Here is a 62,672-nt window from a genome sequence, read left to right on the forward strand (position 1 = left end):
GGATAATGCTATGTAAGAACTGAGGTAAGCTTTGAATGTAATCTCTCACCTCTCCGTAGACTGAGGTGGTATGGGGGGGGGGGGTTATGTCTCCTGGTGCCGGGAGTCGGGTGTTATTTGTATTTTTTAATCTCCCCCCCACTCCCTTAAATGCACTAGAGAAGTGGGAGGAATGAGATATAACATATTTAGTCTTTAGGCAGTGGGAATCAAGTTAGTCACTAACACAAATGGAATATCTTAGAATGTTTCTACAAAGACTTCCCTTTCTCATTATCATAGTGGCCAGCAACACTAAGCAGTTATGCATCCTCTCAGTCCCTCATTCTATGACTAATGGTGACTCATAGTTAATGGTGGTGGTATTATTATCTCAGAATTATATCTGAGACCCATTTTCACACCAGCATTTTGATAGGCATTTTGATTATTATTTGGGGAAGTGCAATCTTGCATAACATTTCCTTAGACTAATTTTGGTAATTCCTTATTCATTTCCAAAAAAACACAATCCTTAGTGAGTATTTTGTCATTGCCTTCTACTAACCTCCAAGTGTTTCTATAATTTAAACTCTGATTAGTATTTCAACCTGGAGATGATGGGGAGCCAGTAGAATTTATTGTGTAGGAAACCAACATGGTCAGACCTGTGCTTTGGTGGCTGAATGGAAGATGGAATGAAGTGGGGAAAGAACTGAGGTAGTCAGACCCACAAGCAGGCTATTAGAATAGCCTAGGGATGGGATGAAGATCTAGACCATAATGGCACCAATATTAGATGAGAAAAGGGGATATATCTGAGAAATGTTGAAAGATTTAATTTATATACCTTGTCAACAGACTAGATATGGGAGGTGAGAGATAGTGAAGAGTTAGTTGAGTATGATTCTATGTTGTGGGCCTGGGAGCTTGGGAGGATAGTGGTCACCTCGATATTAAGTTTGGAAGATGGGAGAGTTTGGAAGGAAAGATAATGAGTTCTATTTTGAACATATTGAGCTTAAGATGTCTAGAGGACATATAATTTGAGATTGACATTGGAGATGTAAGTCAGCAGAGAGTTTAGGGATAGATAAGTAAATTTGAGAAACATTGACATAGTTAATTGAATCCATGGGAGCTGATGAGGTCCAAAAATAAAATAGTATAAAGGGAAAAGAAAAGAGGACCCAGGACAGAGTCCTTTGAGATACTTACAGTCAGGTGAACATTTCCTGGATAAAGATCCAGCAAAGAAGACTGAGGAGATGTTAGCTAGGTTGGAAGAGAATCAGGAGAGAGTAGTGTCCAGAAATCCTTTAAAAAAAAAAAAGAATATTAAGAAGGTGATGATTGACAGTGTCAAAGCTGAGAGAAATCAAGAAGGATGAAGACTGAGCAAAGATCATCGGATCTGTCAACTAAGAGATCATCTTTAACTTTGGACAGAGCCATGTCATTTGAAGGATGAGGTTAAGAAGGAAAGAGAGAAGTACCTATTGTAGATGACCTACTCAAGGAATTTAGTCATAAAAGGCAGGAGAGTTATAGGATGACAGCAAGGAAGAAAAGATCAAGTGAGGTTTTTTTTTTTTTCTTCTTTTTTTAAGGATGAGGGAGGCATGAGCATGCAGAGAAGCAGCCAGTAGATAAGAGGGAAATGAAGTTGTGAGAGTGGAGATAGAAGGGAAAATCTGTCGGAGCATACAGGATAAGATGGGATGATTTGTGTAGGCAGAGGTGTTTGACTTGGCAAGAAGGGCCATCTCTTCACTTGAGACAGAATTGAAAGAGCTGGTGGGGGAAGGCATAGAGTGATAGGAGATGGGATGAAGGATGGGAAAAGAGAAAATTGTCAGTGAATGGCCTTTTTTTTTTTCTCAAGTAGAATACAGTGATTCCATACTTATCACAGAAGTTACATTCCAGAGAACCCTGTGATAGGTGAAAATCTGCGAAGTAGCAGTGCTGTATTTATTTTATTATTTGTATACATTTTAAGGCTTTATAAACCCTTCCCACTCTCCTATAAACCTTTTCCACACTCTTATTAACCTTTCCCATACATATAAACACTGAGCCAGTCACCACCTAGGATACAGAACTTGGCACTGTGGTTGGTCACCTTTAATTCCATCAGTCATTCTCACTGATAAACTTGCACAAGGGTTAGTGGCAGGCTGCATTTCCATTGTGTGCAGTAAGGTATTCATCTGGAAAATCCTTTGCTATAGCAAAAACTCTATGATACAGAATTAGATAAGTGGGATAAGTGAACTGTGATATAACAAGAGATAACTATATAGGACACTGTTCTCAACTGAAAGGGTGGGAGGGTGGGGAAGTTATGTAAAGTTTGAGAAAGGATAAAAAGATTTGGAAAAACCATTGTGAAAAGTGGGATAGTGAGTTAATTAGGGAGGTGTAGAAGGATTGCCTAGTAGCAGTGAGGGCTCAGTAGAAGTTATGAGAAATAAATTTGTAGTGATCCAATTAGAATGGTTGTGTGATTTTTTCCAGAGGTAGCTCAGTAGTGCAGTAGATAGAGTACAGAACCTGGAGTCAGGAAGATCCGTCTTCCTGAGTTTAAATCTGGCCGTAGACATTTATTAGCTATGTGACTCTGGGTAAGTCATAATCCTGTTTACCTCAGTTTCCTCATCTGGAAAATGAGCTGCAGAAGGAAATTACAAACCATTACAATATCTTTGCCAAGAAAACTCCAAATGGAGTCAGGAAGAGTTTGACAGGACTGAAAAATGACAATAGCAACAATTGTGATTTTCTCCACTTTCATTCAGCAGCATGTATATAGGAGCAAAGGTAGTGGATGGTTGGAGTGATCTGAGGCTTGTGTGGAGTGAGAAATTAGTGTGTAGGTTATTAAGAATTATTAATATCTAAAAGTTAGATATCCTTACATCCCCATATCCGCACAAAAGCTTTACAGCTTTAAGCAAGTCTGTCTGGGAATTGCCCTAGGCAGGAGTACTAGGCAGATGGTCTTAGATCCTGAAGAACCCATGACCAAATCATGAGTACCAATCTTGAGTACCCTTTTGTCTTAGAAGACTCCCATATTGTATCTTTGTATTTTGATTATTGAAGCTTCTTCCAAGAGGTCAAGCCTAAAGGCTTGACTGAGCTTCCCATTAGCTCCTCCTACATAATCCAGTCCTGAACTACTCCCCTCTTGGTAACTGTCTTAATCTTCCTGTTCATTTCTTTAAAAAAAATAATTTTCTTGGATGTATCCATTGTGAAGCTGTTTTCCAATTTCTTGAAGATGCTAATTAGCTTAAATGTGTTCATTGTAAAATCATTATAAAGCTATTCAACATTCTGTCTCCAACTATTGTAAAAATGTTATACTCTCTCCTGGGAGACTTGATTGCATCAGGATTCTCCAATAATTAAGAGATTTTTCTGTTTATTTTTGGGCATTTGTCTTGGATCAATAATTTCTGGCAGTGCCCCTCCCCTATCTCTCCCTCTCTAAAGAAAACATTGCATTTTAAATAATTGATTTCCATAGTCATATATTTTTTAATAAGTGATAAAAGAGAGTGAACTTTGAAATTTTCAAGGCCCTCTCAATTTCTACTCCACACAGGTTGAATCTTGGTAGGCCATAATCAGAGGTATATAAGGGGACAAGGGACAAGAAGAGAATTCTTCTCCCAGAAATTGAGCTAGGGAAAGGAGGAGAGTGAGGTAATGGCTTGAGAGAGAACTGAGGGATAAAAGGAATGGAAATCTGGATGAAGAACAGGGTTTGGTACTGGAAGACGGAATGAGAGATGACAAACTAAGAGACTCATAAGATAAGGGAATTTCAAGGTTCATGAACATGAAGGTAGTGCATTTGCAAGTGATGGTAAAATCAAGTTTTTACATCTTTGTGTGGCTGAGGTGGAGTAAAGGACTGGGTCAAGCTGAGGAACTTGGAGGGTAGAGTGAAGGAGTATCAATAATATATGTTGAAATCCCCTTGTATGAAGGCAAGAATTGAAGAGGACAGATAGATTGTGAACCAGGTACATTGAATTAGGAAGGGGAATGTTCTGAGGTTTTTAGGCTGGTAGGATTATAACTAGGTCATAGATAAAGATTGTATAAACCTCAAAAGAGGAGAGTTTTCTGATTGTGGTGGGGGAGAGAATTTAGAGGTGGTAATGGGAAGTAAAGAGTATTCAGACTCTTTCACTTTGACCAGTGAATTGAGAGAAAAGTCAAAGAGCAATCAGGGCTGGAAAACATGTCTAGGGATTCTGGGTCAACAGGAGGGATCCAGATCTCAGTGAAAGACAGAATATGGAAGAAGTAGGAAGGAGAAAAAAGTTGATGAAAGCAAATTTGTTGCCTATGGAGCAGACATTCCAGAAGGCAGTGAAAAAGGTATTTGGTTAGGCCTTTAGAAGAATGTGTTGAGAGATATGTGAATAAGGAATAAGAGATGGGGGCATGGAGAATGGGGCTTTTATGATGACCTAAAGGATTTTTTATTTTTATTTTTTTTTAGTACATGCTAAATTTAACGCTACACCTACAAACCTGCTTTACTTGTCTATGTCCCATTCTAAACTTTCTTCGATTCTCTTCTATCTTAAAAATGACACCTTTTGTTTTTTGTTTTCCCCTTTTCTTTTTGGCATCATTATCCTTTCTCACCTCTTTCTTTTTACCATTCTTCTCCAAAGGTCCTCCTTTGCTTATTTTTTAAATTAAATTTTATCTTCAGCTCTATTTTTTCTCTCACCATTTTTCATATCCTCACTTTGCTGCCACTGAGAAAGCAAGAAAATTAAAATTCTTGATACAATTATGTGTGGTCAAACACTTTGAGGTACCCAGTGCCTTGAAGTGTCTTCTGGTTGCCCAGGGCATCATTTGGATGTCTTACTCAAGTCTGCCTTTCCTAAGTAGCATCCTCTGTTCTGTTTTAATCTCTTTCCCCAGATCTCCAAGTTCACAATTTCCTTATACGCAATTTTCTTCACCAAACTCTCAGAACCTGTTCTGATTAGTTTTATTATTTATTATTAATGATGGCAATAGCTTCATATGTTATTCATTTTGATCTTTTATTTATTTTAATACTTAAAGGATCTTTAATTTCATCAGTGTAGGGGTATGTTGTCCACTGACAGAGATACCATTCCCATTATAATTTAGTAGGTGTTCTTGGAGAGTTGCTGTGATCAAAAAAAAGTCCACCACCCAGCAGCCAACCTGATAATGTCCCTCTTTGAATTCCAGGCTTTGACTGGTTCTTAGACAAATATCTTTGCCACCTTTTTTCATGTTATGCTTCTAACTGCACAGTATGATTCATCCACATAAGCGTACTTGCAGTTTCTTTTGCATGATGTATCTCTTTGTGCTGACTATTCCCCACATCTGGAAATCTCTCACCTTTCACCTGTAGTACTTAGCTTTTTGGGGCAGGAGATAGCATGCCAAAATTAATGAAGAATAAGGTGGTCAGTTTAGCTTATATGTAGAGTGGGTGAAAGTAAGGTGAAGTAACCTTGAAAAAAAAAAAGCCTTGAAATCTAGTCTTTTGCCTGATTACAAAAAAGATTTTTTTTTTTGAGGGGAGAATTTATTTTGTAAAATTCCTATCTTAAACATGTTTAAATTATAATGTCCTTACCCAAAGAGTATTATAAATGAAGTTGGGAATTTCTGTTACATGTATATATATATATATATGATCTAGTGTATATGTGTACATAAGCATGTGTATATATACATGTAATAAATTCAATATGTATCCATCAAACCTGTCCTTAATAATGATTATTTCTAACTTTCCTTCTGTTTTATCTTAGACTTAAAATGTTTCAATACTCACCCTCTTTATTTATTTTTTATTTTGTTTACCCTATCTTTCTGTCCCAATACCCAGTTACCTCACTCTGACCCCAGGGGTCCATCTAATTGAAAAGAAAAACAAAACTCTTATAACAAACATATATAGACTAGCAAAACGAATTCCCACTTTGGCTATGTCCAAGATTATATGTCTTGTTCTGCATCTTGAGTTTACTACCTCTCTGACAGGAGTTGTATAATATGATCAGTTCATCATTGGTCCTTGGGGATAATGGTTGCTTATTGCATTGATCAGAACCCTTTAAAGTTTTTCTAAGTTGTTTTTCTTTAGAATGTTTTTATTGCCTTATATATTATTCTCTTGGATCTACTCATGCCACTCTTTATCAGTTCTTATAATTCTCACCTTTTTCCCCACCTGAAACTGTTTGTTTCTTCATCTCTCACTGTGAAATAATATTTCATCACACCCATATAGCATAATTTGTTCAGCCATTTCACAGTTGGTTGGCACTCACTTTGTTTTGTGGTGAAAATTTATCACACCAGTATAAAACTCCAAGCTAAATAGATTTTTCGAGAGGAGGCCAGGCTCACAATAAAGCCAGACTCTTGTCAAGATTAGAACCAGAGACCCTGAGCCTTAGGAGATAGCCTTTTTTTTTATAGAGAGACATCTTATGACATAATGACAAAGTGATACAGTAAAAAATTAAAATAGAATGAATGTACAAATCTTTCATATAGGCAGGTCCTAACCAATGAAACAAGTGCTGAATAAGCTGGAAAGTACAAAAATAATCACTATGGGTGGTAGCCCATGGCTGATATTATGGTTGATCTTTTCAAAGCTTCTGCAATTGTTGGGGTCTAATTGTTTTTCTGCTGACAATTATTATGAAATACTATAAGTCAGCAGTTGAATGACTGCTATTTGAACCCAAGAGCAGCCTTGTCCCTTCTGACTGTCTTGAGTTTACACCCAAAGCAGACCTTCATCTCCCTACTGACTGCCCTGAGCTTACACCCAGCAGGGTGTGGTGGGTTTGGTAGAAACTTTTGGATTACAGACTTAAAGTCAAAGTGTTTGTCAGCAAGATTTAATGCCACCCTAATCTATATATTTTCTTAGCAAAACTATATTATTTGGCTATTAACTCAAAAACTAAGGATTATATTATAAAAATAATCATAGTTCTGGGTTAAGATGGTGGCAGAGTAAAAAGCAGTGACTTAACCTCTCCTAACTAAAACATACAGGACTCCTCAAGGGGACATAAAAACAAATGCAGACAAATGGAGGGACCCCACAACAGGGTGCAGCATGGAAGGTACGTGGAATCGGGGCATTTCCATGCTATAAGGGGTGAAACAGCTCTCACTAAATTGCGGACTGAGCAACCCCCCCCACCACACACACACACACCACCTACAACGCCAAAGCCAGCTCAAAAGAAATAGAGCAAGTTTGGGGCACCCATTGAGTCATTGGCAGCTCCAAGGCCTGTTCCTGAGAGCAGCAAGACTTAGGACCCCAAAAGGCTAAAGAACACACATGGACTTTGAGCGGGGAAACAGAGCTCAGGCGTGGGCGGAGGTGGACACAGGGGCAAGCGAAGGCTCTGAAACCCTGAGTGGGGAACCAGTGCAGACGGGTATACGACTGTGGAAGCAGCGCCCTGAGACCTATAAAGGAACCTCTGGCAGAGAATCAAGCAAGGGGGTCCACCAGGGGGCTTGACCTTGAGAACAACCAGACCTGAGACTTCAGGACCTAAAGAGCACAGACAGACCCTGAGCGTGAGAATAAAGCTGAGAATGGGCTGGGCTAACAATGGCAACCCAGAATCAGAAAGCACAGAAGAGAAAGATTAATAAGAACAAGAAGAAGAAATCTTTAACACTCGACAACTTTTACACAGAGAAAATCAGACAACCAAGCAAACAGAAGAGGAGAACAAACAAGCAATCACATCCCAAACCTCCCAAAATAATGAAAACTGGTCACAAGCTCTTGAAGAGTTCAAATCTGAGATGACAAGAAAGTTGGAAAAGATTTGGCTAGAGAAATGGGAAATAGCTCAAAAGGAAATCAGGCAAGAAAATAACAGTTTAAAAGGCAGAATTTTGCAATTGGAAAGTGAGACTCAGAAATCAAATGAACTGATAAGTAAATTGAACACCAGAAATGACCAGATTGAAAAGGAAAACCAGTCCCTAAAGGCTAGGATTGAGCAATTAGAAGCTAATGATCTCTCAAGACAGCAAGAACAAATAAAACAAAGTCAAAAGACTGAAAAAATAGAAGGAAACATGAAATATCTCAATGAGAGAGTGACAGACCAAGAAAACCGGTCTAGAAGAGACAATTTGAAAATCATTGGTCTCCCTGAAAAAGCAGAAATTAATAGAAATTTGGACTCCATACTAAAAGAAATTATTCAGCAAAATTGCCCTGAAGTTCTACAACAAGAGGGCAATATAGACATTGAAAGGATCCATAGATCACTCTCTACACTAGACCCAGAAAAGACAACGCCCAGAAATATAATAGCCAAATTCAAGAGCTTCCAAGTAAAAGAAAAAATCTTACAAGAAGCCAGAAAGAAACAATTCAAATATCAAGGAGCACCAATTAGGATCACACAGGATCTGGCAGCCTCCACGCTAAAAGACTGCAAGGCTTGGAATATGATATTCAGAAAGGCAAGAGAACTGGGCCTGCAACCACGGATCAACTACCCATCAAAATTGACTATATACTTCCAGTGGAAAGTATGGACATTCAACAAAATTGAAGATTTCCAAGTATTTGCACAGAAAAGACCAGGACTAAATGTAAAGTCTGATATCCAACCACCAAAATCAAGAGAAACATGAAAAGGTAAATAAGAAACAGAGGGGAAAGAAAGAAAACTCATAATTTTTAAATTTTCCTTTTTAAGGGCCTCAGTAAGATCTAATTATCTGTTTTCCTATGTGGAGAAATGCTATGTATAATTCTCTGTAGTGAACTCTATTCACTATTATAGTAATCAGAAGAATAATTCATAGGGTGAGGGTGGAATACTAAATGGTCAAAGATGATATGGAGGGGTGGGAAAGAGGGGGGTGAATAGCAGGGGACACCAAGAGAAACTTGAGAGAATAAGAAAAATAATATATTCTATTACACACAAAGAGGGCTTGGAAAGGGGAGGGGACAAATCTTGTTATAAGAAGGAGAGGAAGAGAGAATTAAGAGGTAATATTTAAACCTTACTCTCAGGGTAATCAACCTGGAGAGGGAAGAGTAGCTATATTATCCATTGGGATATAAAACTCTATCTAATCCTACTGAGAAAGTTAGAAGGGATAAACCAAGGGGAGTAGGGGAGTGGAGAGGTCAAAAAAGGGAGGGGAGAAAAATGGGGAGGGAATTCATTAGGCCTTTAAAAATAAAAATAGGGGAATAATAAGGGAGGGGGTAGAAAGGGAAGTTAATCAAGGGAGGGGATAAGGGATACTGGCTTAAAGCAAATTACTGGTTTAAAAGGAAATAGTTTAAGAAGAAGGGGTAGGAATAGGGGAGGATACGAAAATGTCAGTGAATGCATAACTGATAATTATAACTCTGAATGTGAATGGAATGAACTCACTCATAAAATGGAAACAAAGAGCAGAGTGGATTAGAAACCAAAATCCTACCATATGTTGTCTACAAGAAACACATATGAGGAGGGTGGCCATACACAAGTTTAAGGTTAAGGGCTTGAGCAAAATCTTTTGGGCCTCAAATGAGAAAAAGAAGGCAGGAGTGGCAGTTGTGATTTCTGACAAAGCCAAAGTAAAAATAGATATGATTAAAAAAGACAGGGAAGGTCATTACATCCTGATTACAGGCAGTATAGGCAATGAGGAAATAACATTGCTCAATATGTATGCACCAAATGGCATAGTAGCCAGATTCATAAAGGAGAAACTGGCAGATCTCAAGTAGGAAAAAGATAGTAAAACCATACTAGTGGGAGAACTAAATATACCACTTTCAGATCTAGACAAATCAAACCAAAAAATAAATAAGAAAGAGGTAAGAGAGGTGAATGAAGTCCTAGAAAAATTAGATTTAATTGATATGTGGAGAAAAATAAATAGGGGCAAAAAGGAATACACCTTCTTTTCAGCTGCACATGGTACATTCACAAAGACTGACCATGTAATAGGGCATAGAAACATTGCAAACAAATGCAAAACAGCAGAAATAATAAATGTAACCTTCTCAGATCATAATGCAATAAAAATAATAATTAGTAAGGGCATCTGGACAGGCAAATCAAAAACTAATTGGAAATTAAATAATATGATTCTCCAAAACCAATTTGTCAAAGAAGGAATCATAGAAACAATCAACAATTTCATTGAAGAGAATGACAATGATGAGACATCCTACCAAACTCTGTGAGATGCGGCCAAGGCAGTACTCAGAGGGAAATTGATATCCTTGAATGCATATATTAACAAATTAAGGAGGGCAGAGATTAATGAATTGGGCATGCAACTCAAAAAATTAGAAAGCGAGCAAATTAAAAATCCCCAGATGAAAACTAAATTAGAAATACTAAAAATCAAGGGAGAAATTAATAAAATCAAAAGTAAAAGAACTATTGAATTAATAAATAAGACTAGAAGCTGGTATTTTGAAAAAACAGATAAAATAGACAAAATACCGGTCAATCTAATAAAAAAAGGAAAGAAGAAAACCAAATTGACAGTATCAAAAAAAGGGAGACCTCACCTCTAATGAAGGGGAAATTAAGGCAATCATTAAAAACTATTTTGCCCAATTATATGGCAATAAATATAACAATTTAGGAGATATGGATGAATTTTTACAAAAATATAAACTGCCTAGATTAACAGCAGAAGAAATAGAATACCTAAATAATCCCATATCAGAAAAAGAAATTGAACAAGCCATCAAAGAACTCCCTAAGAAAAAATCGCCAGGGCCTGATGGATTCACAAGTGAATTCTATCAGACATTCAAAGAGCAACTAATCCCAATACTATACAAATTATTTGATATGATAAGCAAAGAAGGAGTCCTACCAAATTCCTTTTATGACACAAATAGGGTACTGATTCCAAAGCCAGGGAGATCAAAAACAGAGAAAGAAAACTACAGACCAATCTCCCTAATGAACATAGATGCAAAAATCTTAAATAGAATACTAGCAAAGAGACTCCAGCAAGTAATTAAGAAGATCATCCACCATGATCATGTGGGATTTATACCAGGAATGCAAGGATGGTTCAACATTAGGAAAACCATCCACATAATTGACCATATCAACAGTCTATCAAACAAAAATCACATGATTATCTCAATAGATGCTGAAAAAGCCTTTGACAAAATACAGCATCCATTCCTATTGAAAACACTGAATAGTATAGGAATAGAAGGACCCTTCCTAAAAATAATAAACAATATATACCTAAAACCATCAACAAGCATCATATGCAATGGGGATAAATTAGAAGCCTTCCCAATAAGATCAGGAGTAGAACAAGGATGCCCATTATCACCTCTATTATTCAACATAGTACTAGAAACACTAGCAGTAGCAATTAGAGAAGAAAAAGAAATTGAAGGTATCAAAATAGGCAACGAGGAGACTAAGCTATCACTCTTTGCAGATGATATGATGGTCTACTTAAAAAATCCTAGAGAATCAACTAAGAAACTGGGAGAAATAATCAACAACTTTAGCAAAGTTGCAGGATACAAAATAAATGCACATAAATCATCAGCATTTCTATACATTTCCAACACATTAAAGCAGCAAGAGGTAGAAAGAGAAACACCATTTAAAATCACCTTAGACAATATAAAATACTTGGGAATCTATCTACCAAAACAAACACAGCAATTATATGAAAACAACTACAAAATACTTTCCAAACAAATAAAACTGGATCTAAACAATTGGAAAGCCATTGATTGCTCATGGGTAGGACAAGCTAACATAATAAAAATGACCATTCTACCCAAATTAATTTACCTATTTATATTTAGCACCATACCTATCAAACTACCAAAAAACTTCTTTACTGAATTAGAAAAAAAACTATAACAAATTTCATTTGGAATAACAAAAGATCAAGAATATCAAGGGAAATAATGAAAAAAAAATTGAAGGAAGGTGGCCTAGCAGTACCAGATATTAAACTATACTATAAAGCAGCAGTCATCAAAACAATATGGTACTGGCTAAGAGACAGAAGGGAGGATCAGTGGAATAGACTTGGGGTAAATGATGTCAGCAAGACAGTGTATGATAAACCCAAAGAGCCCAACTTTTGGGACAAAAATTCACTATTTGACAAAAACTGCTGGGAAATTTGGAAAACAATATGGGAGAGATTAGGTTTAGATCAACATCTCACACCCTACACCAAGATAAATTCAGAATGGGTGAATGACTTGAATATAAAGAGGGAAACTATAAATAAGTTAAGTGAACACAGAATGTATACTTGTCAGATCTCTGGGAAAAGAAAGATTTTAAAACCAAGCAAGAGTTAGAGGAAATTACAAAATGTAAAATAAGTGATTTGGATTATATCAAACTAAAAAACTTTTGTACAAACAAAAACAATGTAGTCAAAATCAGAAGGGAAATAACAAATTGGGAAAAAATCTTTATAACAAAAAACTCTGACAGGGGTCTAATTACTCAAATATACAAGGAGTTAAATCAATTGTATAAAAAATCAAGCCATTCCCCAATTGAAAAATGGACAAGAGACATGAATAAGCAATTTTCAGGTAAAGAAATCAAAAGTATCAATAAGCACATGAGAAAGTGTTCTAAATCTCTAATAATTAGAGAAATGCAAATCAAAACAACTCTGAGGTATCACCTCACACCTAGCAGATTGGCTAAAATGAAACAAGGGGAGAGTAATGAATGCTGGAGGGGATGTGGCAAAATTGGGACATTAATGCATTGCTGGTGGAGTTGTGAATTGGTCCAACCATTCTGGCTGGCAATTTGGAACTATGCTCAAAGGGTTATAAAAAAAAAAACGCCTGCCCTTTGATCCAGCCATACCATTGTTGGTTTTGTACCCCAAAGATATAATTAATAAACAGACTGGTACGAAAATATTTATAGCTGCGCTTTTTGTAGTGGCAAAAAACTGGAAAACAAGGGTATGTCCTTCAATTGGGGAATGGCTGAACAAAGTGTGGTATATGCTGGTGATGGAATTCTATTGTGCTCAAAGGAATAATAAACTAGAGGAGTTCCAGGTCAACTGGAAAGACCTCCAGGAACTGATACAGAGTGAAAGGAGCAGAGCCAGAAGAACATTGTACACAGAGACTGATATACTATGGTAAAATCAAATGCAATGGACTTCTATGCCAGCAGCAATGCAATGACCCAGGACAATTCTGAGGGATTTATGGAAAAGAATGCTACCCACATTCAGAGGAAGGACTGCAGGAGAGGAAACATATAAGAAAAACAACTGCTTGAACACATGGGTTGGGGTGGACATGATGGGGGATGTAGACTCAAAACTACCACACCAATGCAACTATCAACAATTTGGAAATAGGTCTTGATCAAGGACACATGATAAAACCAGTGGAAATGTGCGTCGGCCATTGGTGATGTGCATCGGGGGTGAAGGGGAAAGTAGGAGCATGAATCATGTAACCAAGGTAAAAAACGAAAATTAATAAATGTTTAAAAAAATAAAAAACAAATAAAAATAATCATAAAGGCTAATACTATTATAATAATGAAAGAGGTAGGGGTTTCATGTTCACAGTTTCCAGTCCTTTTTAATAACCAAAAAAATACTGTAGACACATTTTTGTACTTGTAGGCCTTTTAATTTTTTCTTTAATCTGTTTGGGGACATAGATCTATTTATTAGTATCACCCGGTCAAAGGTTATGTACAATTTAGTAACTTTTGGGGCATTGTTTGAAATTTCATTTATGGAGGACTTTAAATAACAAAAAGATGTTGTATGTATTCTAGGAAGACTCTTACCTTAATATCTGATAACTTGTTTAAAAAGTTTTTTAATAAATATATTTTCAAGTAATTGTTTTCCATTAAAATCATGCATATTTTATTTAATGCACTTAAAAACATTATTCTGAGAATAAGTCCATAGATTTCATGAAATTGCCAAAGGTGTCCAATGATATATAAAAGGTTAGGAATCCCATTTTTGGAGATAATAAGAAGTTACTGTCAGTTCTCCAGGAATTAACAATATAGATAAGGCTTTAAGAAGATTATTTTTCTTTGTAAAAAAATTTTTATTTTCCATCGCTTCCAAATTCCCATACTTATTTAAAGAAAACAAACTCTTTGTAACAAACATGCATAATTAAACAAAGTAAATTTTTGCCTTGATCATATCCAAAAACATGAGTCATTCTATATCTTCAATTTATCACCTTTCTGTCAAATATATTTGGAGTAGGGATGACGTTGAGGGGTGGAGAAATTAATGAGTTTCATTTTGGGCATGTGGAATTTCAGCTGCTTATGGGCCATCTCGTTGGAAATATTTAAAAGGAAGTTGGAAATGCAAGACTGGAATTTAAAAGAGAGACTAGGTCTTCTAGATACATAGATTTGGAAGCCATCTTTATAGAGATATTTAAACCCTTAGGCCCTAATGGGAAGAATAAGTAACAAAGGAAGAGAAGAACCAGGAGTCTATAAGGGACACACATTTGGAGAGTGAAATGTGGATGATAACACAATAGAAAAGACTGAGAAGGTATGGAAGATATATAGGCGGAGAATGAGGTAAAAGGCAGGGTCAGAAAAACTTCACAGGAGAGCATAATCAAGCAACTGAGGAGAACTGAGAAAAATAGTAGAAAGGCTAAGCAGACAGTGAATAAGAAAATAAACCAACAAACAAACTTCAATCTCTTTGCCTTCCCTTTTTTTTTCATTTTTCACTTCCTTTCTCACTTTTCACACATGCTAATGATGGCTCTTTGGAGGACTGAGGTGTAATTTACTTACATTTCAGAAAAAAAAACAAATAAATTTAAGTTAATGCTTTGCATATAGGAAGTGGGTGAAATGCAGGACAACATTTACTTGAGGAACAGCTTGGTGGCTAGAACTCTGGATTTGGACATGGGAGTTCCTGGTAGCAGATCTCCTGAAGCTAAATCCAGAGAGTTACCATTGAAGCTCAAAACTCTTCTCCACGTACATTGGGTTAGTTTTGTGTAAGGAAGAAATACCAAATCATTCAGTCTCATTTTTTATTCAGTCACATTCAATTCAAAGCATAGAATCTACTTCCCAGAAATACTAAGTTGTTCCTATAATTTTGATATTTCCCACATTGCTTTAACTAGATACTGTCTTTCATTTTCAAGGGGGTGAAAGTCATATAATAATAGTTTCTTGAACCCCTGCCCAGAATCCAGGGTCCACCCATGTTTTCCATTTCCTCTTTCTATTTGTGGAGGCATACATATTAAGGCTAGTGACTTTGACTTGTTTCATAAATTGGCTTAGTCCCAGTTCTTTTGTTTATGTGGAGTTTATTACTAGTTCTTTTCATCCCTACCACATTCAGATTTAAAAAAAAATTTTTTTTCTCTTTTTTTATTTACCTTTTAATGGTTCTCTTGAATTTTATATTTGGACATCAAATTTTCTGTTTGTCTTGTCTTTTCTTCAGGAATGCTGGGAAGTCTTCTATTTGATTAAATGATCATATTTTCCCATGAAAGAATATAATCAGTTTTGAAGGGTAGGTGATTCTTGGTTATGAGCCCAGTTCCCTTGCCTTCCAGAATATCATATTCCTTGTGGTCCTTCACTCTGGAAGCTGCCAGCTCCTGTGTAATCCTTACTGGTGCTCCATGATATTTGAAATATTTCTTTCTAGCCCCTTGCAGTATTTTCTCCTTAGTCTGAGAACTCTTCAGCTTAATTATAGCATTCCTGGGAGCTTTCATTTGGAGATCTATTATAGGAGGTTCTCTAGGGATTCTTTAAATCTCCATTTTACCCTCTTGTTCAAGAGTATCAGGACAGTTTTCTTGTAATTTGATAGATAGGCTTTTTTTTTTTTAATTTTTTGGTCATGACTTTCAATTAGTCCTATAATTCTCAAATTGTCTCTCTTGGTTCTATTTTCCAGGTCAGTTGTTTTTTCAACGAGATATTTCATGTTTTCTTTTTTTTTTTCCACTTCTGATTTTGTTTTATTGTTTCTTGATGTCTTGTGAGATCATTAGCTTCTATTTGCCCAATTCTAATTTTTAAAGACTCAATTTCTTCCATGACCTTTTGATCTCCCTTTTCCATTCAGACTCTTTTCATGTCACTCTTTTCTTCATTTGATTTTTTTTTTGCCCCTTTTTCCAATTGGTCAATTTTGGTTGTTAAGACACTGTTTTCTTCATTTGATTTTTGTGCCACTTTTTCCAATTGACCAATTATACTTTTTAAGCTCTTTTTTTTTTCCTCATTTTTCCTCTACCTATGTTATTTGATTTTTGAATTCCTTTGAGTTCTTCCTGAGTGTGACCCCAATTTCCAGGTTTTTGGGTTGTTTTTTTTTTTTGAGGTTTTGCTTGTAGTTCCTTGTATCTCATCATCTACTCTTGTTTCTACTCTCTTGTCTTTTTCCCTTTTAAGTTGTGTTCAGTGAGAGAGATCTGTCACTGTAGCTTGCTGTTGGGTTTGGGTTCCTTTCTTTTTGAAGGTCTTTTTAAAGATTGGTATGGAAGGTTAGTCAGAGCAGTTTTGGCTTTTGTTGCTACTGAGCTGCCATTTTGAATTCACCTCCCATGATATACACAGAGCAAAGGTAAAAGAATAAAGCAGAATATATTGTGCTTCAGCTGTGGAGAAGTCCAGTTCAGGGCAGTCTAGGCTGAAGTGGGCTGATCCATGTAGGCCAGAGGGAACCACATTCAGTTGTTGATTCCATGTAGACATTCCAAAGAAGTTGACTGAAACTTAGAACTTATTGAGAATGGGAAGGGACTGTAGAGATTACCAACTCCAACTGGCTCTGATTTTGTAGATGAGGAAACTGACACCCAGGAGTGTTGCAAAATGCCCAAGGCCATATAGCTAATTGTATACAAAAATGGTCATAGGTGTCTCTTTGTTACCATTAGGCTCCACAGAATAACGTGGTTTGGGACAAATGTCACATAGGCAGTAAGGGAAAGAATGTCTTATAGACCATAGACATCATAGGCCTGGGGAGGACAGTCACTTTCACAGGGGCATCACTCTTTCATGTGGGTTATTGTCCTAGTATATACCTCTTCTTTACATACAAATATATAGTTGGCTTTTCTAAGGTAGCATGAAAAATGACAGTCCAACCAGGTGCTATTTACCTATTTTATTTCATTTTTTAATAATATTTTGTTTTTCTCCAATAACATGTAAAAACAAATTTTAACTTTAATTAAAAATTTTTTTGATTTTCAAATTCTCTCCCTCCTACTCTTCCCTCCTCCCTAAAACAATAAAAAAATCTGATCTAGATTTTACATGTACAAGCATTTAAAACAGTATTCCATATTAGTTATTTTGTGGAAGAGATCTCAAATAAAAAGAAAGAAGAGTAAAATATCGTATGTTTAGTTTGCATTGAGACTCCATCAGTTCTTTCTCTGAAGGCAGATGGCATTTTTCATCTGGGATTGTCTTGAATCACTGCATTACTGAGAAAAACTAGTTCATCCACAATTGCTTATCAAAAAAGTGCTGTCATCATGTACAATTTTCTGGTTCTGCTCACTCCGATTTTCATCAGTTCATTTAAATCTTTACAGATTTTTAAGAAATCATCCTGCCCATCATTTCTTATAGCACAATAGTATTCTATCCCAATCATAAACCACAACTTGTTCTGCCACTTCCCAACTGATGGATAATCCCACCATTTACCCCCCTTTTAAAATCTCTTTGGAATACAGACTTAGTAATGGTATTGGTGGATCAAAAAATATTCATGGTTATAGAGCCTTTTGGACATGGTTCCAAATTGCTCTCCTGAATGGTTGGATCAAATCACAATTCCACCAACAACATATTAGTGTTCCAATTTTCTCACATCCCCTCCAACATTTATCATTTTCCTTTTCTGTCATATTGTTCAATCTGATAGGTGTGAGGTGGTACCTCAGAATTGTTCATTAAGAGTGATAGAGAGTATTTTTATATTACTATAGATGATTTTAATTTCTTTACTTGAAAACTTCCTGTTCATATCATTTGAATATTTATCAATTGGAGATTAACTTATATTTTCATGAATTTGACTTGAGGCAATGGGGGTTAAGTGACTTGTCCAGGGTCACATAGCTAGGAAGTATCTCAGGTCAGATTTGAATCCAGGAGCTCCTGTTTCTAGGCATGGCTCTCAATTCACTGAGCTACCTGTCTACTCCCAATATCAGATTGTTTTGAAGTTTACCACTTTGTAACATAGTTTGAGATCTGGGATTGCTTGACCATTTTCTTTCATACTTATTTTCATTGATACTCTTGATATTCTTGATCTTTACTCCTTCAGATGAATTATGTTATTATTTTTTCTAGCTCTACAAACTATTTTTTGGGCAGTTGGTTTGGTTTGACACTGATTAAGTAGATTAATTTTATTAAAATTACTATTTTTATTTTATTTGTTTGACTTACCCATGAGCAATTAATATTTTCTCAATCATTTAGATCTTACTTTCTTTGTATGAAAAATATTTTGTAATTGAGTTCATACAGTTTCTGGGTTTGTCTTGGCAGATGGACTCTCAAATATGACCTACCATTAATTTAAATGGAATTTCTTTTTCTATCTCTTGCTGCTGGGCTTTGTTGTTAATATATGGAAATGCTTATGATTTATGTGAGTTTATTTTATATCCTTCAACTTTGCTGAAGTTGTTAATTATTTCTTCTACTTATTTAGTTGATTCTCTAGGATTTTCTAAGCACACCATCATATCATCTACAAAGAGTGAGTTTTATTTCTTCATTGCCTATTCTAATTTCTTTGATTTCTTTGATTTCTCTTATTACTATAGTTGCAAAAGTGGTGATAATGTGCATCCTTGTTTCATTCTGGATCTTATTGGAAAGGCTTCTACAGCTTGTCTCATTGCAGATAATGCTTACTCATGGTTTTAGATAAATACTACTTATTTTAAGGAAAGCTCCATTTATTCCTATGTTGTCTAGTGTTTTTTCACAGGAATGGGTATTGTATTTTGTCAAAAGTTTTTTCCATGCCTATTGAGAAATCATATGACATATCATATATTGGTTTGTTATTGATATGGTCAGTTATAGTGCTATGAACTAGCTCTGCACTCCTGGTACAAATAATACCTGGTCGTAGTGAATGATCCTTGTGATATTTTACTGTAATCTCCTTGATAGTTTTTATTTAAAATTTTTGCATCAATATTTATTAGGAAGATTGGTCTATAATTTTTTTTTTCTGTGTTTTTGCTCTTCATGTTTAGCTATCAGCACCATATTTGTGTCATAAAAGGAATTCGGCAGGACTCCTCATTTGCCTATTTTCCCAAATAGTTTATGCAATATTGGGGTTAATTGTTCTTTAAATGTTGGATAGAATTCAATTGTCAATCCATCTGGCCCTGGAGACTTTTTTCTTGAGGAGTCCATTGGTGGGTTGTTCAATTTCATTTTCTAAGATTGGATTATTTAAGTATTGTATTTCCTCTTCTGTTAATTTGGGCAGTTTACATTTTTTTGGTAAATATTCATCCTTTTCACTTAGATTATCAAATTTATTGGCTTATAATTGGGTAAAAGAACTCTTAATAATTGATTTAATTTCTTTTCCATTGGTGATGAACTCATCCTTTTTCATTTTTTGACCCTGGGAATTCATTTTCTTTCCTTTATAAAATCAAACTAGCTAATGGCTTATCCATTTTATTGATTTCCCCCTATTAACCAGCTTTCAAGTTTATTTATTAATTATTAATGGTTTTCTTATTTTCAATGTTATTAATCTCACCTTTGATTTTTAAAATTTCAAATTTGGTGTTTACATCAATAGTTTTAATTTATTCTTTTTTTAATTTTCTTTTAGTTGAATGACCAATTCATTGGTCCATTCTTTCTTTAATTTATTGATTTGAGCATTAAAGATATAAATTGTCTCCTAATTACTACTTTGACTGTATCCCATAAATTTTGGTATTTTGTCTCATTGTCATTCTCTTCAAAGAAATTACTGATTGTTTCTATGATTTGTTATTTGATCTGCTTATTCTACTTATTCTTTAGAATTAGGTTATTTAGCTTCCAATTAATTTTAATCTGTCTTTTCATGGCTCTTTATTGAGTATAATTATATTGCATTATGATCTGAAAAAGATGAACTTAATATTTCTGCTTTTCTGCATTTGTTTGTGAGGTTCTTAATGCTCTAATATGTGGTTAATCATGTAAGTTACATGCACTGCTGAGAAAAAGGTATATATTTTCTATTCACATTCAGTTTTCTCTAGACATCTATCATGTATAATTTTTCTAACATTCTATTCACTTCTTTAAATTCTTTCTTATGTATATTTTTGGTTGGGTTTGTCTAGTTCTGAGAAGGGAAAACTGAGCTCCCCTACTAGTATGTAGTTTTATTGTCTATTTTCTTCTCTAAGTCATTTAACTTCTTCTTTTTAAAATTTGGATATTATTCCATCTGATGCACATTTGTTTAACATAGATATTAGTTCACTGCCTATGGTGCCTTTTATCAAGTTATAATTTTCTTTCTTATCTCCTTTAACTAGATCTATTTTTTCTCTAGCTCTATCTGAGATCATGACTGCTACTTCTGCTTTTTAAACTTCAGCCAAAGCATAATAGATACTGTTCTAGCCCCTTTCCTTTACTCTGTGTAGCATACCCATTTTAAAAAAAAGCCAGGAATAATGATAAAACATTCCAATGAGAAAATACAGTAAGAGTGATTTCTTCTACTCTAGGACTTCATAAGAAATCAACCAGAAGCTCACAGATGATAGGAAAGGGTCATGGAAGCAAATCCCATGCTAGCACATGTAATAAGCCCAACCTCTCAATGAGATGGGCCAGAAAACATACGTAGTCTGAAATATTTTATATCTGATGGCAACAATTATGGAAAGACTCTTGAGAAAGATCTAGTGTAGTTATAAAGTCACAACGTACTTAGTTTTGTCTTTATTTATTTATTTTTTAAAACCCTTAACTTCTGTGTATTGGCTCTTAGGTGGAAGAGTGGTAAGGGTGGGCAATGGGGGTCAGGTGACTTGCCCAGGGTCACACAGCTAGGAAGTGTCTGAGGCCGGATTTGAACCTAGGACCTCCCGTCTCTAGGGCTGGCTCTCAATCCACTGAGCTACCCAGCTGCTCCCTCACAAGGTACTTAGAAACCACCAGTATAAGGTCTTGGTAACTGAAGAGTGGCCATAATTACAGTAAATAGAAGTTTTCAGCCTGGACACCCCAAGATCCCTGGGTCTCTGAGGTACTTAGCACTCTGTCCTGACAAGTAATAGAGTCTGGAGAGGCCCTAAAGACATGATGCTATGAACTACATAGATTAGCTGGGGGATTGTGTAGAAGTGGGAGTTGATGTGGGGAGATTAATCTTTTTTTAATTTGAAAACTTTCACTTAATTAATTAATTTAGTATATTTTTCCATGGTTACATGATTCATGTTCTTTCCTCTCCTTCTCCCAAACCTCTCCCATAGCCAACAAGCAATTCCACTGGGTTTTACATGCCTCATTGATCAAGACCTATTTTCATATTATTCATATTTGCATTAGGGTGATCACTTAGAGCAGTGATGGGCAAACTTTTTAAAAAGGCAGCCAAAGGAAAGGAAATGCTCATCTGTCAGTTTCTAAGGCAACTCTTTAGAAGTTTCATTGTATTGTATCCTACTCATTGTATTCGTCAGATTAGGAATAATGTCAGGCTGCTATATAGAACATTTCAGGGGGCCCTATCTGGCCCGTGGGCAGTAGTTTGCTCATCACTGACTTAGAGTTGACATGGGGAGATTAATCTTGAGGGATGTAAATCAGTACAAGAACTCAGGGAATCCTGCGAACCTTGGGAGATAATAAGCAGGGTTAACTGCTCCACCCAAAAATGCATCAAGGGTGGAACCTAGCCCTGGCATAAAGTCTAATTTTAGGAACTAAAATTGAATACATGAACAAATCAACATGCTGACCAGTCTAAAAAATGGTTATAGATCTAAGTGGTGACTCAAAAGGGAAAAAAAGGATTTTCTAGAATGATACTGTGAATATCTGAAAGAGGTAAAACAAGAGATATCCATTAGATGGCAAGAAATATTAGAACAAAATCAAAAGACTGAAAAAAAGAAGAAAACGTGCCATTTCATATTAAAAAAAAACTCTCCTGGAAAACAGGACAAGGAGAGAAAATTTAAGAAAGATTGAATTCTTGGAAGCAGTGACTTAATAAAAATCTTGGATACTATAACTCAAGAAATTAGAAATAAAAACTTCTCAGATCTATTAGAATCAGAGGACAAAGAAAAGATGGAAAAAAAATCCTTTGATTATCATTTTAAATTTTTATTTTTTTCTGGGTTATGCATGAATTCATTTTGTTAAGTGAATAATTGTATAAAACCAAAGTCCCAAAGCATATACCCAAATAAATGAGTGATAAATTATATGTTTTCATCTGTATTCCTATTCCAACAGTTCTTTCTCTGGAGGTAATTAGTATTCTTTTTCATAAGTCATCAGAATTGTTCGGGATCATTGTGTGCTGTTAGCAAAATCTATCACATTTGATCATGCCACAGTATTTTAGTTAGTTTGTATAATATTCTCTCCGATGTTTATTTAACTGCATTAGTTCAGGTAGGTCTTTCCAGGTCTTTCCAAAATCATTCTGTTCATCATTCTTTACAGCACAATAGTATTCCATCACCATCATATACCACAGTTTGTTCATCCATTTCCTAATTGAGGGACATCCCTTTCATTTCCAATTCTTTGCCATCACAAAAAGAGTGGCTATAAATATTTTTGTACAAACAGGTCCTTCCCTCTTCTTCCCTCCAATAATCATTTGAAACAAATACCTAAAGGAGGTCAAAATTTGGTGCTTCCATGTCAAAGAAAAAAAATGCATCCAAGTACTAAACAATCATAGGTTGGAGCACATGCGACCTGGCAGCTTCTATTTTCAATAAGAGCAGATCTTGTACTAAAATATTCCAAAAGGCAAAAGATATAGTTTTGCAATCAAGTAAATGTAAGTATAATCTTACAGGTGAAAAACAGTGGATTTTTAATCTAAAAGGGGATTTTCAAGTATTCCTTATGAAAAGTCTGAGTAGGAACTTTAAGAAAGACCAGAGAAAGGTGAATTTCTTTGAGCAGTTAGAAAAAGCTATATGGAAGTAATGATAACTTTGTTTATTTGTTTGTTTGTTTCTTTTCCAAGGCAGAAGAGTGGTAAGGGCTAGGCAATAGAAGTTAAATGACTTGCCCAGGCTAACACAATTAGGAAGTATCTGAGGTCAGATTTGATGTAAATCAATACAAGAACTCAGGGAATTCTGGGGACCCTGAAATACAATAAGCAGGGTTAACTGCTCTATCCAAAAGCACATCAAGTGGAACCTAGAAATTTTAGGAACTAAAGTTGAATACATGGCTCTCAATCCACTGAGCCACTTAGCTACCCTTGATAACTTTCTAATAGAAGGAAAATAAACAAGTGACCCTTCACAATCTTAATGCTTTCAAAAGGAATTGAGAGAGTTAAATAACAAAGCTAGAAATGCTTGAGGGAAGAGAGGATTGATTTTGCTCTGAGTGTTTGAAGAGAGCAAAGAAAAGGGAGAATGAAATCTGGAATGCCCTAGTGTTCAAAGAAGGAAGAAGGGTGTGGAATTTGCTATTTCTTCTAAATGGGGTGCTTTAGAAGAATAGAGAATAGAAACATGGAGGAAAGGACTGTGGGAATGTGCCTAAAAATAATTTATCTGAAATGAACAAGACAGGTCAATCCTGGCATTTTGTCTCTCATTGGTGCCTAATCATAGACCAGAAAAGGTCCTGATCCTCCATCCAGCCCTCATAGCTAATTTATCAGCAGGTGCTCCCCATACAAGTTCATGAATGGTCCTTTGCTTGCAACTGTGTTTTCTGCTTATGATAGTTTTCTCTGCTTTTTCTTTTTCTTTTTCTTTTTCTTCTCTATGATTATTTTCTCTTCCATGTCTTCCACCAACAAGTTCCTTTGTCAAAATCATTTGGGGCAAGCAAGCTTGGGAGTTTGGTCACTGTTTGTCCAGTGGTTTAGGCTCCTTTACTCCAAAGTCATATATTATTTTTATTTTTGCTATTTGTAGCTCTCTCAGTCATGTTTCCACAACTATGTGAACCTCTGTTTCTCCCATCTGGAGGACTTTAACATTAAAAAAAAGCCAAAAAAAAAACCAACCTTACCTTGTGTCTTAGAATCAATATTGTGTATTGGTTCCAAAGTAGTGGAGTGGCTAGACAATGGGGATTAACTGACTTATCTAGGGTTACACAGGCAAGAAATGTCTGAGGCCATATTTAAATCTATAATATCCCATCTCGAGCCACCTACCTGCCCCCTTCTTTTAAAATATATGACAAATCCACCATGCTACTTTCTTTTTTAAAAATTTTGTTTTTGTTGTCATGCAAAATATGCTTCTATATTAGTCATTGTTGTAAGAGCAAACTCATACATAACTCAAACTACAAAATAAAAGCATAAATACACTAATGTGAAAAATGACTCCAACAGTTCTTTCTCTTGAGGTGGATAGTGTTCCCTATCATAAGTCTTTTAAGATTGTCCCAGATCATTGCGTTGCTGAAAGTAGCCAAGTTTTTGCAGATAATTATTGTACAACATTGCTGTTACTATGTACAATGTTCTAGTTCTACTTATTTTGCTCTTCATCAATTCCTGTTGATATTTCCAGCTTTTTCTGAAATCATCTTGCTTATCATTTCTTACAGATCTATAGTATCCCATCATTAACATTTACCACAATTTGTTCAGCCATTCCACAACTGATGGATAATGCCTTGATTTCCAATTCTTTGCCACTACAAAAAGAGCTGCTATAAATATTTTTGTCCAAGTTGTTTCTTTCCCCTTCTTCATTATCTCTCTGGGATACAGACCAAGTAGTGGTATTACTGGATCAAAGTACAGTTTTATAGCCCTTTGGGCATAGTTCCAAACTGCCCTCTAAAATGCTTGGATCAGTTCATAACTCTACCAACAATGCATTAGTGTCCCAGTTTTGCCATATCCCCTCCAACATTTGCCACTTTCCTTCACTGCCATATTGGTCAATTTTATAGATGTAAGGTGGTACCTCAGCATTGTTTTAATTTGTACTTCTCTAATCAAGAGTGATTTAGAACATTTTTTCATATGATTACTGATGGATTTGATTTCTTCATCTGAAAATTATTTGTTCATATCCTTTGACCATTTGTCATTTGGGGAATGGCTAACCTGCTACTTTCAAAACTATCTTGCTTTGTGATTTCTTCTGGCCTTACTTCTGCTTCTTTAGTATGCATTTTAAAAAATAGTTTTCAATGACTCTCATTTCCCTTCTTTCCTTACTCTATCCCTCCCTCCCTCCATTCTTTGTTTTTTGTTTGCTTCTTTCTATATCTTTAGCTCCTCTCTCCTTCCCCATTCACTATCCCTACTCCCAATTGAAAAAAAAGAGAAACAAAATTTTTGTTTAAAAAATATGTGTATATATGTGTACATATATAGTATATTAATTTATCCGGAACTTTAAAAAACACCAAACAAAATAAGTACTTCCATAAAGACATTGGAACAGAAAAAGAGGATCATATAGATCTCTATTCTGTTCAACAAGCCTTTCTTTTCAAAATATATAAAAAATTAAATTCAACCGGTGGTTTTCAAAGCTATCATGTTTATCCATGCTTCTTTCTGGCCTTTTTTTCTGTTTTTTTTAATTTGAATAATAATAATAAAAAAAGATGCTCAATAATCTGCTTTTCTTCTTTTCCTTTTTTTCATTATCCTATTCCTTTCTTCATTTCCTACTCTTTTCTAATACTGAAATAAAATAGAAAAAGACAAAGAAAAGTGCTTGTAAAAAATGCATGGTCTAGAAAAACAAATTCCTATGTTGACTGGGTCTGAAAATATTTTCTGTCTCTCAAATCCATCACCTTTCTGTAAAAGTGGAAACTTCATAATGAGTCTTTCAGAACTATGATTGGTTAATGTATTGTTCAGAGCTCTCAAATAATTTCTAAGCTGTTTTTCTTTATAATGTTGTTATTGTTACGTTCTCCACCTTACTCTGCTTATTTCATTTTGCATCAGCTCATATAAATCTTTCTAGGTTTCTCTGAAATTATTCTTTTACAAAATTTTTTTACAGTGCAATATTATTCCATTACATTTATATATTATAGTATTTGTATATTATTCTTTAACTGATGGGCACCACCTTAGTTTCCATTTCTTTGCTTTTATAAAAAAGAGCTGCTATGAATATTTTTATACATGAGTCTATTTATTCTTTTTTATCTTTTTGGGTTCTAAGCCTAATAGCATCAATGGGTCAAGGACTTTTGGGACAACATTTCAAATTACTTTCCAGAATAGCTGGAACAATTTACAATTTACATTTTCACCAATGTTACAAGAATATATTTCCTGCAGTCCATCCAATAATCACCATTTTCTTTTTTTTCATCTTTGACAATTTGTTCAGTTATTTCCCAATTGATGGATATTCTTTTAGTTTTCAAACCATCTATCAATCAAGAAATAGCTGAAGAAATTTTATATATATACACATACACAAAACAAAAAAGAGCTATCATAAATTTATTTGCACATTTGGGTTCTTTTCTCCATTGCTTGATCTGGACCTAGCAGAGATATCGACAGGTTAAAAAGTGTGAATAGTTTAGTGTCTTCTCTGGCATAATTCCTAATTGCTTTCCAGAACCACTGCACTAAATCACAGCTGCCTCAACAGTACACCAATGTGCCTGTTTTCCTGTAGCCTGTCCAGCAAATGTCATTTTCAATTTTTATCAGTTTTGTTACTCTGAGATTGGAGTGAGGTAAAAATTTATATTTCTCTAATTATGAGTGATTTGGAGCACTTAAAAATTTAATTGTTGATAGCTTGGATTTCTTCCTTTGAAAACTGCCTATACATATCCTTAGGTCCCTTATCTAGGAATGATTAGTTAAAAATAGCTGCTCCAGAAGCAAGATATATATTCTTGCTAACATCATGGAATTGTTTCCTCTCCTACCCATTCCTCCTTGGTTTACTACTGAATAAGGTTTATACTTGCTACAGAAAGGGGAAGAATGTGTGGGACTATATCTTCTTCTATGGTGTGCCTGGGAGGAGATCTCAGGCTAGAAATAGAAAGCGAAGTGAATAGGCCAGACCCTGAGGTCCAAGGGTGAAAATAAAGAGGAGTTGTAACAACTGTTGGAGGTCTTGACTCTGGTTTCTTACTACTTACATTCTCTGGAGCTCCACTTTGCTTGATTTTAGATTTGCCCCTGTTTTCTCCCAAGTCACGATCCTTCCTGAATTGTGGCACCAAGGCCTGAGGCACCTTCTTCCAGTGATATGAAACTGAGGGACTTTTTCCTGGTGGGGGCAGGAGTAGAGGAGGGAAGAGTTCTGACTGTCACTGGTTGGAGGTGGGTCCGTGATATTTTAAGTTGGTGCTCAGAATTATTCCTCCAGTTATTTATGATCCTACTGTATTATAATTGTAAGTAGAATGTGATAATGTGCAAAAGCGGTGTGGCATCATTTACAATGAGCTAGTCTCAGTCAGGAAAACCACAGTTCAAATTTCACCTTTGACTATTTTTCTTTTCCTTCCTTCCTCCCTTTGTTCCTTCTTCCCTTTGTTCCTTCTTCCCTTTCTTTCTTTCTTTCTTTCTTTCTTTCTTTCTTTCTTTCTTTCTTTCTCTCTGTCTCTCTGTCTTGTCTGTCTCTCTGTTTTTTTCTTTCTTTCTCCCTTGCATTCTGTCTTAGAATCAATACTATCTACTTGTTGCAGGGCAGAAGAGCAGTAAGAACTACATCTTTTCTTTCTTCTTTTTTTTTTTCCTTACTGTATTAACTACCACCATTTACCCTTATGTCCCTGGACACTCTCCCTAGTTTTTTTTTTTTTTTTTTTTTTTTTTTTTTTTTTGGTTTGTTTGTTTGTTTTTGTTTTCATCTGTAGTGTTGAGAGCAAAGAATTTGCCAAGGATCAGGATGAAAGATAGTACAGATATGTCAGATGGAAGCAAACTTCAGTTTAACCTCCCTTAGTCTCCCATGGGTCTGCAAAATTATTCTTAAACAAAAACAAACAATCTATCCCTCCTCCCCCCATTATTTTTGTCTTTTAGGCTGTCTTTCCTCAGAATGCTGAGCAATTGTAAAGATTACAAAATGCAGCCATACACACCCAGGCATCCCAGATCCAACCCCCTATCTAGGAAAGTGTGCTCAGCAAATCCTGTATCTTGAGAGGCCATTTAAGAGGAGATGGAAAAAAAAAAGTGTGAGGCAAAGGGAGAAACGAAACTCCAAAAGCTTGACCCTGTCAGCGTTCTAGCATTTATAAGCAATGTATTTTGGAAGGAGACATAGAATCTAAGGGTCAGGAATCAGCCACAATGACCAGTGGAGTGCTGTTTCTCTGGATGGTTTTTGAGCTCTGTCTGAGTAAGTGTTCTGAGTTTTGCTGGCCACAGCTCCCCAGAGGGTGATTCACCAGTATGCACCTTATGCTTCTGATGGATTGTTGAAATGCATGACATCCCTCAGGAAAGAATAAGGTGGTTCCTCCCTTTTTATAATGGGTTCTCTTCTGGACTTTTTTTTAAAGTAGGGGGTCATCCCTCTGCTGCCTTTGGACTTTGTGGGAGGTGCTCATTCAGCAATTTAAAAAGAAACGGATGCAAGGGGGTGACTTAAAATCGAAAGCAGATAATACTTCAATAGAGGCTGTTCTTTCTGCCATAAGTCACTGGGATGTTTATTCTGATCTAAGCCCCTTTCTGTCTTATTAGCTCTATTGCTGTCTGCTGTAGTCAGAGGACATTTGGGGAGGCAGAGAAGCTTCAGGGGATTTGGTGGTGCATAAAGGACAGATAAAGGACAAAATGTGGACTAGAGGAAAGAGCACCAAGATGGAAGTTTAAGAAATAAGGATTTTAGCCCAGGCTCAAAGCGAAGAACATAGAAGTCGGTCTGAATGGTGTAGGTGTGGCAGAAACACTGGATTTGGAGCCAGAAGACCTGGGTTCATCCTAATTCTTTTAATTATTATGTCTGACCTTGGGCAAGTAACTTCCATTTTGCAGACCTCAGAATCCCCCTCTGGAAAAAGTATGAAGGTTAGTGGAGATTGCCTCTAAAGCCATTTCAGCTCATTCCAATGTTTCAGTTGAATTGAACTGACTTGAATCAGTCTGAGATTCCAACTTAATGTATTAAACTAAGTTAGCAAATAACTTTGGCTTTTTTGTGAGCTAATGAAAAGAGAGTTGGACTGAGTGGGTTCAACAGATCTAATTTGACCTGGCTCTGTCATGTTGCACTTGGCTAAATCACTTGATAATACACAAAAGCCACAAGTTCAAGTAATGTTTAAGCATATTCTAATATAAGTATTATGAAGTCAGTATAGTCTTGTGGGAAGCATACTAGACATGGGGTTAGAAGGCATAGCCCTGCATTCTAACTTTGTTCCTGAGGAGTTGTGTGATCTTGGGCAAATTATTTTACTTCTTTAGACCTTGGATTAATCAACTATAAATGAGAAGGTTGGAATAGATCATCTCTAAGATCTCTTCCAGGCCTAAATCTGTGATTTGTAGGCACAATTTCAGGCTCTAGAAGTTTAGTCTTAAGGGTTTAAGGGTCATGTTTTATGTTTAAGAAAGTTAAACAAATTAAAAACAATTGATATCTTTTGCTTTTTAAAACATTCACTTTCTTTATTTAAAAAAAAAAAAAACAACAACCCTTGCTCTATGTCTTAGAATGAATACTAAATATTGGTTCCAAGATGGAAGAATGGTAAGAGCTATGCAATGGGGGTTAAGTGATTTGTCCTGGGCCACAGAGCTAGGAAGTATCTGAGGCCATATTTGAACCCAAGACTTCCCCTCTCCAACCTTGGCTTTCTATCCACTGAGCCATTTAGTTGCTCCCAAACACCTTCATTTTCAAATATTTCAAATATATCTCTACTACTCAGAGAGACATCCCATCTAACAAAGAATTTTCAAAAGGGGAGGAAGGTTTTTTGTTTGTTAATTTTTATCTACAGATATCATACCTATGGGTGAGACTAACAAAGCTTACGTATATCTCATTTCCTGATTTACTGAAAAATGGTAAAAATCTTTTGAATCATCTATCTTAGCCAATAAAATAAGAACTTGGTTTTGACCACAAATTCTTACTTCTTCTAGCCTAGTAATGTGAAGAATGAAAACAGTATTCTACCTGTCTTTGAAAACATCCCACGTTCATTCTAGTCATGTGGGCAGTAACTTCTAGTAGTCATTTTTTTTTTTTTTTTGCCCAGAGGGTTTTCCTTACTCCTCTTATACCTTAAATCTATCTCAAACTTAATCTATAAAACAGTGCTTACTTATGGGTTCTAGTGGGAAAGCAGATTCAGAAAACTAGATATTTCATGTTTACTTTTAAAGGAAGGAAGAATTCTCTAAAGGGCAACATTTCTTTTAAGTCTATTGACCCCTTCTCCTCCTTGGAATTCCCTACCCAGGGCCTCTCTTCTGAGAAATTGCACCATGTTCCACATTTTCCCACCAATCCCTAACCCTAATCTCCAAATTCTCAATCTAGACTTGTGCATTTTATATAATAGGACGCTATTCTCTATTTTCATAAGGGAGTGACTAATTAAGATGATAAATGATTCCATTGAATTGAATTGAATTCAATAAGCATATACTAAGGATCTACCATATGCCAGGCATTATACTTCATTAGGGATACAAAGACTAAAATTAAAACAGTCCTTGCCTGCTAGGAACTTACTTTCATCACTGAATCCATGCTAATATTTACAATTTTTATTTATTAAAACTTTTTTTTGATATACATTTTTTTTCATATTTTGATATAATGTTCCTTTTTAAATGCCATACTCTCCTTCCACTGTTCAGCAAACCATCCCTTCTAACAAAGAATGAAAAAGAGAAAAAAAATTACTTCAGCAAAACTAATGCATCAATCAGCCAAGTCTGACAGTATGTGTAATGACCCCCACCATTGTCCCCAACCACTGCAAAAAGGGAAAGAAGGTACATTTCAAGATTTCAAATCTCTTGATCATTTTATTTGTTCAATGTTCAGATTTTGATTTTAAAAATTCTTTCCATATATATTATATATGTTGTTTTCCTGATTCTGCTTACTTAACTCTGTATTAGTTCATATAAAGTTTCCTATGTTTCTCTGGATTTTTCATATTTATCATTTCTAATCATGAAAGAACATTTCATCCCATTCCATTTGCAAACCACAATTTGGCTATTTCCCAATTCATAGGTCACACTAACATTTTAAAGGACTTTGAAGTTTTAAAGTCTTGCTCTTTGGCCCCATTTCTCTTTCACCTTCCAGGTAGCATATGCTGCTTTTCCTGGACTTTCCTTATTCAGTTGTTAGTGCTCCTTCCCATATTACTTTGTCTTTACTTAATACATATATATATACATATACATATGTATATATATGTGTGTGTGTATATATATACATATATATATTTATATATTCGTATTACTTACCTGTTTACTTCTTGTTTCCTCCCACAGGCTATAAGCTCTTTGAAGGTAGGGACTATTTCCCTTTTGCTTTTGTAACTGTGGTCCTTAGAATGGTTCTTGGATCACAGTAGGTAACTAGCAAAGCTTGAGTGAATAAATTTTAAATGTCCTTGTGGAGATCATGTTTCATCTTTTTCAGTAAGCCCCAAAGAGTGATCCTAATGATGAAGATTTTCAGGCCAGAGTAGATGATAAATCAAAGGAAAATCTTAAGAGTCCCCTCACCTCTTACTTTTTAGATGGCTGCTTATGCCTGACTACTCTAACTCTGGTAGGGGGAGGATATTATGTACTTTCAAGTGGAGAAACAGAACAAAAGAAGGCATGTGTGAATCTAGTTATACTTTTGTATGATCATCCAATTTCTTTAAATTCAATGGGCAAATTTTAAAAAAATTGTTTATTTATATCTACGTAATGGTGAGGCACCTATGTCCTTTTCTCTAGGCAGGAGGCAGTTCTTTGCTACATATAATACTTTTCTTTGTTAGCTCACTTGATTGGATGACTACACTCACTGGAAGTCAGTGGGTTTAATGTTCTATAGGAATGTGGAACATCAACCCCTGAATCTCTTTTTGTCACCCAGGAACTCCATTTCTCCACGAAAGAGAAGGGAGTGATGAGATGGTGGAATATCGCTACATGATCTCATGGAAAGATTGCTAGATTGAGTGCCAGAGAGCCTGTGTTTGAATCTTGGCTCTAACTACTTAAAGAACCTACAGTTTTCAAGCTGTAGTGACCTTTTGAGTGGTGGCTAATTGTCTGAAGGTCTCCTAAAAAGAGAAAAATTCAATAGGATAGAGAATGTTATTAGAGATTTTATTATGATCATAGGACCTAGAGCTGGAAGCGTTCAGTGGCTCATAGAATCTTACACCTAGAAATGGAAAGGACTTTTGAGATCATCTAGTCAAGTCCTCCCATTTATTAGGTGAGAAAACCAAGGCCTTCAATGGCAAAATGACTTGTTCACACAGGTAATAAGCAGTGGTTCTGGGATTTGAACCAAGGTCTTACCTCCAAATCTAGCATTCTTTCTGATATACTCAATTCCCTCATGTCCTTAAAATTTTAATAATTCTTTATGACTGTTTACAAAGAGAAAGTTAATTCTTACACACACACACACACACACACACACACACACACACACACACACACACATCCCTGGCTTCTCTCATGTACTGTAATAATGTTCAGTCAGTTAGTCAGCAAAGCATTTTTTAATCCTTACCTTCTGTCTTAGAATCTATACTAAGTATCAGTCCCAAGGCAGAAGAATGGTAAGGGCTAGGCACTTGGGGTTAAGTGACTTGCCCAAAGTCACTGGCAGTGTCTGAGGTCAGATTTGAAGCCAGGACCTCCCATGTCCAGGCCTGGATCTCTATCCACAGAGCCACCTAGTTGTCCCCATACCTTGTGCTTTTGAAGGTTATAGCTGGAGACTCAACTCTTGCTCATCCTGCCAATGTTAAAAAACTTCAAATTCTAGTCTGGTGATAAGCTGCCTGTCATATGGAAACCAGACTAGTTAAGTACAGAGAAGTTTATCTTTATATTTCCCAGATGGTAATTAGTTGTTTTTATTTTTGTAATAGTGACTTGAAAAAGCCTTCTAATAAGGCTAAGAGAGATTTGGCAGGTGTTTCTCTACTCACAAAGTATTGGACCCTGGAAGCAAGAGGGAAGATACTAAAAATGTGCAGAACACTACAAAAATAGGTGCCAGCCTGGGAAAACACACCTTGTTCCCCTCATTGCAGAGATAGGAGACCACAAGGGTGGAGTATTATATCCACTATCAGACATGTAGGGATAGCTAGAAAGTACAATGGATAGAATAGCAGGCCTAGAATCAGGAAGACTCATCTTCCTGACTTCAACCCAGCCTCAGACATTTACTAGCTGTGTGACCCTGTACAAGTCACTTTACTCTGTTGGCCTCAGTTTCCCCATAATGAACTGGAAAAAGAAATGGCAAACCATTATCTTTGCCAAGAAAACTCCAAATGAAGTCCCAAAGAGTTGGACACAACTGAAGTGACTGAACAACAACAAAATGAGGCATGGTTAATATGGAGGCTCATTTTGTTGACTTGTTTTTTTATTTTTTCATTTTTAATCCTTGTCACAAGGTGAGGGAGATGATAAGGATATTTTTGGAGAAAAAGGTGATGCAAAAACACAGTTGAAACATTGAAACAAAACACCCAAAGGAATACATTCTAGCAAAAAACATAAGCAAGGGTGGAATGTCCAGAAGCATTAGGCTTCATCCCGCTGACTATCTCTTAAGTGGATGCCATTGTTTGTAAAAGGATCTGGATGGGAGAATATGAACTGTTAAGTGCAAATTCATTACAATTGCTAGAAAATACGTTTGTTGCCTAAGTCCTTTTTTTGGTGGTCGTTTTTTTTTTGCAGTTTCAGTAGTGTATCTGTGTGAAAAGGACAGCATAATATTTTTGCAATTTGATAGTGATAATATAATGGAAGAATTGGGATGGATGTATCAGCAACTGTAAATAAGGATCCATGCTAAAGAAGCATATAAATAAAAATATAATCACGTTCAAGGGAAGTATTAGTAGTATAAATGGGGCAGCTTAGTGATGCACTGGATAGAGGGCTGGGCCTGAAATCAGTATGACTTTTCTTCTTGAGTTCAAATCTCACCTCAGACAGTAACCAGGCTGTGTGACCCTGGAAAAGACACTTAACCCTGTTTGCCTAAATTCCTTCATCTGAAAAATGAGCTGAAGAGGGAAATAAACCATTCCAATCTCTGCCAAGAAAACCCCAAAAGGGGGCAAGAAGAATTGGACATGACTGAAACAACTGAACAACAAAAAAAGTCATATAATTGCTATTGGAGGAGCAGTAGAAGATTTAGTGTGCTTGACATGATTTTTTCTCTTTTTTTCTGCAGCTCAGGCCACATCACAGACCGTGACAGGATTCCTGGGTCATTCTGTAAAGTTGCCTTGCTCCTACAGTGTTTCAGCTAAAAGCACTCGAGTGATGTGCTGGGGAAAGGGTTTTTGTCCCAATAGCAAATGCAGTGGAGAGATTGTCAGGACTGATGGAAATCGAGTGACGTGGTCCAAGTCTTCAAAATATCAACTTCAAGGAAATATTGGGAGAGGTGATGTGACCCTGACTATTCAAAACACAAATGAATTAGATACTGGAACATACTGCTGCCGGATAGAGGTGCCTGGGTGGTTTAATGATATCAAAAAGAACATAGTTCTGCTACTGGAGAAAGGTGAGCCCAAACTTGTGTGTTTGGAAGGTAATTCTCAGATTTATGAAATTCAGTGTTGCTTTGTTTAGAAAGTAGTAGTAGATGATAATTAACTAGTGTATGCAGTAGCAAAGACTGTGTTGCCAGAGCAGACTTAGTTTATCTTCCTGAGACAAAATTATAGCTGATAAATCTTTTTTTACTTTCATATCTTTTGTAATTTGAGTTATTTGTATTTATAAATATACCTACAGGTTACAAACACATGAACTTATAACAGATAGGATGAAAGTGTATAATTGAACTGATAATGAGTAGACAACTCCACAACAATTTGAATTGACTTACTGATCTCAGCAGTTGATGTATCTGTTTCCTTGTCTACTAAAAATAAGTGAATTTTTCTTGGCTTATTAGAATTAGGCAACATTCACATTTAAGTAAGTCCTGGAGCTGTAGAATAAAATCATAGCCATCTTACCAAAATCTGAAAATTTTGCATAGTGGAATCTTCTGGTACTAAAAATTTGACATTCTTAGCTGACTGCTTTCTCTGTTTTTGTGCTTATTTCTAAATCTGTATTTCACTTGAAATTTGGTGTTGGATGTGTCTTCTATTTGGTCACTTCAGCTCCAACAACAACTCGTCCAACTACAACCACTCGTCCGACTACAACCACTCGTCCAACTACAACCACTCGTCTAACTACAACTCCTCTTCCTTCTACAACTACTCATCTGGTTACAACACTTCTTCCAGCTACAACGACTCTTCTTCCAACTACAAATCCTCTTCTTGCTACTACTCATCCAGTTACAACAACTCATCTGACTACAGCACCTCTTCCTGCTACAACCCCTTATCTGGCTACAACAATTTGTCCAACTACAATGGGCACAAAAACTCTCCAAAGAACCACTTCAGCTATTTCTAACCTACCTATGACACACCAGCTATCTACAATCACTCTCAAGTCAAACACAGCAGTTCTTCCTTGGAAAACAAATACTAATCAAGCAATAACCCCAACTCTGACTACTCTCCCACTGACAGAAGTTGCCCCTATGACTACAGGTATAGAACATGATCAGAAGTCTTCTCTTCTTCCTTTTAGGTTTACTTGGATTCCTGGGAATAGAATCCAGAAGGATTCTTTTTTTTAAGCAACCCAAGAAATGCCAGATTATGTCAGTGCTGTAATCTATTAAGACAGAGCTAACTCTGACATAGAGAATGAAGGATAGTTCATGGGATGGCATGATTTTCCTTTATGATATCAGTCTCAAAAGTCCAAGTACAGGTGTTCCCAAATATCTTTAGATTCTGTTACATGTCTATCATCTAGAATTATATCTATGATCTTCTTGAACTGATTTTAAGTTTTATCTTCACCATCTTTTGGTATATTCAATTCTTTAAGTTCTGTAGGTTTGAGAAGATTTTTCTAAGTTATGATTGTGTTTTAGTCTCAGGTGCTGGTCTGATAACAATGAAAAAAAAGTTCATGTGATAATACAAAGGCTCTCTTAGAAGCTCTTTTATTTTATTTTAGTTTTTTTTTAAAACCTTTACCTTCCATCTTGGAGTCAATATTGTGTATTGGCTCCAAGGCAGAAGAGTGGTAAGGGCTAGGCAAGGGGGTTAAGTGACTTGCCCAGGGTCACACAGCTGGGAAGTGTCTGAGGCCAGATTTGAACCCAGGACCTCCCACCTCTAGGCCTGGCTCTCAATCTACTGAGCAACCCAGCCACCCCTAGAAGCTCTTTGAAAAGCTGCCTCAAACTAGACAACTTAAATTCTTATGTCAATGGATCTATGATCTCATGAGTGTGAGTATTTCTCTTCACTCTTAAAAACACACAATACTTACTTTCTGTCTTAGAAAAAATAGAAAGCTACCGGAATTTTTTTTTTTCCAGAGAAAGGTATGACATGGTCAGGTCAGACTTTAGGGAGAACAGTTTGACATCTGAGTGGAGGATGAGTTGGAAAGAGTTCAGACTTGAGGAAACCAAAAGAAGTCTATGTTGCCAGTGCATGTTTGAGTTGCACCAGGATTGCAACAATATCAGAAGAGATAAAGTAATATTAACAGGATTCAGTGACTCTTTGAATGTAGAAGAATAAAAGAAAGGGAGAAGTTGAGGTTGACACAGCCTGGATAACCTGGAGGATGGTGGTGTCCTTGACAGTTACAGGAGAAGTTACTAAGAAGGGAAGGTTTTGGGAATAAAGATAATGAGTTCAGTTTTTGGATATGTTAAGTTTAACGTGTGTCAGGACATCCAATTTGAAATGTCCAATAGGTAGTTGAAGATATGAGACTGGAGATCAGAAGAGAGGAATGTAGGGAGAAAAGGATGCTAAAGCCAGTTCTTTAGAAGTCATCCACACTTAAGGAGTTAGGAAGGGATAAATGGTTTAGAACAGAGGACAATAAAGAAACAGACAAGAAGGAGGAAATAATAAATAGTGTAAAAAAGTGCAGAGAAGTAAAAAATAAAGACTAAAAAATGGCCATTAGTTTTGGAAATTATTTCTGTAATTCCTTTTCATTGATGTACTTAAGGAGCATAGCTGCCCTCATCTCATTACCTCAGTGTGTGTCAGCAGGCAGGTGGTTGAGCTGAGTGGTAATATGTTCAGTCATTTTTCAGTCATATCTGATTCGTTGTGACCCCATTTGGGGTTTTCTTGGCAAAGATATTGGAATGGTTTGCCATTTCCTTCTCCAGCTCATTTTATAGATGAAGAACTGAGGCAAACAGAGATAAATGACTCTTGCAGAGACTAGCAAATGAATATCTGAGGTTGGATTTGAATTCATAAAGTTGAACTTTTCTGATTCCAAGCCGAGTGCTTTACTCATTACATACACCCAGCTACCTGAGCTCAACTGCCTTCCCCCCCGACCCCTATATTTTAAGTTACTAGAGAAGCAATTTGTTTTTCAAAGACTTAGCAACCTGATTTCTCAGTTCAAGTTTCTAGGCAGCTGTGAAAATAAGTGAAGTTTCAACTTCTCCCCATTCAGGAAGTTCTCTCCAAATCTGTCCTTGATGTTTATGTAGGTTCTTCCCCATTCACTGCTGGGACCAGCTCATAGTCAACCACAGCTGCCTCTCACATCTCTTTCTGGAGCTGGTTACTCTTGGGCAAAGCCTAGAAAAATTATACCTACTTGGGTTACTTGATTTCTTTTCTGATTATTTATATTCATATCTTTCTTATTATCCTTTTCTGGTGCATTGAGGCTATATTTCTTTCCTCTTAAAGGGGAAATGTGAGTTTTTTTCTACTGAACCAGAGAGGGGAGAAACCAATTAAAAAAAAACACATTTTTTTTGTTTTCCTTTTTGAGGGTTTTGTTTTTACATCACCTAGATTTGTCAGGATTTGTCCTTCTGTTTCCCTTTTCAGGGAGCTATTGCTTATGATGAATATTTAAAAAAAATTAAGAGACAAAAACAAGATGCACAAAAATGTGTACAACCAATCAACATATTGAAAAGTTCTTATGTTATATATAATGTTTCATGCCTGGGAACTTCTTCCCCACTTCTAGAAAGGAATGGAGAGGGTACAATGGGGGATATCTTTTCAAATCTATTTTTTGGTGTCAAGCTTGTTCATTATAACTTCTAAATATTGTGTTTTGTTTTTTGGTGGTTCATTCCATTTTTATTGTTGTAGTCATTATGAACTTTGCTTTTCTGTTTCTATTTCACTTTGCATCAGTTTATGTAAGTCTTTCTATGTTCCTTTGTACTCATCATATTCTTCATTTTTTATAGTACAGTGAAATTCCATTACATCCATGTAATATGATTTTTTATGGTCTATTTCTATTTTCTGCCCTCCCCATCATCATTTTCTATCTCATTTGCTATGAAATCTCCTCTGTGGGTCCATGTTCTCTCACTCTTCTGGATATCATTTACCACCAGGAGCTCTGATTCACCTCCTGAATCCATTGTGGATTCTCTCTCTCTCTCTCTCTTCCCCATACAAGTATTTTTAAATGGCACTCCCTACTCACCATTGAAATGAGATTTCCCTTTTTCTTCCACCCTGTTTCAGTCCTTCCCTTTGCTATCTCACCTATTTTCCCATAGTAGCTCTTTCTCCTCAGAGTATATAGGAGTTATTTTCATTTCACTGTTTATTCATGACTTGATTTGGGTACACCACACATTCCCTTCTACCTTATTCCTCTTTCCATTTTTATGTTTTCCCATTCTGTAGTTTAATCCCACCAAAACCAAAATCAAAACCCAACATGTTGTTTCACCTGTGGGAAGGGTGTTAAGTCTATGGTCTTTTAGGCCTGATCCTCCCCAAAAGATCTTTTATTTAAGTACCACTTACCTCTTTATTTCTTTGTGTACTTTAGAGAGAAATCTTATAATATTTGCAAAACTTGCTTTTTTGTTTTTGTGATTTTAAAACCTTTTGTCATTTTTTTCTTTTAGTTTTTTCACCCCTTTGAAGAGAATTTATTTTGTTACTTATGCTTTTCTTGGTGGCTGTATTTATTAATTTTTTATGGTTCTATTTTCTAAGGGTGCTTTCAGAGCAAATAATCCATGTATTCATCCATCTACCCATCTACCCATCTACCCATCTATCTATCTATTTATCTATCTATCTTTCTATCTATCTATCTATCTATCTATCTATCTATCTATCTATCTATCTATCTATCTATCTATCTATCTGTGTGTGTTTGTCTAGCTCTCTCAGAATGCTTCATATGTATCTCTTCTATTGACTATCCTTTATATATATATGTATATATATATATATATTAATTGATTAATTAAGAAAATTTTTCCATGGTTACATAATTCATGTTCTTTCCTTCCCCTCCTTGCACCCCCTTCCATAGCCAATGTGCAATTCCATTGGGTTTTATGTGTGTCATTGATCAAGACCTATTTCCATATTATTGATATTTCCACTAGGGTGATTGTTCAGAGTCTACATCCCCAATCATATCCCTATCAACCCATGTGATCAAGCAGTTATTTTTCTTATGTATTTCTGCTCCCACAGTTCTTCCTCTGAATGTGGCTAGTTTTCTTTCTCATAAGTCCCTCAGCCTTGCTCTGGATTCTTGCATTGCTGCTAGTAGAGAAGTCCATTATGTTCGATTGTACCACAGGGTATCAGCCTCTGTGTATAATGTTCTCCTGATTCTGCTCCTTTCACTCTGCATCAATTCTTGGAGGTCATTCCAGTTCACATGAAATCCCTCCAGTTCTTTATTCCTTTGAGCACAATAGTATTCCATCACCAACAGATACCACAATTTGTTGAGCTATTCCCTAATTCAGGGACATTCTCTCATTTTCCAATGTTTTGCTGCCACAAAGAGCATGGCTATAAATATTTTTGTACAAGTCTTTTACCTTATTAACTCTTTGGGGTATAAACCCAACAATGGTATGCTGAATGACTATCTTTTTTAAAAAAACTGATTATTAGAGGTAGGTTTGCTAGGGATATCTCTTGAATTGTATCTTGAGCTCCTTTGCTCTTTGGAATACATTATTCTGTGATTTCTGCATATAGAATAAATTCAAACTTTATTTCCTTTATATTTGAAGATCTTTCTTCTGGTTACATGTAGAATTTATTTTTTATTGTAATTGGTCAATTTAATCACTTTATATCTTGAGTTTGCAGCATTAAAAAAATTTCTAGAGGTGATCTATGAATTTTTTTTTAAACCCTTACCATCCGTCTTGGAGTCAATGCTGTGTATTGGTTCCAAGGCAGAAGAGTGGTAAGGGATAGGCAATGGGGATTAAGTGACTTTCCCAGGGTCACAAAGCTGGGAAGTGTCTGAGGGCAGATTTGAACCTGGGACCTCCTGTCTCTAGGTCTGGCTCTCATTCCACTGAGCTACTGTAAGAAATAAAATGGTTATAAAAGGATAGATTTAAAAATATTATGGTTTTAAAAGATTTATTGGTAGCCATTAGAAAAAATGAAGCCATGTGCCATGCTGAGAGTCATTTTTAAAGACCCGAGTCTTGTTACCTCCCTTCCCCATCCTGCTCCACTCCAAATCACCAAAGAGGCAGAGGGAGGAGTTACCACCAATTATAAAACAATAAGGTGACCACATTAATGTGGAGGCGCAGGAGAGATTAAAGGGGATTTTGGGAAAACTAAGGAATTATGGGGGATGAAGTCCAACGTTCAAAATCTCCATTTATACACTACCTAGCTGCCCCCATTTATGTATGGATTCTTTTGATGGGCATCTTCTTTCCTGTGTTCAGAAGTTCTGGACAGCTTTCTTATATTATTTCTTGGACTATTGTGTTTAATATTTTTGACTTTCCATGTTCTTCATATTGAGCTATTATTCTTTTTTTTTCCTTAGCTTTCATTTTAGAATCAATACTATGTATTGGCAGCAAGGCAAAAGAGCAATAAGGGCTAGGCGATTGGGGTTGAGTGACTTGACCAGGGTCCCATAGCTAGGAAATGTCTGACCCCTATTTCAGCACTGATTTTAATAACATATATCCTTACTACTAAAATAGAGCTATAGCACCTCATAATTGCAGACTTTCTAAGATATTTGTTCTTGAAAAAGACTAATACATTTCCTTTTAATGAGTGTTTTGTCTTTTCTGATTTTTATGCCACAGAGATCAGAGAAATAGATTTGAGATTGGAGGCATATCTCATGTGCTGTTTGTTACTTCTGAGATACTGATTTATTTAGCTATTAGCCTTGATAAAGAAGTTTAGCTAAATTAATGAAATAATTACCATCCTTGACATTGGTAGAATGTTTCATACAAGCCATAGTACTATTTGTTATCACATATTGATCCTCCCAGTGCCTTGTATGTAAGGCAGGTATGATATTGTTTAGTGTTTTTTGGTTATGTCTGACTCTTCATGATCTCATTGGGATTTTCTTGGCAAATATTTCAGAATCATTGGCCATTTACTTCTCCAGCTTATTTTATAGATGAGAAAAATGAGAGAAACAGGGTTAAGTGACTTATTTAGGGTCACTAGTTAGTGTCTGAGGCCAAATTTGAACTCAGGAAGAAACAGATCTTAACAAGACAGATTTTCCTGACTCCAGGTGCCTTAACTCCATCTCCTGCACTAACAAGCTGCCTGTAAGGTAGGTAATACCGTCTTCATTTTTCTAGATTAGGAAAACTAAGATGCTAGGAGATCAAATAACTTGCCGAAAGCCACATAGACAGCCAGGAGAAGTTAAATCCAGCTTTCCTTCTATTGAGTGCATCTCCATTTGGTGGGGAGGGAAATAGAGAAGAACCCACTGTTTCCATGTTGCTTCTTTTCCAACTTGATCCAACCAATCTTTATTATGTACCTGTTATGTTGTTGTGGGAGCAGCTAGGTGGCATAGTGGATAAAGTTCCAGGCCTAGAATTAGGAAAGACCTAAGTTCAATTCTGACCAGAAATGCTAGTTGTGTGATCTTGGGCAAGTCACTTAACCCTGTTTGCCTCAGTTTCTTCATCTGTAAAATGAACTGGAGAAGGAAATGGTAAACCATTGCAATATTTTTGCCAAGAAAGCCCTAAATGGGGTCATGAAGAACCTGACATGACTGAAAAATAACTGAATGACAACAAATGTGTCATAGGGGTTTGGGAGGTGGGGAGTAGAAAGAATGACAGGGTAATGTAAAAATTTGAGGAAATCAAACAGGTATCTTTTCACTCTACTATCAGTCAGTTTTGTACTGGGCAGAAATCTTAAGTAATTTTATTTTTCAGATTAAATATTTTATTTTTTAGAAAAATTTTCCATGGTTACATGATTCCTGTTTTTACTTTCCCCTTCACCCCCCCCCCCTTCAACTTCCCTTCCCCCATATCCAACATGCATTTCCACTGGTTTTAACATGTGTGATCAGTTAAGACTTATTTATACATCATTGATAGTTGCATTGGTGTGGTCATTTAATGTCTACATCCCCAACCATGTCCGCCTCAACCCATGTGTTCAAGCGGTTGTCTTACTTCTGTGTTTCCATTCCTTCAGTTCTTCCTCTGGATGTGGGTAGTGTTCCTTTCCATAAATCCCTCAGAATTGTCCTGGGTCATTGCATTGCTGCTGGTACAGAAGTCCATTACATTTGATTTTACCACAGTGTATCGGTCTCTGTGTACAATGTTCTTTTGACTCTGCTCCTTTCACTCTGCATCAATTCCTGGAGGTCTTTCCAGTTTACATGGAATTCCTCCAGTTTATTATTCCTTTGAGCACAATAGTATTCCATCACCAGCATATACCACACTTTGTTCAGCCATTCCCCAATTGAAGGGCATACCCTTGTTTTCCATTTTTTTGCCACGACAAAGAATGCAACTATAAATATTTTTGTTCAAATCTTTTTATCTATGATCTCTTTGGGGTACAAACCCAGCAATGCTATGGCTGGATTGAAGGGCAGGTATTCTTTTATAGCCCTTTGAGCATAGTTCCAAATTGCCATTCAGAATGGTTGGATCAGTTCACAACTCCACCAGCAATGCATTAATGTCCCAGTTTTGCCACATCCCCTCCAGCATTCATTATTCTCCCCTGCTATCATTTTAGCCAATCTGCTAGGTGAGGTGGTACCTCAGAGTTGTTTTGATTTGCATTTCTCTAATTATTAGAGATTTAGAACACTTTCTCATGTGCTTATTGATAATTTTGATTTCTTTATCTGAAAATTATCTTAAGTAATTTTTGTACTAGCCCTATATTTTATAAATGTTTCGTTCCTTCAGAATGTCCAGGGCTTGTTTATACTGAGGATAGGGATATTCTTCCATGAAAGCCTTGAGGACCCTTCATCAACAAGTCTGGGCTTGGAGGCAATTAGAATGTTAATAGAGGAATGAAAATTTTTGGTCTTTGTGAGTAAGAAATAGGCAATTATCCTTGAGCGTGAGAAGTGAAACTGGAAGTAAAAAATGAGGGTCAGGGTAGATAAGTGAGCTTTGAACATTAGAATACGGTAATTCGTAAAATGGAGGTCCAGAGAGTTGTAGTCACTTGGTTAACATCTCACAACTCGTGGTCGATCTAGATGGTTTAGATCAATGGTTTCAAACTCAAACGGAAATGGGGCCACTAAACCATATATACATAAGGAGCACTGATAACTGCGCATTCCTGTAGAAAACCAAATTTGATATCATCTATTTTTTAACTGCATTTTTATTTAATTTGTCAGTTATTTCCCAATTATTTTTTAATCTGGTTTGGGTTATGTTTGGGAATGTTGTGTTGTGTGTTTGATTCCTCTTGTCTGGACAATGATATCAAAGTTCTGAGCCCTAGTCAGGAAGCGAAATATATTGACTCTGGAGAACAGTGTGGGTAGTGGAAATGTGAATGTGGGCATCCAAGCCATAATCGAAGAAAATGGCAGGAAAAGTGTGGATGTGCTAGTGTTGTATGTCACTGAAAACAAACTGTTGTGCCATGTGTAGGTATGTGCGTCATTGGTGACACTGGTGTCTTTGGGAAGAGTCCATTCTTTTTGTCTATTTCATACCACTTAGGATTGTGATCTCGGAAGTGAACAGCCATGATCTTAGAACTTAGGATCATAGATACAGAGCTAGAAGAAAGATCAAAGGTCCTCTATTTCAACCTCTTCATTTGACAGATGAGACAGAGGTCCAGGGAGGTTGTGACTTTTCCAAGGTCACCTAATCTACTCAATGGCAGAGGTAAAATTTGAACCTCTGTCCTCTTACTCTAGAATCATCGCTTTATATAGACCAGTGATTCCCAAAGTGGGCGTGACCGCCCTCTGGTGGGTGCTGCAGCGATCCAGGGAGGCAGTGATGGCCACAGGTGCATTTGGGGGCGGTGAATAGTTTAGGTCAATAAATAGTTTCATAATTTCAAAGTTCAATGTTTCTAATTTACACCTTTCTTTACTATATTTTACAAAAAGATAGAAACATTAATACATATATCTTTCCTATTAATTGCTATTAAAATAAAAAAAATTAATTTCCAGGGGGCACTAAGTAATATTTTTTCTGGAAAGGGGGCGGTAGGCTAAGAAAGTTTGGGAACCACTGGTATAGACCCAGAAAACTTTGTAAGAGGTCTTTTCCAGGTTTTTCATCAGCTCAGGAGACTTGTGGACATATTGATTTGTTAATAATTTGGAGGAAAAATGCCATCTGAACCAAATTCTCTTACCATCCCAAATCCCTTCTTTGGAATAAGTTGGTTGTTTAAGGAGCTTTATTCAGGATTCTAGGACATAATTTCTTATAAGAAGTTACAAAATAGGCCCTTGATGGCTCCCCAAAGGCTTCTGTTGCTACCAAGGAAAGACTTTGATCCTGGGAAGGATAGAACTTCATAGCTATAATTTTCTAAATAGGATGAAGTGGTCCAGACATGAATACAGACTTCCTGTCTGAGGACAGATTGTCTGATTAGCTTCAAAAAGATTTTGACTCAGGTCCCCAAATGAATCATTATCCTGTCATTGGCATTAATTCAAACTGGAGACTGATTTCCAATTTAAATGGACATAAACAGAAGGATGAAGACTTCTTGATCAATTCAGCAAAATTGGATAAAATGAACATTGCCTGTAATAACATCCATCTTTTCCCGAAGATACTTACCACAGCCTTTTCTGGGTCTCTGAGGGACAGTTTCAGGAAATTTTCTTTTCCTTTTTGTGTCCTGGCTTTTTGTAAAGCTAGATAGTACTTTAGGGCTCAGAATGTCAACTACTATATATTAGTCTTTCCTGGGTTCAAAAGGATTATTTAGGGATTATTTTTTTTTCAGCAGAGGGGAGAGAGGAGACAGATTATTGGGAAGTTATTCTGTGGCCAAGACTAAAATGCATTAATAAAATATAATCAAAGAATCACTTTGAAAAATCAGGTTGGAGATAATGGTTCTTCGTAACTTTGGTGTTTTCTCTGGAATCATAGCCATGATACGAAGTGCTTTCTGATTTTCAGAAGAGAATCCTTTTGGAAAAGATGATATCTAAGCAATTTGATTTTGTTAAGTGGAGATAAAGTCATTGAACCAGAAGAGAATTTTGAGAACATTGGGTCTAACCCTCTTATTTTACAAATGATGAAAATGAGGCCCAAATAAAGAAAATGACTTGTCCAGAAGCCAGTAGGCAGTGTTGGGACTATAATCTACAATTCCAAGACCTGAATTTAGTGTTGTTATTTTTCTACTATATTCAGCTGCTTTAAAAAAAAAACACAACAAAATCCAATAGAAAAATTCATTTCAGTGAATGATTTTATAAAGGACAGAATATTGCAAGAGGTACAATACTTCTAGCTGAAAAATAGGCAGAAGAAAGATAGGAAATTGGCAGAAAGATCTGTGTTTACACTTGAAACCATAGTTAGAATAAAATAGGCTGCAATTAATTTCAAAGGCTATGTCTTTTGTGAGGCACCATTTGTTTTATATCTTGCTCATGATGATTTTCTTTATCCACTTGGTTTTCCCAGTGTGGATAGTTCAGCTGAATTCTTTTGAATCATTATCCTTCTCATTTAGGAGGCTTTGTAATCACCAAAATGTCATTAGTAACTAGAAGCTGGAGGACCTCATAATTTACAGAGAATTTCTCTTCAATTTAGACTCTACCAACCATACTCCTTAATAGTAGCAACTGACTTTGGAGATCATGGGTTTCCCTACTTTATATCATGCTTGATATTAATAATTCAGAGGATCATCCAAGTTACATGTCTTACATTTTTCAAAAAAATGTATAATTTTAACATTTGGATGACAACTTGTTGGAAAAGAACTTTGCATGTCATTTGTTGCTTTAACAAATCAAATGTTTCTTTATGATGAGCAAGTAGACATTGGGATCTTGTATTCACTGTAATTATTATGCAATTTTATCACAGGAATAATCTGGTTTATGAAGATATAAGTTATGAAATCAGGCTTCTAGAACCTTTGTTGAAAATGTTTCCTATGAAAATTATTCTCATGAAGATTTTTTTAGAGATAAGAAAGTAGACATATGGCTTAGTAGTGGCTGTTGTTTTCTTGATTTGCTTTTAAAAAACATTTATTAATATTTATTTTTTTAGAAAAGTTAACATGGTTACATAATTCATGCTCTTACTTTCTGCTTCAGCCCCCCGAGTTCCCCCCACCCCCATGGCTGATGCGTATTTCCACTGGTTTTAACATTTGATTCGCTTTTAAAAATAGTAATTCCCCTCAACATGTTAGTTTCCTTTCTTATTTCATATACCTTTAGAATTGATCTCTTGACACCCTCATCATCATATCTTCTCTGGCAGGACCTCATATCTCTGTATACATGTTGAGATTTGGCTGCTCTGCTCATGCAATTTTTTATTTTTGATATCTAGCAATTTACCATCTTTGTTTTTATTAGCATCATTTATACTTCCTCATAAAGCACACTTGGGGAATGTACTAAAATCCAAATATGATAGCTCCATTGTCATATTTAAAAAAAACCTTATTTTAGTAATATTAGCAGATGCTTTATTCCTTTCTTAATTGATTCCAAGGTAGATGAGCAGTAAGAGCTAGGCAGCTGAGATTAAGTGGCCTATCCAGGGTCACACAAGTAGGAAGTGTCTGAGGCCAGAATTTGAACCCAGGTTCTCCTGACTGTGCTACCTGCATGCCCTGCTCCCAACCTGATGTTTATGTTTATTTTCATTTATTTTGTTTTTGGTCTCCTCTCCTATTTTTTATCTTAAATGTTCGAAGTATGGTCTGGCTTATTTGGGTCTCCTCAAGTTGTCTGTAACTTTATATTCTCTACACTGCTTCTTTCTGAGTTTTATGAAATGACAGTGCTTGTAATCTTACATCATCACCTATAAGATTTCGGTCCCCCCATTTTAAAAATTATTTATTTGTTTATTGGTTACATCAAAAGCTCCAGGTTATCTCTCTCCTTCCGATCCCTCCCCACACTAGGAGAGGCATTGCTTGACCAAAAAAAATGTTTATCTAAACTATGTCTGTCATTTCTATTTATCAATTCTTTCTCTGGAGGTATATGTTTACAAGTTATTCTTCAAGCACTAATTCTGTAGCTGTATATAGTGCTCTTTTGGTTCTACTCATTTTTTTTTTCTCATAATTTCCTGTAGGTCTTACCATTTAAAAAAATTAATCTGTTCATCATGAAATATGGTGCAGTAGTATTCCATTATAATGCTACAACTTGTTCAACCATTCCCCACTTGATGGAAATTCCCTTAATTTCTAGTTCTTTGCTACCACAAAGAGAGCTCTTGTAAATATTTTAGAATATAAAAGTTTTCTTTCCCCTTTTCCCTGATCACCCTAGGTTATAGACCTAACAGTTATATTGCTGTGTCTAAAGGTAGTAGTTTTATAACTTTCTGGGCATAATTCCAGAGTGCTCTCCAAAATGGTTAGATCAGTTCACAGTTCTCCCAACAATGTATTAATGTCCTCACTTTTTCCACATCACCTTCAACATTTGTCATTTTGTTCCATCATTTTAGTCAATCTGATAGATGTGAGACATCTCAGAATTGCTTTGATTTACATTTCTCTAATCAGTAAAATTTATTGCATTTTTTCATGTGATCAAATATAGCTTTGAGCTCTTCATCCAAAACTGCCTTTTTATATTCTCTGATCATTTATTAATTAGGAAATGGCTAACATCCTTATGAATTTGACAAAGGTCTCTACATTTTTAAAATACAAGACCTTTATCTGAGAAACTGTATAAATTTTTTTGCGTAATTTTCTGTTTTCCTTCTAATCATAGCTACATTGATTTTATTTGTACAAAACCTTTTAAATTCAATGTAATCAAAATTATTCATTTTATATTTCACAATGTTCTTTGTCTCTTATTTTTTTAAATAAATTCCTCTCCTATCCATAAATCTGATAAGTGAAATGCTCCCTGGTCTTCTAATTTGCTTATGATTTCTCATTTTATGTTTAGGTCATGATCTATTTTGATCTTATCTTAGCAAATGGTATAAGATATTGATCTATACCTAGTTTCTGCCAAATCACTTTCCAATTTTCCAAACAGTTTTTTTTAAACACTTACTTTCTCTCTTAGAATCAATAATAAGTACTGGTTCCAAGGCAGAAGAGTGAGAAGGGTTAGGCAACTGGGGTTAAGTGGCTTGCCCGGGGTCACCCATCTAGGAAGTGTCTTAGATCTTATTTGAGCTCAGAACTTTCTGGCTCTCTATCTATTGAACTACCTACCTTTCTCCTTTCCCAACAATTTTTAAAAATCAAATTGTGAATTTTTATCCCTAAAACTGGAATCTTTACATCTATATATGACTTTTAGAAAGAATTTTGCATTCCAAACCAGAGTCTATCTGGGTCATCATATCCATCTACTTGAAAAGGAAAGTCAGTGTTTTCTGGCTAAGTGCATTTGCTATCTCTTTTGGTATCCTTATTTTGGTGATTAATTTATAAAGGTAAATTCCTTCAGGAAATTGTGAGAGTCTGTGTTGGCATCTGTCTTTTATCCATTTCTCATTTTTTTTTTTGCTTCAATAGCTTTATTATCACTCAACAATCAATAAACATTTATTAAGTTCCCTATACTATGATGGGAACTGTGCTGAACACTGGAGGAAGGATGCAAAAAAGAGGCAAATGACAATTTCTGCTCTCAGGGAGCTTAAAAATAGATAGGCAAACAAAGTTAACTATATATAGGATAAATACAAAATAATGAACAGAGGTAAGGCACTGGAAGTACGACATAATCTGTAATGTAGGTCCATCCCTGTATACATCTCCAATAAAGACATTGCAAATGAATAATAAACTGGGTATGAAATTAAGGTAAGGGCAAAAAAGGATTGGATTGCATTTGGGAAATCATAAGAGGTTTTAATGATGATGCTAATTTCTCCCTGAAACAAGTATCATCTTTTCAAACAGCAGTACTCTTTTGATGTTATATGCCTGTACCACATGGAATAACAAAGTCTGAAGAATTCAAATAGTGGATAAACCAAAGGACAATAGATCCATGCTAGGCATGAATATGTTACTGCATGGAAGGAGTCAGGAGACATGGATTCAATTAAATTCAATTGAACAGATATTTATTAAATGCTTATTAGGTATAAGGCACTAGCCTATAACCTAGACAAAAGAAAAAAAAAGCATCCAATTCTCTCTTTTCATTCTCTCTGCCACTATCCTGATTTAAGCCCTTATCCACTACAGTGAATGAGTAGGGGTGTTTTATAGTTAGGTTTGTTTCTAACGAAAATTATTTTGGTGGCAGTGTGTAAGATGGACCAGAATAGGGAAAGACTTAAGGCAGGAACACTAATCAATGACTATTGACAAATCTAGTTAAGAGATGTCAGATGTTTGAATTAAGGAGGTAGTCACTCCCTTGCTCAAGAAGTCTCAGTGGTTCTGTAATGTATCTAGGACAAAATGCAAAACTCCTCTGGTTGACATTTAAAGTCTTTCACAATCCAGCTATCTTTCCAGAGTGGTTTCACATTAATCACCTTCACACACTCTATGTTCCAGCCAAACTGGCCTGCTGTAAATGACATTCTGTCTTCTGTTCCCATGCTTCCACACTTGGGAACTCTTTGCTCATCCCCACTTATATGGAATCTCTTTCTTCAAAGCATAGTCTAGGCACCATCTCATCCTACCAATGACCTTTCCCTAGTTTTTTTTTTAAGCATTTATTAATATTTCTTTTTTGAAAAGTTAACATGGTTACAAAATTCATGCTCTTACTTTCCCCTTCACCCCCTGACTTCTCCCTCCCACCATGGCAGATGTGTATTTCCACTGGTTTTAACATGTGTTATTGATCAAGACCTATTTTCAAATTGTTGATCGTTGCATTGGTGTGGTAGTTTCGAGTCTACATCCCCAATAATGTCCGCCTCAACCCATGTGTTCAAGCAGTTGTTTTTCTTCTGTTTCCACTCCTGTAGTTCTTCCTCTGAATTTGGGTAGCATTATTTTTCATAAATCCCTCAGAATTGTCCTGGGTCATTGCATTGCTGCTAGTACAGAAGTTCATTACATTCTATTTTACCACAGTGTATTGGTCTCTGTGTATAATGTTCTTCTGGCCCTGCTCCTTTCACTCTGCATCAATTCCCTTTCCCTAGTTTTTAGTGCTCATTTTCCTACCCCAAATTACTTTGTTTTTATTCTGTATATTTTTTTTGTATGTAGTTGTCTTTTTATATCTTATTTATCCCCATAGTAAGTAAGTCCCAGGAAAGAGGAAGGTCTAAAAATTATAGAATCTATGAGAATGGAGGGAGAAGATATATTGATGAATATGAGAGGAATGATAGAGATGAAATTGGCAAGACCTGCCAGCTGATTGAAAGGGGGAGAAGGGTACATACTAAAGGAAAAGTCACAACGCAAAGTTATAAACCCGGATGACTAGGAGGCTGGTGGTATCATTAACAGCAATGGGGAAGTCTAGGGAAACCTAAGTTTAAAACCTAAGTCTAGGTTGGGAGTGGTGGTGAATATGAGTATCATTTTGCACACATAAAGTTTGAATGTGCCATTGGGACATCCACATGGAGATGTCTAGCAAACAATTGATAAAATAAGACTGGAGTTCTGGATCAGGGATAGTTATGTAGTTTTTTGAAATTTATCAGTTTAGATAATAATTTAACCCATCGTAGCTGATGAGAATGCTGAGGGAAAGGATTCAAAGAGAGAGATGGTTTCTAGTCCTCTCTGGGCCACTTATTTTAGCTATGTGTCCTTGGATAAGTTACTGAACTATGGCCTTTTCAACTGCCTGGTCTGTAAAATGAGGAGCTTGAAGACAAAGGGCTGGATGAGCTGATCTTGAGAATCCTAACAGGTATGAGATCTATAATCCAGTGACACTTCTTTTTATATTTAATCACTATACAAATCAGGCTAAGTGAAGTGTTATTCTTCTGGCCTGGGGCTTCGTATATCACTCCCAGATTTGGGTTTGAAGGATAGGCTCCGTTGTGGGAAAGCTATGTTCAACTCCTGACTTTTAGGAGTTAGATTCCTTCTTAAGAAAGCCTTATGAGGGGCAGCTGGGTAGCTCAGTGGATTGAGAGCCAAGCCTAGAGACAGGAGGTCCTAGGTTCAAATCTGCTCTCAAACACTTCCCAGCTGTGTGACCCTGGGCAAGTCACTTGACCCCCATTGCCTAGTCCTTACCACTCTTCTGCCTTGGAGCCAATACACACAGTATTGATTCCAAGATGGAAGGTAAGGGCTTAAAAGACTTTATGTCATTTATGAGTCCCTAATTTAGTAATTAGAAAATTATAATTCCAGGCTATTAGTTTTGTTTTGTGACCCTTTGTCGACTATAGGATCCATGAGTGCAGGGAAGATTTTGTCTTTTATAAAAAATATCCCTGGGTGCCTAATACTGGCACTTGTATATAATAGATACTAAATTAATATTTGGCCTTGAATCAATGTAAACTTTCCAACAGCAAGATGTAGAAGGAGCCTTGGGCTTAACATGGGAAGATTTGGCTACATATATTAGAACTGCCACTTAATATCTTTTTGCAACCTTGGGCAAGTCCTTCTCAGGGCTTCAATCTCTTTATCTGCAAAATGAGGGAGTTAAATTAGACAATCTCTAGGATCTCTTGAAACTACAGCATTCTAAAGTGCCTTCTTTGTTATTTGGGCTATATGGATATGCTAACTCCAGAGCTGGTTCTTTGAAGATAGTAGTTGCTCAATAAATACTTGATAATTTGATGAGGGAGTCTTATGTTCCAATTCCAAATTAGCTATTTACTGTGTGATATTAGGCAAATTACTTAACCCCTCTGGTCCCTAACCATAGCCAACATTTATACTGCACTTTGAAGTTTTAAAAGTACTTTAAATATGTTGTCATTTGAACTTCATAAAAACCATGCAAAATAAGTACTATTCTTTCCCTCTCTTTCCAAATGAGGAAACTGAGGCTGAGAGAGGTTCTTTGTGTTGGCCAGAGTTACATTAGTAATGTCTCTTCAGCAGTAAATCTATGAGGCATCTTCAGCTTCATGAAAGAACCTTGAGTAGGAGCTAGGATTTGTCAATGTATGTCATCAGTTTCATGTAGGATACTGGGAAAATCATTTCCTGTCACTGGGCTTCAGCTTCCCCATTTGTAAATCAAGGGAATTAGACTAAATGATCTCCAAATTCTTCCATCTGTAGCTTCTTATAATTGATTAAATGGCATTTCCCTTCCCCGTCTTTTGGTTTTTAAAAATCAAAATCATATCATGGATTATCCAGCAGGGGTCAGAATAAGACAGAGACACAGGGAAAAAGATTTGAACACACTGAGAAAATGCTTTGAGAAGTCTATGTCAAAAATATTGTCATCGTAGATCTGAGTTCTGATCATATATCACTGAAATGACTTGTTCTAGAACAAATTTTGGGTGCAAAATATAGATGGCTAAGCAGAGTTCCGAGAGTCAGCCAGTAGCCACTGCCTGCAATATTTGAGGGAAGGTGAGAAGTGTGTGGTTTGGTCCCAAAACCAAGACTGAAATTCAAACTACTATGCTACCCAAGGGACCCTGCAGTGCCACATGCCTCTGCCCACTTTCTTCCTCTGAACAATAAAGGAGTGTGATTACGTCAACTCTGAGGTTCCTTTCAAGCTCTAAATTGTTATGCCCTGCTGCCTGTGATTTCAGTGATTAGTCAAAACTATGGCAGAGGATGTTTAATAATGCTGCCAACTTGGAAGTATTTTATTTTTTAACTTGATTCTCTCCTAAATTTCATTACTTAAGTGAGTTTAAATACCTTTGGAAGTTTGTGTTTTAAAATAAGCTTAACTATCATTTTTCTACACACTCCCTCCAATACCCTAAACAATCCAACAATATGGCCGTGGAGGGGTTGAGGGTGGTGCTAACAGGATTAGTGTAAACAGACTCATTATAATCTTAGGAATTTGGAAATACTGAAGTAAAGGATGGTTCTATTTCCACAACTGTTGTCTCTCAATTAATAAACCCGTTAAGTGCCAGGCACTGTGCTAAAGTGTGGATATAAAAAGAAGCGAAAGATAGTCCCTGCCCTCAAGGAGCTTACCGCCCACTGGAGACACAACATGCAAACAAATTTATACAAAACAAGCTATACACAAGATAAACAGGGAATAATTAACAGAGGCAAAGCATTAGAATGAAAAAGTTTGGGAAGTCTTCCAATAAAACACTGGATTTTAATTGGGACTTAAAGGAAGTCGTAGGTGGAGCAGAGGAGGAAGAGCATCCAGGAATGGGGGACAGCCAGACAAAATGTTTAGAGCTCAGAGAGAGAGTGTTTGTTTGTGGAAGTGATTTGAAGAGTGCATAGTGGGAAGTAAGGTATTAGAAAACTGGGATCGTGGGAAAGCCACTAAACCTCTTTGAGACTCAGTTTCCAAATTTATATAAAAAAGAGAGTTGGAATAGCTGACTTTTGAAGTCCTTTCCAGCTTTAGATCCATGAGCCTAATGATGCAACTCTTTTGTTCAGATCATATTTCCTCAATGTAAGTTGGTATGAGTTGATTCAATGGGTCTTCCTGAGCATACACTTATTCTGTAGAATTGTTCTTGTGGCTAATGTGTCTCAGAGCTGTCACCTTGGTTCCATTTTAAATGTCACTGTGGCAAGGCTTCGGAAAAATGATACACAGGCTTATACCATTCAGAGATTGTTATGTCCAGGCCAATGTAGAATTTCCCATTTTAAACTATATTATGTATATAGTTATAGACTTTAATATATCTTGTTCAATGCTTTCAGTTTCCAGAAGAGGAAAAAGTTCTTGACTTTCTTTAGAACCCATTAGAATTTTTGTGGTATACTCCCTCCCTCATTTATAAATGTAGGAGGTTCACGGGTATGGAATATTGCATATGTTTTCTGATTTCTTGTGTGGATTAATTACTTTTGCTGATTTTTTTTTCTCTTCTTGATTTTTTTAAAATTATGGGATAACTTATTGGGAGGGATAAGGGGGGTATATAGCAACAGAATCAGGCAATGTTTAAATAAAGGAGAATAATTAATTTTATTTAAAATAATTTGTATGGCATATAGGAAAGTGCATTGGATCCTGGCACTGGCATTTATGGTAGCATCATATTTTAAACTTCAAAGGACTTCAGCAGCTATGGAGTACAACACCTCTCATTTTACAAATGAGGAAATTGAGGCTCAGAGAAGTTAAGCGATTTACTCTGGGTCACACAGCTTAGAACTGTCTAAGACAAGAGTCAAATCCAAATTTTTGCAACTCTGAAACTTGCTCTATAATCTTCCTGTTGTGTGCGTGTGCATGTGCGTGTGTGTGTTTTAAGTTGCGTTTGTCTATTTGTGACTCCATTTGGGGTTTTCTTGGTAAAGACTGGATTAGTTTGTCATTTCCTTCTTCAGCTCACTTTATAGATGAGAAAATCGAGGTTAATGGGGTTAAGTGACTTATCCAGGGTCATACAGCTAGTAAATGTTTGAGGTCAGATTTGAACTCAAGATGAGCCTTTCTGACTCCAGGCTTGGCGCTCTATCCACTGTGCTATCTTAGGTGCCCTGTTCTTCAACTACTATACCACAATTCCATTTTTGCTCTTTGCTAGCTTAAAGGACCCTAGGCAAGCTACTTAAGATTTCTGGGTCTTGCATTTCTTCTTCTGTAAAATGAGGAGGCTAGCATAGATGATCTCTAATCTTCTTTCTAACTTCAAATACTGTCTTTTAATAATCAGGGAAAGCAATAGGAAGAACTGAAAAAATTTCATAATGTTTGGTAGAGCTTGCCTGTCACACCTGGTTTTGATTGTCACTCAGACATTATTGCCTTTTACAAAAGATTCAGGTCCCATGATTTGCATTTGTTGTTGTTGTTGCCATATTACAAGGAACCTGATGTCCTAGTAGTTTTTAACTTGGGATTTTACTGTTATCTGAAGAAAAATGGGAATGATTTGATGTCCCTGGAGACTGTTTGCATTTGTAGGACAATGTTTTTCACATTAGACATTTCCAATTTAAAGCGCATATTAACCCTGATAAAAGCTACCCCAGCTGGCTTTTTCTCTTTGATGGTTTCAATTTCAGGCTCATCCTTCTGAAATGATTGTAATCAAACAGGATTCTAATAGAGCAGAGACAGGAATTCTTGAGTCTTACCTACAATTTCCGGCTCCTGGGGATCATAGCAGAGAGAAACACTTAGTTGCAGGATATTAAGATATGTTGAATTTCCCTTTTGGTTCCTTATTCCATTCTGATCCTCCTCTTTCCCTGATAAAAAGTCCATTTGCAGTGCTATGGTCTGAAGAAACCTTAGATAAATCCACTCCATCTCTCGAAACCTCAATTTATCCAAAAGGTAATGATGAAAGCAGATGAGTTTTGAAACAGAGTATATAAAATACATCCTTATTGATAACCAATAAAGATGAGAGGAAAAAGGTGAATAAAAAAAATTTGGGGGCAGCTGGGTGGCTCAGTGGATTGAGAGCTAGACCTAGAGACAGGAGGTCCTGGGTTCAAATCTGGTCTCAGACACTTTCTAGCTGTGTGACCCTGGGCAAGTCACTTAATCCCCATTGCCTACCCCTTGCCACTCTTCTGCCTTGGAGCCAATATACAGTATTGATTCTAAGACAGAAGATGAGGGTTTTACGGGGAAAAAAATTAAGTATGCTGTCTGAACTTCCTGATAGGCTTTGAAACTTTTATATAATAGGAGAAACTTATGTTTAGCTATGATGGAAAATATAATCACTTTCTTCTCTTTTTTCTTCTTTTTTCTCCCCTGGGTAGCAGAAACAGCAAGTTTTCCACAAAATGATTCTGAATCCACAGAGGTAAAGTAATCCATCATGGAGCATATGGACTATGTGATTTTAATTAAAAACACAGAACCACCAACAGACACATCACACAACTACCAAAAAAACAACCCAGTTAAATTTTCATCTTTTTAGGCAAAATAGATGTGATATAAGGAGAGAGGGGGGATGGGAGACAGGAATTAATTCCTTATACATCTCTGGCAATTTTCTAAGACCATAAATTGCAGAGCAGATGTCCACCTGCCTTGGTAAAAGGAGTTTTCTCATTGGGAGCTCTCTATCTTTACCCATGAAATCCTAGGTCTGGTCCAAAAAAATCAAACCCCACCAAACCTGGCCTTGATTTTATCATATTAATGTGATGACTTCCGAAACTACCTTATTCAGATTATAGCTCAGATTTTTAGAAATACTCTGAAACAGAGTAGGGTGTCAAAGGGCAAATCGTTGGTGATAGGTTTTGAGCACAATAAAGCTCATGGCTTTTCAGCTGTTCTAAAGTAAGTGTCCTTACAGATTAGAAAGGTGGCAGGGGAAAACTCTTAGAGCCAATATGTAGGCAAGAGTACGAACCCTTCTGCTTTTCTGTGTCCATTTAGGTAAAAGCTTGGGGAGACCCTGAACTACTGGTCATCATTGTCCCATTGGTGGGATTTGTGATCCTTCTGATGCTGCTGGCTTTTATTTTGAGAGGTAAGGAGGACAGGGTCAAATATTCTTCATGCTTCGTTTCTAGACATCCAATGATTCTTTGTGGAAGGAGCAAACGAACAATGATATGAATGAAAGATAAACAACCTAGCCAGATCTACCTCTGGGCAGGGTTGAGAAAACTGACAGATCTACCTCTTGGCTGAGTACCATGTTCTCTGTCTGGATCCTTTTGCTCTTTTTAAGATCTCAGCTCTCTTCCCTTCCCCAAAGTATTCTCACCCTATCTTTTTTTTTTCCTAATAAGGAGAAGAGAAAGCTGGTAGATTCATTCACACTATGGTTATGAAGACTTCTAGGGCTTTGGATTTTAGCAATTTCTATTATATCAATTCCATCAAAATCTATTACATTAATTGTAGGTGAAGAGGGTAGTATTGGATCCAAAGGAATGAGCCTCTCAATAGAGAATTTTAGAAAATGGGCTGATAGGTGGGAGTTACAGCTTTTAGAAGGGATGCTTTCTTTTTAACCCTCAAATCATACCATTTGGCATCTATTTACTCAGCTTACTCCCAGTCAACCATAACTCTGTCTTTCCTTTTTGGTGAATTGACATGGGGAGGAATACCATATACTCTGTCCATTCCACACTCTAGTTCTTATAATTGTGATGAGAATAATTATCATTTCTATAGTGACTTAGGGTCTCCAGAGTACTTTTCACACATTATCTTATTTGATCTTCAAAACCACCCAGTAGATTACAACCCCCATTTTACAGATAAAGAACTTGATTAACTTGAGGTTAAATTGTTTGCCCCTGTCACATAGTTAAGAAGCAGCTGAAATAAGATTTGAACTCAACTCTTGCTGATGCCATGCTCAGCTGTTTTCTACTCTACCAGGCTGCTTCTTCATTAATAATATGGAATTCCTGAATCAAGTTTTTAGCTTTCAAGCTAAATATAGGAACCTAACTTCCATTCTGTAATGTAAAATAGAGAATAGTCATTTGAGATTCAAAGGATACAATGATTTTAACTTTTGGATTGAAGAAATAAAACTAGAAGCTATTTAATTTGATTAGAAGTAAAAATATCTGCAAGTAGTGCTTGGTTTATTCCATTATACTTGTTAGTGTTGTCATATATAGCTGACAGCAAATATTGAGTTATTTTGGGTTAGACTTTACACAAATATATAGATGCTTGCATTGGTCAGATATTGTAGTGGAGATATGACAGGTTTGAAATGTGGGAATTTGATTTTAAAAATGGGTAGGTCAGTTCTGGCCTCAGATACTTCCTAACAATGTGACCTTGTTCAAGTCACTTAACCCCAATTGTTTAGCGCTTAATGTTCTTCTGCCTTATAACCAATACTTGGTATCAATTATATGACAGAAGGTGAGGGTTATTTTAAAAAAAAAAAAGAATTGGTAGGGGACTTTTGGAGCAAGCTAATAGAATAACTTGTTGACTTGTTCAGGGAAGTATGGGGTATATTTTCCAGAAAAGTAACAATGCATTTATGTACAGAATCTCCCTCCTTCCCTCTCACATCCCCCAAGGGCCAATCTGATAGCTGTTAGCTGTGTGCTCTTTCCATTCATAATCCAATGTGACTTTGGGATTCTCACTGAAATCAACTTTCTTGCTTAACCACGTTAATATTGTAACCTCGTTTTGTTTCTAGGTAAAATCATGAGAAAGAATTATTCAGATATACACAAAAGGTAATCTATCTTGCCTGCCTCTCTTCTGATGTGTGGTAATGACTACAGGAGTTGTTAGTGATGATTAGACTCATTAAGCTCAATAGCTTAATGGCTCCTTATCCTCTGACTAGTTGCAAATGGGCCTGCCTTGCCTTTCAGCTTCCAGCTGCATGTTGGAAATGATGGGCCACTCCAGGTTTGGGTGAAAATTAAAATTCCAGTGTTTAGATTTTGCTCTTCTCTCCCTTTAGACCTAAGACTAGTTTGATCGAGCAATACTTAATATACCATATAAAGGGAATTCTGGCCATTTCTTTCCCTTCAAAGGTATTTGAGAGGAGAACAAAGTGTTTTGTAAATTGTCAGTAGACATCATGGCCAGTGGTTAGAGAAACTGAAGGCAAGGAGACCTGTTTTCAAGTTCTGACCTATTCTGTTCATAAGATCCTGAGCAAATCACTTAAACTCAGTCTTCTAGAGAAGTCTCATTGAAGAAAGATGCTATCCACATTGGGCAAAATAGTTCCCTATGCCAATAAGGTCCAGTCTCCTAGTACCAATTAGTGCTAAAAATTCTACCACAGATTGTTCCCATTTTCTTGATTCATATTTCGATGAATGCTTCATGTTCTGTCAATATAGATTTTTAGTCTCCTCATCATAAATACATAGATAAAGACCATAGACCATGGAAAGAATTTCTTTCTTTGGCCTGGAGTTTACTTGTCTATAAATAAAAGGGGTTGGACTAGATGAGTGAAGTTAGATTTCTAGCTCAAAATATATATGATTCTGCTATGACTGGATAGTCTATTTTAGGCCAGCTTCTTCATGAATAATCTGTGTTTCTCTTTTTAGGTTAAATAATGTTGGAGAAGTTAACAATACCCATAGTAACTTACCTAATGGAATAGAAGAAGAAGATGGCTTTTTCACCCTCTAATAGCTTTCCTTTGGAGCAGTATGGATGTGTGTGTGTGTGTGTGTGTGTGTGTGTAGGTGATGTTGGAGGTTTAACAATAAGTTGTTCTAAAATGTACTAAAATATATATACCAGAAATAAATGAATGCCAGCATTTTCAAAATAGTCACATTTATTCTTTCAGCATTTCCATTTGCTCATAACATTTCAGGGAAAGGTTCTAAGAAAATGGTTTTCAAAGCCTTATTATGTGTGTCATTTGGGCCTGGAGGGGCTACAGATAAGAAGTGTAATGGAGGGTTGCAACAAAATCTCTTGCATTTGCAAATCCAACTGAAGCAACCCTGACAATTGAAGAATTTGAATATTGACCCTGGTTTCACAGGCAAAAACCATTGTAACCTGTGGACTATATATATTCCTGCAGAACCAACTGAGGGGCCTTTTGCTTTTGGGGCTTTTGGGCTTTGCCTGATTTCCCTTGACCTCTTCCTTGACATCCTGCTATTCCCTGGATTTCCCCTTTGGGCCCTGGGAGGAGGGTATTTTGGTGGGTGGAGATCGTGGGAACTAGCTTTTGTAGGCAGGCAGGGACAACCTAAAACCAAGCCATCACCTCATCTAGTAATTTGCTGAACCCTATTACATCAGGGTAGTGAAATTATCCCTAGCTGATGGAGCTGGCTCCCTCAGCCTGGTCCCCCTCTTCTGTGACCCTCCCCCAGCACCAGCTTCTCCCTTAGCAGCAGTTACCAAACCTTAACCCCTTTTCCCTCAGCTTACCCTTGGCTCTAATAAACCCTTTTGGCCTTTATGCAAATAGCTTCTGGTGATTCATTGTACCAACAACAACTAGGGTAAAGGCTGAAGAGGGAAGAACAACTTTCCTTTATTTCTTAAGGGCTAAACCAGGCATCCATCTTGGGCAGGAAGTGAACCAGCTTTCACTTACTGTACACTGAGAGTGGCTCTACAGAAGGGAGGGGCTCTTTACTCCTCCCCACAAGGGAGCTTGGAATAACAGACATGAGGCTGAAGAAAACTTTCAGCCAGGCTCTTTCAATCTCTGACTGATCTAAATTGCTCTGTACTAAGAGATAGCCTTCCCTAGCTGAAGACCCAACTGATACCACCCAGAGTTCTCAGTACAAGCCTCTTGATTAGCCACATCACATTTCCCTTTTATTCCATAACAAAAGACATATTATTAACTTATTCATCAAAACAATGGAGTACCTACTATAAGTACACAGTGGTCTTAGTAATTGACTTTATATAAAACTTCGAAGTTTGCAAAATGCTTTATACCCATTACCTCATTTAAGTTTTTTGATGTAATTGAAAGCAAAAAACATTGCTTTTGGAATCAGAGGCCTAGGGCTTACATTCCACCTGTTGTTTTGAACTATTTTGTGACCTTAGCCATGATCCTTCAACTCTTGAGGCCTCAGTTTCCTCATCTGTAAAATGAAAGGGTTGGACTAACTACATGATTTGGAAAGTCCTTCTTATTCTAACTCTACGATTCCATGAACCTGCTAAAGTAGATGTTCCAAGTATTATTATTCACTTGAGGTGAAGAATTTGAGACTCACAGAGGTAAGTTAGTTTTCAGAAGTAGAGACTGGATGATCAAAACTGAGCTGCCTATAATAGGGTCAATTTGTTAAAAAGAAGTGAAGTGAAGAAGTTGAGTCAACAAACATTTATTAAGCACTTACTGTGGGCCAGATACTGTGTCAAGGTCTGGGAAGTCCAACAGAAGCAGAAAGATAGTTCTTGCCCTCAAAGAGTTTATATTTGATTAGGGGAAGATGACACCTAAAAGGAAGATGAAAAGTGTGGTGGAGGAGAAGAAAGGTAGCCACATGAGGTCATGACAGAAAATGTCAAGAAGGCACATGTAGGTGGCTTAGTGAATGAAAGCCAGTCTTAGAGACAAGAGATCCTTGGTTCAAATTTGACCTCAGATACTTCCCAGCTTTGTGACCTTGGGCAAGTCACTTAACCCTTATTTGCCTAGCGCTTACTTCTCTTTTACCTTAGAACTGATACACAATTTTGATTTTAAAACAGAAGGTAAGAGTTTAAAAAAAAAAAAGGAAAGAAAATGTCTGGAGAGTCAGGAATAGAGCTAGGAAAGAAATGAAGTTGTAGCTCATCTAAATATTTCTTTTTAAAATGTAGGTGCTGGTAAGAACCAGCCAATCAGAGGAAGATCTATGGAAGCATGGAGCCCTAAGATAATTACAACTGTGAGAGGCCCCATATCATAAGTTCTAAAATAGCTTTCTTTGTTATATTTGCTCATTTCATCCCCCCCCATTTTATTTTATTTTATTTTATTTTATTTTATTTTATTTTATTTTATTTTATTTTATTTTATTTTATTTTATTTTATTTTATTTTATTTTATTTTATTT

The 62,672-nt window shown here is 36.3% G+C and overlaps 1 protein-coding gene across 1 annotated transcript; it reads left to right on the forward strand.

Annotated features, from left to right (window-relative positions):
* The first annotated feature begins 28,602 nt into the window (after window positions 1–28,602).
* On the forward strand, window positions 28,603–60,396 carry TIMD4 (T cell immunoglobulin and mucin domain containing 4). The gene is made up of 7 exons (XM_044661758.1): window positions 28,603–28,651; window positions 34,730–35,068; window positions 35,679–36,122; window positions 56,928–56,968; window positions 57,556–57,649; window positions 59,306–59,345; window positions 60,186–60,396. The coding sequence occupies exons 1-7, from the start codon at window positions 28,603–28,605 to the stop codon at window positions 60,268–60,270; spliced, it is 1,092 nt and encodes a 363-aa protein (XP_044517693.1). The 3' UTR covers window positions 60,271–60,396.
* Window positions 60,397–62,672: the final 2,276 nt, after the last annotated feature.

Source organism: Gracilinanus agilis, chromosome 2, assembly GCF_016433145.1.
Source record: "Gracilinanus agilis isolate LMUSP501 chromosome 2, AgileGrace, whole genome shotgun sequence".
Classification (NCBI taxonomy): domain Eukaryota; kingdom Metazoa; phylum Chordata; class Mammalia; order Didelphimorphia; family Didelphidae; genus Gracilinanus; species Gracilinanus agilis.

What these genes read in the sequence shown, in the direction of transcription:
- TIMD4 (XM_044661758.1), top strand. Translation starts at nt 28,603, where the DNA reads ATGACCAGTGGAGTGCTGTTTCTCTGGATGGTTTTTGAGCTCTGTCTG. An exon ending in GGTTTTTGAGCTCTGTCTGA is followed by an intron (nt 28,652 to 34,729) that starts GTAAGTGTTCTG and finishes TTTTTTCTGCAG; the next exon opens with CTCAGGCCACATCACAGACC. An exon ending in AGTTGCCCCTATGACTACAG is followed by an intron (nt 36,123 to 56,927) that starts GTATAGAACATG and finishes CCTGGGTAGCAG; the next exon opens with AAACAGCAAGTTTTCCACAA.